The following is a 72,089-nucleotide window of genomic DNA, read 5'->3' on the forward strand; positions in this document are numbered from 1 at the left end:
GTAGATGCCTATGTATGTATGGAATGATATCGATGGATGTATGTATATAGAACATTCGTAGAAAATATGACGAATCCGATATGACCAATGTCCCCCTCCGGTTCACTCGGGAACACTAACTCTCTCTGAGAAAAAAATGTTATCGGGGAAAAAATGTTATCGGGGTCGAGGGTCGTCGAACATGAGAGGAAGAAGAGGATAAAAAAAAGAGGAAGAAGAAAAAAAAGAGGAGAAGAATCTTTCTTCTCCTCTTTTTTTTTCTTCTTCTTCCTCTTTTTTTATCGGGAACGAGGGTCGTCGAGGGTCACCGAGCGGTAGAGGAAGAAGAGGATAAAAAAGAAGAGGAAGAAAAAAAAGAGAGGGGTCGACGGTCGCCTAGGGGTCGAGGGTCGAGAGGGGGTCTAGGGTCGCCGAGAGGGGAGAGGAAGACGAGGAGAAATAAATAAGAAGAAGAAAAAAGAAGAAAAAGAAGAGGAGAAGAAGAAAGGAATAGAGGAGAAGAAGAGAAAAATAGAATATATATTCTATTTTCTCTTTTCTCCTCTATTCCTTTCTTCTTCTCCTCTTTTTTTTCTTCTTTTTTTTCTTCGACATGTGGGGGGGGGGGGTCGAGAACGTCGGACATTCATGAGAGAGGCGAGGAAGAAGGGGAAGAAGAGGGAGAACAAGAGGAGAGGAAGAAGAGGAAGTCTTCTCCTCTATTCTTTCTTCTCTTCTTTTTTCTTCTTCTTCCTATATGTATTAGTTTTTTTATTTAGGTTGTTAATTAGTAGATATTAATTTTGTTCATATATGTATGGATGCATGTGATATGTATGTATGTATGTATCGGGTATGTCGTTGTCGATATACCCCCTACCTGATAACTTCGACATGAGGGGGTCGAGAGGGGGTCTAGGGTCGCCGAGGGGTCGAGGGTCATCGAACATGAGAGGAAGAAGAGGATAAAAAAAGAAGAGGAAGAAGAAAAAAAACAGGAGAAGAAAGAATAGAGGAGTTCTTCTCCTCTATTCTTTCTTCTCCTCTTTTTTTCTTCTTCTTCCTCTTTATTTTATCGGGAACGAGGGTCGTCGAGGGTCGCCGAGCTGTAGAGGAAACCCTAAATAGCAAGTATCGTGGGTGTGAGATACATGTGGCCGTCGGTGTCGGACACTACATCCACGTCCCACAAGTGACGTGGGCGTCGAAGCCCGCGCCACTTGTGGGACGTGGACGTGGATGTAGTGTCCGACACCGACGGCCACATGTATCTCACACCCACGATACTTGCTATTTAGGGTTTCCTCTACCGCTCGGTGACCCTCGATGACCCTCGTTCCCGATAAAAAAAGAGGAAGAAGAAGAAAAAAAGAGGAGAAGAAAGAATAGAGGAGTTACTCCTCTATTCTTTCTTCTCCTCTTTTTTTCTTCTTCCTCTTCGTTTTTTATCCTTGAAGCATTGTCGAGGCCACCCCAAACCCTAGAGAAGCAGCGTCGAGGCCACCCCAAACCCTAGAGAAGCAGCGTCGAGGCCACTAATTAATATTAGTTCTACGTTTGCCACTAATATATCCATCTGTCATGTTTGAATAATAATTGCCATGTTGTCATTATTTGTAGAAACTATGGACACTGCCCGAGACGAAGTACAAGAAGAGTTGTTGGGGGACATAATCGCACGAGGAAGTGATGTCGTCGTCTCGTTGTTTCTCAACGACAGCGATGGTCTGGAAGCAGCTGGCTGTGATTATGATGCCTCCGGTGACCTAATGCTGGTGCAAGAAGGAGACCGTGAGGACGGCTCCAGTGACCCAATGCCGGTGCAAGAAGGAGACCGTGATGACGTCTCCGGTGACATAACCGAGTCCGACCAGGTATATATATTAGTTAAGCTTCTGCTGACTAGCTAATTCATGCATTCATTGTTTTGGTATGTACACATATTAATTAAGTCTTTATTCTTTTTTCTAGCCCTCTGGGTCGAGCACAACTTCGGTAAAGAGATGAGGCCCGAAGAAAAAGTTGAGCTCGGATGAAAAGTTTGAGATCATAGCAATCGCGCCCGATGGCCAACCGATTGAACCCCTCCGGACAAAGAGCGCATTTGTTGCTCAGTGCGGCGTTTTGGTTAGGGACACGATCCCGATCAGCATCCAGCAATGGTTAAAGCCGGCTACAGAAGACCCTGAGGTGTCTTATGTCAATGATATGCAAAAAAATAATCTTTGGACTGAGCTGAAGTCAAATTTCACCCTACTGCCAGAGGATGATCCAGAGAAGCCAGTTAAAGAGCAATTAATCAAGTCTTTTGCTCTTAAGAGGATGGCAGAACTATTCAGGAGGTGGAAGAAAGAGCTGAATAAGTTTGTCAAAAATAAAGAGACACCAGAATTCAAGGGCAGATATGAGAAGATCAGAGATCACTAGCCCGCATTTGTGGCCCACAAGACATCGAAAAAGAGTAAGAAGATGTCGGCGACAAACAAGCAAAATGCTGCGAAGAAGAAGCATCACCATCGCACGGGGTCAGGTGGCTACCTCGTAGCCCGGCCTAAGTGGGCCAAGACTGAGAATGATCTGGTTGATAAAGGGATCAAACTAGAGACAATTAACTGGCCAGACCGTTGCCGGACTTGGTTCTTCGGGGCTGGCGGAACCTTGGACCCTGTAACAGGGAAGTGCATTTGGACGAACGATCAAATGGACATACCAGTCAGGAAGCTTCAGTAGTATATCGAAGCAACGCAGCAAGGGACGTTCTTTCCAGATAGAGAGAACGACGAGCTCACAATGGCCCTCTGGAATCCTGAGCACCCTGGACGGACACGAGGCACGCCAGGCTCCATTCCGTGGAAGGTTGGGTTTCCGGACGCAGGCGGTTACAAATCCCAGGAGAGGAGGAAAAAATTGCAGCAGACCCAAATGCAGGCGCTGCAAGTAAGGGTACAAGCGATAGAGGAACGAGAAGCAAATCGCAGCAAACGTACTGCCGAAGCTTCCCCCGAAGCTACCCCACCATCTCAGCGGAGAAGCAGCGTGGCTTCCACCGAGCTGCTTCAGCCGGAGCATGCCTTGACGGCTCCTGCCAGCTATCCCGTGGATGCTATCACGGAGTCTCAAAATTGCCACCTTATGACGCAATGGATGAATTTGAAGGTCAAGGCGGCTGTTGGCTCTATTTATCCTACTGAACCCGGCGCAACTTTTCACTGCCGGCCGATTCCAGAAGGATATGCTAGGGTGATGGTGGATGAAATAACGGAGGGATTTGAGGACCTCCGACTTGACCACCCTACCGGTGAAGGGGAGACTAGGCTGGGGTCTGCTCTGAAGACTCCATGCCTATGGCGGAAGGAGCTCATCAACCTTCCAAACTGGACGCCTCCGCCTCCTCCTCCTCCTCCTCCGGCAAGTCAGGGCACTCCGCCTCCTCCACCGCTTCCTCCTCCGGCGAGTCAGGGCACCCCGCCTCCTCCACCGCTTCCTCCTCCGGCGAGTCAGGGCACCCCGCCTCCTCCACCGCCTCCTCCTCCAGCGAGTGATGATCAGGGCACTCGACTGGCTCCTTCTCCGGCGCGTGGCGGCACTCCGCCTACGCCGACGCGCCCGAGCAGCCAGCCTCCTCCTTCTCCGCCTCGTCAGCAAGGGCGGAAGAGACCTGCCGCCGCTCCGGCTGCTCTGGCACGTCATAGTCCTTCTCCTCCGCCTCGTAAGCAAGTAAAGAAGACAACCGCTCCGTCTTCTCTGCCGGCGTCTAGCAGTACAACCAGAGGCGGGAGGACATACAGATTCGGTCCTTCTCTGAAGACTCCAGAGAAGTTACCATACGAGAGGACCCCGGAGGAGAACGCCGAGATCACGCGAGAAGAATTGAGGAACTTCTTTGAAGGGGTGAAAGCAAAGAAACATCCACCTCCGGAGGAGAAGGTAGATCCGGTGAAAGCGAAGCGCACTCTGGCTGGCCTGACAAAACCACCCAAGTCTCCGCCGAAAGGAAACTATGAGCGCATTATTGGAAAGGAATTTGCCGAAGCGGAGCGGTCGGGAAGTACTGTCAGTGATCAAAGGCTGAAAGAACGACGAGCTAGGAAACAAATTGCCCAGCTCGGCGAACAAGCGAAGCAATCGTGCCCCCCGCTCAAGGTGCCTAGCGACAACGTCGCTAATGATCCAAGGATGGTGCCCGGTTATAGCAATCTTGGCGATTACCTGCCCGACGATATACATTATGAACCCATGGAGGTGCAGATACAAAGATACGAGTACGGGAAGCCTCTCGTCAAAGATGAAAGATCTCTATCAACGATGATGCGAAGATTGCATGATTGGTACTTGAAAATCTGCAGAGACTCTGGGGGGAGGAGTACTTTGTATGTGAAAGTTAAAAAGGAGCATGACCTCGTTGGAATTGAACTGTTGCCTGTTCCATTTGAGGAGTTCTTTCAGTTTTTCAATCAATTGGCCCTCGATAAAACAACGGTAACCTGCTACTGTCTGTAAGTAGTACTACTTCTGTCATTAAGTCTCTCTATATAGCTCAGCTCTTTCATTGCATGTATTTATAATCATCCTCACTATATTATGCAGATTGAAGATCGCCGAATTGAATAAAAGACAAGTCGGTGATATTGGGTTCATTAACACATATCTCATAGATGCAACTTAGGTTAAATTTCATGCCGCAGATACCGAGGCCAACTTGCTACGATCGTTGGTAATAAATGAAAACAAAGATATAATACTCTTTCCTTACAACTTCAAGTGAGTGTTACTGTCTTGTGCGTATTCGGTTTCCCTTATATATTAGTCAAGGTTATAGTAATGTAATTGATGAGTTATGCATGTGTGTGCAGTTACCACTATATGCTCCTAGAGATTAAGCTTGAGCAGGGACTAGTAACTGTCTTAGACTCAAGACGAAAAGATCCCCAGGACTATGCAGACATGACTCAAATGCTCGAGAAGTAAGTTAAATCGATCATTATCCACCATATCAGCAACTTTGTTCATTTCCTGATATATCAAGTAATTGTTTTCTTTGTCTGGCAGGGTTTGGAAAAAAATCTCCAAAAAAGCTCCAGGACTCCCGAAGAAGCTGCAATTTAGACACCCGAAAGTAAGTACTATAGTAGCATGTTCCGCGCATCTCCTATTGATTTGGCATTCTTGCTTATCAGTTTGATTGACCTCTATTTCTTGTAAAGTGGTTGTGGCAGGAACAAGGGAATGATTTCTGTGGATACTACGTTTGCGAGTCCATCCGCCACATGACCTGTGAGCGAGGCTACACTGACGAACAATATGAAGTACGTAAATAACAACATTCACAATTTTATTTTATTACCATCATTTGTGTTGAGTTTCATTCATTCATATATATATGTATTGACCCCCTTCTTCAAATTAGATGTTTCGGAAGCGGGATGAACTCCTAGCACCAGCTCGCATGCGAGCAATTCAAGAGGAATTGGCGGCATTTTTTCTTGACCACGTGATCGCTGGAGACCGAGAATACTATGTGGACCATGAGTCCGTATGATTATATTTGTAAGAGATAATTATTATATATATGTAGCCGGTAGTGTCGGATAGATATACGAGAACTTGTTGTTCGACCAATCTCTCGGAGAAGGAGAGGTGGTCGATATCACTTCTCTCTGTATGCATATATGTTCATGACGATCTTGTGTTTCCTTCGTTTGCTTACTAGCTAGCTAGCGTGTCTAGTCCTCTCTATACGTATGTATAGTACGTAGCGTTGACCAAGCACGGACATAAGAGAGGACACTTCTCTCTATTAATTATAGCTAGCTAACACAATATATGAAACACCTAAATTAACCCCCCAAAACCCCCCAAAACCCCAACCCCCCCCTTTCAAAAAAAAAACAAAAACCCCAGCCACAGAAATGCTGACGCGTGGATGCCTATTGGTCCCGGTTGGTGCCACCAACCGGGACCAAAGGGTCTCCTGCCTGGGCTCCACGCACAGGCCACGTGGAGGCCCATCAGTCCCGGTTCTGGATTGAACCGGGACTAAAGGGACAGGGCATTAGTACCGACCCTTTAGTCCCGGTTCAGGAACCGGGACAAAAGGCCCTTACGAACCGGGACAACATGCCCTTTTTCTACCAGTGTAAAGACCCTTTTTCTACTAGTGTGATGAGGGTATGCTCCTAAAATCGAGCAAGACAATATGGACATTTGGGTCCTTATTGATACACCTCCAATTCTACCGCTATGTGAGTTTCTCAAACATAGTTATTAGCTAATTTATATTATTTATTTCAAAATACTTGACAACTTATTTCCATTGACAGCTTATTTTTATTGTTCAAAGAATGTGCGGGAGATGGTAGACAAAACCCACTACACCGATGGCTCCGAATTAACAACTTATAAGGAGAAAAATCATCTGGTCGGATTTTGTACTGACATTGAGAATTACAATATCTACAATCAAACTCCTCAACATTATGGTCAATACATGCCAATAGTGCATGTGTTCAACTACGGTAACTACCATGGAGATACCCTGGTAAGATTTTTTACTATTACGACATCCGTGCATCTTTTGCATACTTCTAAAACTAGTACATCATTGCTAACTATGAAGTTATTACTATGTTTTTCAACAGATAATCCCAGAGAATTGTGTGCATCATTTGATGTATCAGAAAGGTAGTATTAATGTTTTGAACATACAGCCAGGTCATCCTACGAATCTCAACTGTTCATACGAGATTTCGAAAAGAAGTGGAGACATGAAAAATCAAAGAATGGAAAAAATGTATGGACAGCCGTAAGGAGGTTCTTGGAAGCAAAAGGAAGCGAAACGCAAGAATTGGAGACAAGATGATCTCCATTCTCCATAATGGAGAGTCAAGGTCTATATTGTTTTATACTATTTTACCTTAAATAGGGTATTTAGGTCCTGCCTAATACTGATGATCATGTGCTAAGAACAATTAAGTAGGGTTGGTTCCATGACTATCAAGATGATGATCGTATGACTTGTTATTAATAACGAGTAGAAGTTGTATGATGATGATTAGTAGGACTTGTTAGGATTAGTATTACTTCCGACAAACTCGCTACTCGCGGTCTCGAGACTTGTAATGTTCTATCTTTGTTCGGTCTTTTGAATTCGGAGACTAATATGATGAATTGTATTCGGAGACTAATCTTCTATTGTATTCGATGAATCTGTTGTTGCTGTGTGGTGCTAGCTATATTCTGTCTAATAATATATTTTGTAACCTGTGAAAATATCAGAAAAGAAAAAAATCCCTAATATTCATACTGGTGGCGCACCATCACATAGTGCGCCATTAGTAAGCCAGAGCACACTAATGGCGCATCATCCACCAATGCGCCATTAGTATGCCAAAGCACATGGGTACATATGGCCCCTGAGAGGCATACTAATGGCGCATCGTGGGCTATACTAATGGCGCACTGCATGGTGCGTCATTAGTATACCAGATACTAATGGCGCACGGTGTGCTAGTAGTGGCGCACCTGTAGTGCGCCATTAGTAGGCAAAACAGGTGCGCCATTAATAGGCCTTTTTCCTAGTAGTGAGAGTCGCACTCCCCAGTTCATAACATAGCTTGAAATGTTTACAACCATGTACTACTGGAAGCAACTTAAGATTAAACTCTGGATTGCATTAAATCATGACTCACACTTTTCCTTTCATAACATAGGTTCAAACGTGTACAACCTTCTATGCCATATAAAAAAAGGAAATTAACATCTCGCTGCATTATGTGGTCTCATTCTGATCTACATCTTGTGTTGCCATTCCTTCATCTCGCATTGCATCCTCACCCATAATGTATGTTGTGAAACCTCTCCCAGAATATATCCAATCATTAAATACATCACAATTACTCTATTTTGAAGGGCTTGGTGGGTGAGCAATATCTGAAGCCTCATCATCAGATGAAATATCTTCGATCTTCAGTGGTAACCTAGCCTCAGCGAGCATGCTTTGCAACCTAGGCTCCAAGTTGAGATCCATCAAGTTTCCTACACATGACCTCAGTACAGATTTTCCTATGTTCTTGGAATCATGAGTAATAGCAAATTTGATTCCCCGTGCAGCATTCTTTGTCTCACGTAAGCCCTGCAAGTGACAAAACAAATATTAAATCAAGAGACTGACCTTAATACAAAAAAATACAATGAATGTTTTGCACACACTTACAATGCGAGCCGGTGGCGGGCCGCTAGGCATGTAGCCAGTCCATTCCATGCTATCTCGACGATATGGGATAGGCTTATCTAATCCTCCTAAGCATTGAGAACTGAAGAATACTGTCAGTGGCGGAGCTAGGCAGGAATCTCAGGAGGAGCCAAAAGCCAAAACATGAACAATAAGAGGGCAAAGATTGATCTTTTTCTTATCTAATCCTTGCACAGTAATTTTTTTTCACTATTTTGCCTAATGCTAGGGGGGGTGGGGGGGTGGGGGGGGGGGCACTGCCCCTAAGCTCTGCCACTGAATACTGTGTACATACCGTTTTGTTGGAACCAATGTCCGTAGTTGGGTAAACAAGCTTATCGAAGGGAATATCCTCTAGCACTAATCTCGCTTGAACTCAGTTATACTCTTGAACATAGTTGGCTTGGATTTCTTTCCCTGCAAAATGCTTAGTTTTTCGCAATTTGCAAATCTCTACCTCATCACACGAAGGACAAGGTGGAATGGTCTGGCTTAACCCAAACTGCCGCATCACCCTTTCTCGATAGTGGAACTCTACAATCCAAAAATGGATTAGTGGTACTCTAGCAAACCACCAATCAGCATCGATAATAAATCACTGAAACATCCAACTATACCCATTGCTAGCAATGGTTGCTTCTGCCAAATTGGATGAGAAACCAACTAAAATCAAATTAATGCATTTCATAACAAACCACCACAACTCGAGGATTGTCAAATACAGTGAAGCATTAGTCTAACTGTGAATTCATCGGCTATGAAAGGGTTGCAATGAAGTCCAATTGTTAATTCTTTAGCTGGGGGTTGCTTACTTGCTTCCAAAATTGCATGACACACAGCTGCAGACGCCTAGGAGAGCAAGAAGGGTGGAGACAAAGGGCTCACGATGATGCGGTCGTAGTCAGCATCGCCGGACGCAGCAACGTCGGTGGTGGGTGGGCCGTCCTTGGTGTGGAGGATACAACGGACGTTGGCGGAGTCTGACGAAGCAGCCGCAAGCGAAAGGCGATGAGGGGGGATGCAGGAGCACCATTACCGGTGGCTGGTTAGCGGCGGCGCCGCCTACCTGCGGCGACGAGGAGGTGCTCAAGGGGAATAAGTTAAATAGAATATTATGGCTGCCAGTTTAGGGGATTTGGGATTGGGGCATAACAAAACACAGGACGCTACTAACAATAGCGTTCACACCTGGGCGTTGTTGGCAACAGCGGCCCGGCCTGGACGCTATTAATCGCAGCGTCCTTTCTATTTTCACAATTTTCAGCGGCTCTTTACCAGTTGCGTAATTACAGAATTAATATTTATTATTAATAAAAAATCGATAGCTAGGTGATGCAGAGGTATTCCCTCCGTTCGAAAATACTTGTCATCAAAATGGATAAAAATGATGTACCTAGAACTACTATACGTCTAGACACATCCCTTTTTATTCATTTTGATGACAAGTATTTCCGGACGGAGGGAGTAATATATATTGATCGTCCATGGCTGGCTGATCGCTCCATGACATACTAGAGCACGTAGCGTAGGTCGTTTCAGTTTACAAGTCCTGCGCGTATACCTAGGTTGTCAATTTTATCACCTAATATAAACTATATAACACAAAAAATTATACCTTTTGAAAGTAGAAACTCCGAAGTTTATGTTGGTATATTTCTTGTAATATATGACTTGTATTAGGTTGGTCAAATTGACGACCTAGGGGTACGCGCACGCCCTGTAAACTGAGAGAGATGTAGTACCAAATTAATTAAATTAAATTAAATGCATCTTTGATTCACAAAAGAAGAAATTAATGCATCTTCAACCAAACAACAGCCCAAACATATGTAGTCACACCAATCATTTTCTCCTCTTGTACATTCAGTTTACACATCTAGTATATGCCATCATAATTGACACTGCCTGTCTACCAATGCCAGTGGCCCAGCAAAAGAAGAATGTGAGTGACCTTGTATTTGACTACCAGCGCCACAATTCATCTAATGATCATACTATGTGAAATTTTAGTAGTTTATTTCCAAACCAACCAACAGCTACCACGGCAATCACACTCTTTCCACCATCTTCTTCTGCAGGTTCTGTATGGATACATGCCATCACAATACCTAACTGCTGACAAGACGATACCTAGTACGCATTACACTAGCTTATACATACATACCACCACCTTATATTTTCTACTGTACTTACCATCATGTCATCAGCTTAACGACTACCATCATGTCAGCAAAGGAATTGCGAGGCAGCAACCAATCTCGAGGACTCAACACTTTACTACTTCATGGACTCCACTCTCTAGAATTAAGACTCAGCTAATCTCTCTCTACCCAGGCTGTCCGTGCAACACATATATCTTTTCTACTCTTGTGAATCATATGCCCGCCTAATCGACTTCCAGAGATGTATATAAAGCAACAAGAGCCAAATGAACGTCTACTCTGCGTCGCTTCCAGATGAAACAAACTCCTCTACCAGCTCAAATGCATCGATCTCCGCGAAGTAGGCCCTCCGCTCCTTGATGAAATCCTCGCTCGGTACCAGGGACTCATCGCAACTCATCTCCTCCATCTGCAGCTGCTCTTTCCCGCTGCTGCCTGTTACCTATAATTCATTCATTCATGCACACATAGCAGCGACAAAATAAGATAAGAGACTTCACCTTCTTTTCTTCTAGTAAAACCAAAGGCAGTTCCACAAATGGAGAAATAAGCAGGGAGGGACCTCATAATTTCCACAACAAGGCCTGCTAGATATATTTACCTTGCTTGTCTTTTTTCTGGCAGGCAAAGATGCCCCAGGCAGCTCGTCTCCAGTCTTCAGCCCTGTTTTACTGGAGGCATACAAGGGGGAGATCAAAGGCTCTGTGCGCGGCTGCTCTTCCCTTGTTACCTAAAATTCATGCAAACACCACAGCGACGTAATAAGATAGGAGTTCACCTTCTTTTCAAAATAAACCAAAGGCAGTTTCATGAACGGGGAAAGGTCCGCAGGGTAGTAACACAGGGAGGGCTGCTAGATGCCAAATAAAAATTGGACATGATAATACTTGAGCAGAAAGCTCATATATACATACCTTCATTATCTTTTTGCTGGGAGGTGTTGATGCCCCAGGCAGCACGTCTCCACTAGTCTTCGCCTTTGTTTTACTAGAGGCATACAAGGGGGAGATCAAAGACTCTGTGCGCGGCTGCTCTTTCCTTGTTATCTGAAATCCAGGCACAGCAGCGAGGCAATAAGAAAGAGTTCATGTTACCAGACTATCACGAATGGGGAAAGACCCGCTGGGTGGCAAACAGGGAGGGATCTCATAATTTCCATATGCAAACAGTTAACACACTGATTGCTGAGCAGAAACCTGACATATGTGCATATACCTTCCTTGTGTTTTTGCTAGGAGGAGATGACGTCCCAGGTAGCACGCCTCCAGTCTTCACCTTAGGTTTACTGGAGGTATGCAAGGGAGAGATCAATCAATCAATATGAAATAATCATTATAACTTGCTATTTGGAATTGTGGTCTGTGTTCAGCGTTACACATACAGAGTTTCCCACGGAGGAGCAGCAGGAAAAAAAAGTGGAACAAATGAATGGATCTTTTAGTAAACATGAGGTGGAGCAGACTAAATCTAGAATACTAGATGGTTTTAAGTGTAATAATGCCCACCCACAGTTCTAAAAATGATGTAATGCATTCCCAATATTCGTCGAGTAAGTGCAGGAACAGTCTATGGAAATCATGGTGAGTGGAGTGCTGATGTACAACATACCTGATCTTTTGAATCTTGTTTAGATGAGTATTGGAACTTTGAAGCTCCCTTGTGGATTTATCCTTGCCCTTAGTCGTAGAAACTAGTGCCAGAAAAGAGAATCAAATCAAATAAAGGAACTCACAGTAATTAATTACTGGCAAAAAAAGGAAATCAAATGAAATAAAGGAACAAATCAAAGTTCTCTCGTTACTAGGAGCAAACTGGGAACAGACATAGTGAACTTGGCTAGCAAGTGTGGAGTTCTCCTATTCTTTGACCAGATGACCATTTCCACAATTGCGTCGCGTGAACGTTCTCTTACAAAAAATATCCATTCTCAATTTCTTTCGTCGTGGAAACTAGTACATATGCCTTTTTCTTCTTTCCAATATAAAGAAACAGAAGGCGCAACATTACTTACTGTCAGTGAAGTTAAGAAAGGGAGGAATAGTTTTCACATGACAACAGAGAAGAAAGACTAGTGACAGATATCCATTTTCTGCAGAGCATTCCGGTAACATTGGGCAACAGAAGCGGTTGCCTTGGAGCGGAGCACGGGTGAGAGCATCCACGTACAGCATGCCTAGTTGCTTCAGCTTAGCACAGATTAAACTAGGGCTGAGATTATCAAATTAGTAGAGGAGAACAAATTAGAGTAGCCTGAATGGGCAGTGAATGGATAATTAAGCATGCCAATATTACTGGTAGGATGAAATTAAGGAGCAGCGGCGGTTGTTGGCGGGGATGGGATGGAGGATCCATCAGCATTCAGCATTCAGCATCAGCACCCCCTAGGCTAGGTTAGGGTAGGAACAGGCAAGCCAGTGATTCCCGAATCCAGCGAAACCCTAGCTACTAAGCTGGCTCTTAATGAATAAGCAAGGGAAGGGAGAGGTTGCTCTGCTCACCGGAGAGGGCCGCGGGCGGAGGAGGCGTGGGGATGCGGGGAACGGTGGAGGAGCCAATGCTGCTGGCGCTGCTGGCGGGGCTCGTGCGGTGCTGGGGATTGCGCTTCAGGCGGGTGATGGCGGAGGTGGCGGAGGAGAGGTTCGTGAGGTCGGCGAGGGGCAGCCGCCGGCGCGAGCGCCGCAGCAGCATCTCGTCGCCTCCTCCGGCTCCGGCGACGGCGGCCATCACGCACCCACCTGCGCTTCCCCTCTCTCGCCGATGGGGTGGACTGGACTGGACTTTTTTTTTTTGAGACAAGACTGGACTGGACTGGACTGGACTGGAGGAGGAAACCAACATCGATATGGGCTTGGGCTTCGGGCCGAAAAATGGCCCACAAATCCCAGACTCTGGCTCGCAAGGAGGTGGAGGTGCGAGCCGATCTGGGCCAGAATCCGTGCCGGATCCAGGTCATGCGGTTGCCGGCGTGCGGCTGTCCGTCGGAGTAGTGGGACGGAATTTCCTATTTGCCGCACGTTGGGGCAAATTGTCGCCCCAACGCACAGGCGATTAGGGCCGGCCCATTTCGTGACTGCACGCAAACCTTTCTGTTTCCGGTTTTGGAAATGTTCCACGGGTTTCCAGCCAGTTTATTTCGGGTTTGTGAACCATCTAGAAGATTCAGAACCATGTTTTCTTTCTTTTCCTTTTCCTTTTCGTTTTTTAATGTTTTTTTTCATTTTTATGTTTTCTCATAATCCTTTTTTTATTTTCTTTAATTTTCATTTTCTTGTTCAAAAAATGTTCGAAAATTCAAAACATGTTTGCCTTTTCCAAAAATTTGTTCGTTTTTTCATAAAATGTTCTAGTTTAGTAAAATTCAGAAATTCATCAAAGTTCAGAAAATTCATATTTCGTTCGTTTCTTTCAAAATGTTCTAAAATTTAAAAAAATGTTCGTGCTTTTAAAAAATGATCAAAATTCAAAAAGGATGTGCTTTCAAATTTCGTTCGTAAATGCAAAAAATGATCACACTTTTAAAAATTGTTCGTGTACTATATGTTTTTATATTTTTCAACGTTATTTTATTTTGAAAAATGTGCAGAAATTTCAAGAAATATTCTTGCTTCTAAATATCGATCAATATTCAAAAAATATTGTGTTTTCAACTTTTGTTCATAAATACAAAAAATGTTCACATATTAAAAAAGTGTTCGGAATGTTTCTGCTAAAACACTTCACAACTTCTCAGAAACTGTTCCCTTTTTAAGAAAATGTTCATGTTTTAATTTTTTGTGTTTAAAAATATGTTCCCTTTTCAATAATTGTTCAAAAATTTCTAAAAATTGTTTGTGTTTTCAAATTTTGTTCGGGAGTTTAAAAAATGTCCGCGTTTGCACAATTTTCATTTCGAATTTCGAAAAATGTTCCTGTTTTCAGAAAAAAAGTGTTCGTTATTTTGGAAAGTGTTTCAATTTTGTGAAACAATTCGCAAATTTGAACAGTGTTTGCGTTTCACAAAAAACTCGGTTTAAAAAAACTGCTTTCAAAATTCCAAATTAATTTGGATCTACGCTGCCTATTGGTTCTTATAGGTTGATGTCGCCTAATCAAAAAATCTCACTAGCTTAGCTGGTTGAGGCTCGTCGTTGGCAGCATGAGATCGCTGGATTGATTCACAGCGAAGTCGAACTTTTTTTTGGAGCTATAGAGGTTCGCTGGTGGTCATGGGCCGGCCCAGTCAGAGGCCGCCTGTGCGAAACTACGTCTCTTCGCCGCAAAGAGCGGCACATAGGAGGTCCCTGGTGGGACGGCCACGGTCTGCGGCGGCCCATGTCTGCCCGGCTAGAGGTGGAAGCTGGCTCGGGGCTGCCAGTTCTTGGTCGTGCTGGAGGTGTAAGATTGGTTGTGTTCTCCTGCTCCTGCACGTCTTTGGGTAACGCTCTCTCTGCTGTGGAAGGTGTTGGCGGGCCACGGCGGTGCAGCTTCGTTGGCAAGGGGCTGCCGTGGCGGCGGTGTGAGGCTTCATGGACGGTGCTACCCTAACCTGGAGGTGTGGAGATAGGCGGCCATATGGATGAAAACTCTGCTCGGTTTTTGTCGGGTCGGCGGCGATGTCATCCGCGAGTGTCATTCCCCTTCTTGGCGATGTCGTCGAGGTGCGTCGCCATTCCTCTCGCTCCTTTGATGATGGTAGGTGTCTCCGGACAAAAGCCTAGATCGGCAGGATCGGCACGATGGCGACGTCTTCGATGTCGTCTCTCTATTGGGAGCATCGTGTCGACGCGGTTTGGAGGTCCTACGCTGTGCTTCTCCGGTGTTTGCCATTGTTCACGATCGATCTTCTGAGGGGCAATGTATGTCCATTGTTGGTGATTCCAAGACGATGCCTTCCTCGGGGCGAATCGAGTCCCGCCATTCTCTTGCCACCTCCTTTCGACATAAAGGGGGATGGTGCGTAGACAAGGATGATCGGTGGAGATGCTGTCTTTTGGAGGTGATCGACAGCGTCCGAGACGCGGCGAGGTTTTTCTGATATGGACATGCTCTTTTGCTTTGTAACTATGTTGTCGTTGGTGGTTGTCTTTGAACTAGCCCGGGTGTAGAGCAAGTGCTATCCTCATTGTTCGCAGCAGGTGATAGTTGTCTTGTATTGCAATTCTCTTCTTCTAAAGTTATGATACGCAATTTGCGTACTTCTGAAAAAAAATCAACACCAGTCAGTATTTGGTAACCGTCACAACCGTAGAGAAAATCCCCTTTCCTCCTAGAAACCCCCCAGATCTGTTTTGACCACCCTAAAAAAAAAGATATGTTTTGACCAAAAATATGGACGGCGGTCGCGACCGCATCGGTGTCATCGGTGCTCGGCGACGACGACCTCTTCCGCGAGATCCTCCTCCGCCTCGGCTTCCCCAATTGCCTCGTCCGCGCCTCCCTCGTCTCCAAGCGGTGGCTCTTCCACGCGTCCGACCCGGCCTTCCTCCGCCTCTTCCGCGAGCGCCACCCACCCCGCCTCCTCGGCTTCTGCGTCAGCAACGACGACCGGTACCAGTTCGTGCAGCTCGAGCAGTCCCCGGAGCTTGCCGCTCTCTCACGCCGTGTGGCCTCCTCCTGCAACGACGCCTTCCGCTGCCGTGGGCTGGGTATCGGACACAGCCGGAACGGCCGCCTCGTCACTACGCTCTTCCACGGCGGTCAAGCGCTCCCTCCTCGCGCCGCAGCTCTCCGAGGAGTCCGAGTTGGCCCTCCCACCGATCCCGCCGCCCCACCGGGAGGAGCCCGCTCTAGGGGTGTTCAATAGGATTATCCTACCCGAGGATGGGAGCCGCGACTTCATCACCTTGGTATATCTGTGGCAGGTCCGGCGGAAAGTCCGTGCGGAAGTGTACGTGCTGGGATCCGGCGGTTGGGGCTTCCCTGCCACCGCAATGACAGAGGTCCCGAATCCTGCAGCCTTCCTTACAAAAAATGCTTCCACCCGTCCGTGGCAAGGTTTTCATGGTGGCCAGTTTTGGGTGCATCCTGGGTCTAGATTTGGCTGCGGCAAGGTTCCTCAAGCTCGAGCTCCCAGCTGAAATAGGGCGCAATTACATGCTCTCATCTGCCGAGGGTTCCGGGATATATCTTGTCAATGCAGACGGGTTGCAGCTCAGTGTGTGGCTCCATCGGATGGTGAGCAACAGCGATGGTGCGGGCGGCTGGCTGCTGGTGGACACATTTAGTCTCCGCGAGGCATATGCACTTTCTGCTGGTCACAATTGGGTTTGGATGCCACAGGATGGCGATTTTCTTGGTGTTGCTTCAGTTGGGGACAATGCCGAGTTTGTATTCTTGGATTATGTGAGATATGGTGTTGTCCTTTGTGTTCACCTGAGGAGCAGGGTGGTTGAGAAGGTGTATGAGCAGGCACCGTATCATCATGGTTTTTTTCGTATGGGTTTGAGCCACATACATGTCTCTCCCTTTATGATGATCTGGCCGCCTGTTTTCCCTGCACTGAAAAGGGACACAATCAAGAGCAATGATCCCGCTGTGCTTTGATCTTTGAACTATCATCGCTTGGTACAAATTCTATGATAGAAAGCTATGTTTCTCTGATGAGGTACAGAAATGTATGACTAATCAATATTGTTGGGATGGGCTTGACTACATCTCATTTAGCTAGTGTATGCCATTTTATCGTGTTTTATTCTTTAGTATTTGTCACTACTCTGCAGTAAACATGTGTTGTCTTGTCTGCTATTTTGCCAATAAGTATGAGTAATAGATTCCTACCTGGTTCCGAGTTCATTAACAAATATTAAGCGAAGCAACTCAAATGTGCAGATGTTCATGCCACATTGTAGAGCACTAGATTCTGCGGAACGTAAGTTGGATATTAAGAACCTCTGTTCATTTCACTGAAAAAATTCTGATGTTTGCAGAAGTGTATTGCAAGTTATCCAGCAGAAATACACTGAATCATCTAAGATTAACTGTGATGTGTATAGTACTTTGCTATTTATTTCTCTTCCTAAAACAGTAGATATTGCAGTTGGGTCTTAGAACCTCTGATCATCGTTTTATTCGTCCAGGTATGAACCACATACATATCTCTCTCTTATGATGATCTGGCCTCCTAGTTCCCATGCACTGAACGGGGGGCATGATCAAGCGCAATGATCCCCCTGTGCTTTGATCTTTGTACTATCGTCACTGGGTACAACTTCTATGATGGAAAGCTATGTTTCTCTTATGAGGTATGGAAATGTATGACCAATCAATATTATATTATTCAGATGGGCTTGAGTACATCTCATCTAGCTAGTGCATGCCTTTTTACCGTCCCAAAATAAGTGACTTAACTTTGTACTAACTTTGTACTAAGTCACTTAATTTGGGACGGAGGGAGTATTTGTCACTACTCTGCAATCAACATGTGTCATTCTGTCTGCTATTTGGCCAATAAGTATGAGTAGGAATAATAGTCTCGTACTTAGTTCCGATTTTGATAGCAAATATTAAGCTTATGAATACAAATGTATAGACGTTCATGCCACGTCGTACAACCTCTGTTCATTTCACTGGAAAAACATGAAGTTAGTACAAGTGTATTGCAAGTTTTCCAGCAGAACTATACTGTGTCTTCTAAGATTAACCATGGTGCGTAATCTGCGTATAAGATATTGCATATAGTCGTTTCTCTTCCTGAAATAGTAGATATTGCAGTCAATCGGTCATGTAAGTTTGCAGAGGTATATTGCAAGATATCCAGCAGAACTGTACTGAATCTTCTAAGTTTATCGGCAGTGTGCATTAATATTGACTTTCTGGTAATGAAAGGGAAATAACTGAATATACAGTTTTTGTCAAGAAAGTTGGCCTGTACAGGGATGGCTCAAAGGATAAGACAAGGTACTCATGTTATTCATGATATGCTCTTTAAAAAAAATCATCCATTTTGTACAATTTTTATGTTATCAGAGCTGTGTAAGCCACCCATCATCACTAGTTACCAGTACACTAGCAATTCTAAGGGAAAATTTAATGGATGCCATTTCGTAGAGTGGTTTTAATGTCATTCCTTGTCACGCACGACTCCACAACTATGATAAAAAGATATGTGATACATGACGTGCACAAACTCCACCTCGGTGCTATTCCTTGTCACACACAAATGGCCATTAGAGTGGATCTTAATCTAGTTTATCAGGAACCTAACAAATCAACGGCTGAAGCATTGATTTTGATTGATCGATCAATACCATGGATCTTTTTTCTATATATGATGCCTAAAGTCCAGGTTATCTTGAATCCTATTCACCTTTGTTTTTCACTTATCGAAAACATTGTAAAATAATATTAAAGATTAGCCACATTCCTAGCGTTACCTAACTGTATGAAATTTTGCCCCTCCCAAAGGCCAAGGTTACAAGTGGTGCTAGAAAAGAACCTTTTCACACAGGATATATGTTATCCCTAATTTTCCACACGCCAGTGTTTACCTTACACCTCGATTAAGCACTTCCTCTTACCCCCCAGCCATCTATAAATGTTGGGTCATCACCATCACAAAGCTGCAAGAAGCAACAGCCTACAGCTAGCTCAAGTGAAGTGAGCTGATCGATCGAGATACAGAGGAGAGAGAGCTAGGCAATTCAGCAATGGCGGAGAGGGTGACGACGATTGCGTCACAGGGCACGGTGGTGATCTTTGGGGTGAGCTGCTGCTGCATGTCCCACACCATGACGAGGCTCTTTGCGGAGCTGGGTGTTAGCTCTACGGTGCACGAGCTGGACAAAGACCCCCAGAGGGAGGACCTGGAGAGGGCGCTCGCTGGCATGGTGGGCCAGAGCCCGGCGGTGCCGGCAGTATTCATCCATGGCGCGCTTGTCGGTGGCACCAGGCAGGTCATGCAGCTGCATCTCGGCGGCCATCTCGTGCCGCTGCTCTGCCAAGCTGGTGCCCTGTGGTCCTGAGGCACTATTAATAATAATGGCTGATGCGTACTTGCATAGTAATCTACGTGTGATCATAACCTCAAAAGCTATAGCTAGTGATCGACAATACAGTGTGTGCCGCTACTTAATGTTGAACAATGCTTCTCGCCGGACATTGAACCCAACTCTCAGGCTTCTTGCCAGATAGATATCTGTCTCACTATGATGATCTGGCAAGAAATATAGGACATGATTGTTAGGAATCATCCCCCGTGTTTGATCTTTGTGATATCTTCACTGGCTATGTTTCTGATGAGGTTTGATTGCATCTCCTCTGACCAATGTGTGCTATTTCACTGTGTTTAATTCCTCTCCTTAGTTTCAAAAACGTGTTTGCATGCATAGTACTTGTTATTACCTTCGAAACAACGTTTTCAATTATATCTGCAATTTGGCATGTACTGGTTACAGAATTGATTAGCAGTTACTAAGCTTAGCAATGCGAATGTGTAGAGTTTGTATCACTGACTCACAGTTGTAGAACACTAGGTCATGCAGTCATGTAAGTTTGATCTCAAGAGCCTCTGTTCATGACAACAGAAGAGCCTGGAGCTTATACACAAGTGTACTGCCAGATATCCAACAGAACTGCGCCAAATCTTGTAAGCCTGACTTGCCAGTAATGCAGATTTTATCATAGCGATCAGTAATGCCAAAAAATCTTTGATGACAAGCAAGTAAATTGAGCAGCAACTGGAACAGAAATAACTGAAAGTATTGCTTGTGGTGAAAGTATTACTTGTTGTGAGGATGCTTCATTTCTATTTCTGGATAGGGATGGCTCAAAGGATACAACAAGGTGTGCATCTTTTCACATTAAAGCTTAATTTTGTTTCCAGTATTTTTTTCACAGCTTTTTTTTCCATTATATTTTGTCCACAAAAATATTAATCTGGCCATCATCACTAGTTCACTACTAGTATTTCCAAGGGAAAATCGTTAAGTATGAACTGGTTCGCTACTTAATTTTGTGATATCCTTTGGCCCAATGGCATCAGTAGAGAAAAATATCATGCTAGATGTCCACATTATGCACCGATGGTATTTCTCCTTGCGCACAAATGGCAAAAACAGTCAATTAGAGTGGATCCAAATCTAGCTTATCATGAACCCGTTGAATCATCAGCTGAGGAACTGAATTTGTTTGATAACGTCGTTCCTTTTTCTATATACGGAAGTTCAGCCTTTCTTGGAACTTTCTTCTTCTTCATTTTCACTTATATATTCACAATCCTGGCCATGGCTAACTGTATGATTTTGACCCCTTCAAAAGGCAAAGCTTACAAAACATGGTAGAATATAAGCTTTCAACAGAAGACATATTTTCAAAAGGTTAGAATGCAATATGCATCAACAAAGAATCTAGTAGCTCATAGTGGATTCAAGGATACATACATCTAGGATGCCAAGAAGCACCAGCCCACTAAACAACCTTCAGATGAAAGGCAGAGCATTCACAACATAACCATCTAGTGTTGGAAAGAAGTTATGTGGAACAAGACTTTGCTTCAGCTGAAAATAAGTAGGATCAACTTCTTTGCGATGGAACGCGGCGACCAGCTTGCCATCCATACCAACCCGAATTAGCCACTCGGCAAATTTGACCAGCATGAGCAACTCACCATCCCCAGGCACGACCACCACATCCAAATCCAATGGACCGTCATACCTATTGCATTGCCCCCTGATCTCTGTAACAGGTAATTCAATCCGGCAATTAAAGGCCCAGACCTCCCTCTCATAGTTTTGCAACATCCAGATATCAATAGTCGGCACAAAATCCAAGATGGCCATGCCGAGCTTGCCGTCTACCTCGAACAGGTGAGCGTAGTTGGCAACGGGAGCGCGCATCTCTCGTAATGACTCAGATGTGGTGTCGAACAACACTATCATCTTGCCTTCAATGTCTTCATGTGACGGGAACCAATGCAAGTTACCACGGAATAGTACATGATGTTCACATTCCGGCATACTCACATCTGGACACCCGATGCGCCTCGGAGGCTGGCCGGAGCCCAGTGACAAGACATGGCACGAAACTTGACCACCGGGTGCTAGCTCATCGTCATTGTATGGGTTAGGCTTGTATGAGTAGAGCAGCAGCCTGTACTCGCCGGTAGGGGTGTGAGGGTACATTCCCAGGAGCGTCCACCTACGATCCGTAGGCAGCAGGAGGGGAGCATACTGACGAGTTGCCGGATTGCAGATGAAGAAGTCGCTGTCGTCGATGCAGAAGATGAGGATGCCATCACAGGAGGCAACCGGATGAGAGTAGGCGAAGTTGCCGCCCAGTTTCAATAAGGCGACCGACTGAAGCTGGTCGGGGGCGGCAAGACCTGGCCGATTGTTCAAGCAGCAGATGTCTATGGAGTTGTTGATGAGGTCTATATAATCGCCGTTGTCGAGGAGGGGGAGGGCGGGCTGGAGGGCATGGTGAGCGAGGAGAAAGTCATGGGTGGAGGTTACACTGCGCCAGGAGCGGCAGACGGCGCGGCAGCGGAGGAGGGCTTTCGGGGGCAGGCGGACGAGGATCTCCCAGATGACGATCTCCTCCAGGAGACCACCGAGGGAAGGCGTCGCTCCTGCCCTTGCGGCCTTGGCCATGGTCGCCGGCTGAGAGCTGTCGATGCGTCCCAGGAGCAGAGCAGGACGGCGGAGGTAGCTAGGTCTCGTCTTATACTTTCACGGAATATGCATGCGCTGCGGACCTGCGGTTATGAGATACAATCCATCTAATGTCTGCTATATATATAGCTCGTTTGTTTTCACCTCCGACGGAGAGTTGAAGACGGAGAGCAGATCGACCTCGATCGTGTGCTTTCGCCGAACCTGCTGGCCATCCCGAATCGAACTTGGTGTACCTGTGTCGTCGTGGTCGGTCGTCCATCTATGTTGCGGGTACATTGGGTATATTAGCCGGCTTATTCCATTTTAGAGTCCGGCCGCCTTAACGTCTATATAAAGGATTACGTATGGGCATTATTACTTTTTTGAATATCAGTACAGACACAAGCGCTCATATACACACGCACATACACTCACTCCTATGAACGCACACACGCACATTTTATCCCTATGAGCACCTCTAAAAGACTGAGCCGGCATATCATCTTGAAATTTATGAAGACACCGTAGACGCCTCGTCGTCGACGTGAACGTCTTCTCCCACTGAATACGCATCACCAGAAATTCTGAAATAAATTCAGAAATAAATGCGAGCACCAGGATTACGTATGGGCAATATTGAAACTGTACTTTCCAATAGTATCGCTGCTGTTTTTTCTTTTGCAGCTTTCGTAGTTGCTGAAACTATGTGGTATGGGTCAGCAACGACCCCAATCGAATTATTTGGGCCTACTCGTTATCAGTGGGGGTCGATCAATCAATCATACCTGTAATCCCTGAATTTCTTGGTTGACGCTGTTCAACCAGACTTGTCCCGCTTGAATGTATAAAGTCCAGATGGGCGGTTCTCAAAAAATAACCTGTTTACTTGTACACCTCACATCCTTGTTTACTTCTACAAAAAAATTTCAGATTTTTTCAAAACTGAAATTTTTGAATTTTGATTTTTTTTTCAAAATTTGAGCCTACATTGAGGCCGAGATCCAAAACGCCACTCTCCTACTTATCGCCTTTTGCATCTGATCTGCCACCATTTATCCTCTGTCATACACGGGAGGGCTGAGCAGGTTATGTACAGAGAGTGCTACATTGCACAAACACAGCCGCAAGCCCATCCATACTAGTCCATCAGGTTCCCTTTGGTCGCAACAGTGGTTCATGCCACGGTCAATGGCTTCACTCTGCCGCCTCGGAGAAAGAAATTATCTTTTCCTTCACCAAGGAGCAAAATATTTCTTCCGTTCCAGAAAATAGAAACATCACCCAGATAATTCTTGACATATTTCAAATGCGTCAAAATGAATTTTGATAATCTTAGAATCAACACGCACATCACTCGCTTCCTTCAACATGGAAGGGTATCGACACACCTATAGATTTCATGCAACTATGTAACAGTCAAAGCTTCGAGATTAGAATTTTATGTGCATCAACAAAGAAGCTAGTAGCTCATAGTGTATCCAATTCATACATCGATCTTGCAGCTCATGAGGATACAAACGTCTAGGATGTTAAGAAGCACCAGTTCACTCAACGGTCTTCAGATGGAAGGCAGAGCATTCACAACATAGCTCTCTAGTGTCTGAAAGAAGGTATGCGGGACAAGCGTTTGTTTGAGCTGAAAGTGAGTAAGATCGACTTTTTTGTGATGGAACGTAGCAACCAACTTGCCATCCATGCCAACCTGGAGTAGCCACCTGTCAACTTTGACTAGGACCAGCAATTCACAATCCCTAGGCACGACAAGCACATCCAACTGCAGTCAACCGTTATACTTGTCACAGTGCATCCTGATCTCCGCAACCGGCAATTTAATCCGGCAATTGAAGGCCCAGACCTCCCTTTCGTAGTCTTGCAAAATCCAGATATCAATTATTTTCACATTATCAAAGATAGCCATGTCAAGCATGCCGTCCATCTCAAACAAGCCAGCCCAGTCAGTAGCAATGGGAGCACGCATCTTCCTGAATGACTCAGATGTGGTGTCGAACACCACTATCATATTGTTTTCGCTGCCATCATCCGATGGGAACAAATGCAGGCTACCACGAAATAGCACATAAGTGTAGAATTCCAGGGAAATCACATCTGGCTAACCGATGTGTCTCGGCGGCTGGTCGGAGCCTAATGCCCAGACGTAGCATGAATCTTCATTGCCAGGTACCGGCTCATGGTCCCAACCCTCAGGGTGAAGCAAGAACTTGTGCGAGTAGAGAAGTAGTCTGTACACGCCGGTAGGTGGGTGAGGGTGCATTCCCAAGGGCATGATACCATGGCGCAGTGGGAGGCGAGCATACTGACGAGTCGCTGGATTGCAGACGAAGGCCTTCTTTGGTTTGAAGGAATTTTATAGGGTAGGATTTTTATAGGAAAAATTTCTATAGAGCTCTTTGATTTGTAGGAATGAAATCCTATTTCTATGGAGAAAATCTTCCTATCCTCCACATTTCATAAGAAAATAAACATTAGCCTAGACTCAATAAAAAAAATTCTATAATGTGAAACAAAGGACATCTCATTTCCTATTCCTACTCATAGGATTTGAGATATATGTCATCTCATTTTCTATGACTTTTCTATTTCTATAATTTTTCTACCCTATGAACCAAAAGAGGCCGAAGTAGTTAACAACATGGGCGCGGAAGATGAGCAGACTGTTGGGGAACGTAGTAATTTCAAAAATTTCCTACGCACACGCAAGATCATGGTGATGCATAGCAACGAGAGGGGAGAGTGTTGTCCACGTACCCTCGTAGACCGAAAGCGGAAGCGTTAGCACAACGCGGTTGATGTAGTCGTACATCTTCATGATCCGACCGATCCAAGTACCGAACGTACGACACCTCCGAGTTCAGCACACGTTCAGCTCGATGACGTCTCGCGAACTCCGATCCAGCAGAGCTTCGCGGGAGAGTTCCGTCAGCACGACGGCGTGGTGACGGTGATGATGTTGCTACCGACGCAGGGCTTCGCCTAAGCACCGCTACGATATGACCGAGGTGGAATATGGTGGAGGGGGGCACCGCACACGGCTGGGAGAGATTAACTGATCAACTTGTGTGTCTAGAGGTGCCCCCTGCCCCTGTATATAAAGGAGCAGGGGGGGAGGCCGGCCCGCCCTCTATGGGCGCGCCAGGAAGAGTCCTCCTCCTAGTAGGAGTAGGACTCCCCTTTCCTACTCCTACTAGGAGGAGGAAAGGAAGGAGGAGAAGGAGAAGGAAGGAGAAAGAGGAAAGGGGGGCCGCCCCCCTAGTCCAATTCGGTTTGGGCTAGGGGGGCCGCACGCCCTGCCTCCTCTCTTCCACCACTTGGCCCATGAGGCCCATTACTTCTTCCTCGTATTCCCGTAACTCCCCGGTACCCTTGAAAATACCCGAATCACTCGGAACCTTTCCGATGTCCGAATATAGTCGTCCAATATATCGATTTTTACGTCTCGACCATTCGAGACTCCTCGTCATTTTCCCGATCTCATCCGGAACTCCGAACTACCTTCGATACATCAAATCGCATAAACTCATAATACAATCGTCACCGAAACTTTAAGCGTGCGGACCCTACGGGTTCAAGAACTATGTAGACATGACCGAGACATGTCTCCGGTCAGTAACCAATAGCGGAACCTGGATGCTCATATTGGCTCCCACATATTCTACGAAGATCTTTATCGGTCAGACCGTATAACAACATACGTTGTTCCCTTTGTCATCGGTATGTTACTTGCCCGAGATTCGATCGTCGGTATCTCAATACCTAGTTCAATCTCGTTACCGGCAAGTATCTTTACTCGTTCCGTAATACATCATCCCGCAACTAAATCATTAGTTGCAATGCTTGCAAGGCTTAAGTGATGTGCATTACCGAGAGGGCCCAGAGATACCTCTCCGACAATCGGAGTGACAAATCCTAATCTCGAAATACGCCAACCCAACAAGTACCTTCGGAGACACCTGTAGAGTACCTTTATAATCACCCAGTTACGTTGTGACGTTTGGTAGCACACAAAGTGTTCCTCTGGTAAACAGGAGTTGCATAATCTCATAGTCATAGGAACATGTATAAGTCATGAAGAAAGAAATAGCAACAAACTAAACGATCAAGTGCTATGCTAATGGAATGGGACAAGTCAATCACATCATTCTCCTAATGATGTGATCCCGTTAATCAAATGACAACTCATGTCTATGGTTAGGAAACATAACCATCTTTGATCAACGAGCTAGTCAAGTAGAGGCATACTAGTGACACTCTGTTTGTCTATGTATTCACACATGTATTATGTTTCCAGTTAATACAATTCTAGCATGAATAATAAACATTTATCATGATATAAGGAAATAAATAATAACTTTATTATTGCCTCTAGGGCATATTTCCTTCAGTCTCCCACTTGCACTAGAGTCAATAATCTAGTTCACATCGCCATGTGATTTAATACCAATAGTTCACATCACCATGTGATTAACACCCATAGTTCACATCGACATGTGACCAACACCCAAAGGGTTTACTAGAGTCAATAATCTAGTTCACATCACTATGTGATTAACACCCAAAGAGTACTGAGGTGTGATCATGTTTTGCTTGTGAGAGAAGTTTAGTCAACGGGTCTGCCACATTCAGATCCGTAAGTATTTTGCAAATTTCTATGTCAACAATGCTCTGCACAGAGCTACTCTAGCTAATTGCTCCCACTTTCAATAGGTATCCAGATTGAGATTTAGAGTCATCTGGATCAGTGTCAAAATTTGCATCGACGTAACCCTTTACGACGAACCTTTTGTCACTTCCATAATCAAGAAACATATCCTTATTCCACTAAGGATAATTTTGACCAATGTCCAGTGATCTACTCCTAGATCACTATTGTACTCCTTTGCCAAACTCAGGGCAGGGTATACAATAGGTCTGGTACACAGCATGGCATACTTTATAGAACCTATGGCTGAGGCATAGGGATGACTTTCATTCTCTCTCTATCTTCTGCCGTGGTCGGGTTTTGAGTCTTACTCAACTTCACACCTTGTAACACAGGCAAGAACTCCTTCTTTGACTGTTCCATTTTGAACTACTTCAAAGTCTTGTCAAGGTATGTACTCATTGAAAAACTTCTCAAGCGTCTTGATCTATCTCTATAGATCTTGATGCTCAATATGTAAGCAACTTCACCGAGGTCTTTCTTTGAAAAAACTCCTTTCAAACATTCCTTTATGCTTTGCAGAATAATTCTACATCATCTCCGATCAACAATATGTTATACATATACTTATCAAAAATGTTGTAGTGCTCCCACTCACTTTCTTGTAAATGCTTCACCGCAAGTCTGTATAAAACTATATGCTTTGATCAACTTATCAAAACGTATATTCCAACTCCGAGATGCTTGCACCAGTCCATAGATGGATCGCTGGAGCTTGCATATTTTGTTAGTACCTTTAGGATCGACAAAGCCTTCTGGTTGCATCATATACAACTCTTCTTTAATAAATCCTATTAAGGAATGCAGTTTTGTTTATCCATTTGCCAAATTTCATAAAATGCGGCAATAGCTAAAATGATTCGGACAGACTTAAGCATAGATACGAGTGAGAAATTCTCATCGTGGTCAACACCTTGAACTTGTCAAAACCTTTTTGCGACAATTCTAGCTTTGTAGATAGTAACACTACTATCAGCGTCCGTTTTCCCCTTGAAGATTCATTTAATCTCAATGGCTCGCCGATCTTTGGGCAAGTCAATCAAAGTCCATACTTTGTTCTTATACATGGATCTCATCTCAGATTTCATGGCCTCAAGCCATTTTGCGGAATCTGGGCTCATCATCGCTTCCTCATAGTTCGTAGGTTCATCATGGTCAAGTAACATGACCTCCAGAACAGGATTACCGTACCACTCTGGTGCGGATCTCACTCTGGTTTACCTACGAGGTTCGGTAGTAACTTGATCTGAAGTTACATGATCATCATCATTAGCTTCCTCACTAATTGGTGTAGTAGTCACAGGAACAGATTTCTGTGATGAACTACTTTCCAATAAGGGAGCAGGTACAGTTACCTCATCAAGTTCTACTTTTCTCCCACTCACTTCTTTTGAGAGAAACTCCTTCTCTAGAAAGGATCCATTCTCAGCAATGAACATCTGTGATAGAAGGTGTACCCAACATTTTCTTTTGGGTATCCTATGAAGACGCACTTCTCCGATTTGGGTTTGAGCTTATCAGGTTGAAACTTTTTCACATAAGCATTGCAACCTCAAACTTTAAGAAACGACAACTTAGGTTTCTTGCCAAACCATAGTTCATATGGTGTCGTCTCAACGGATTTAGATGGTGCCCTATTTAACGTGAATGTAGCTGTCTCTAATGCATAACCTCAAAACTATAGTGGTTAATCGGTAAGAAACATCATAGATTGCACTATATCCAATAATAGTATGGTTATGACGTTCGGACACACCATTATGCTGTGGTGTTCCAGGTGGCACGATTTTGTGAAACTATTCCACATTGTTTTAATTGAAGACCAAACTCGTAACTCAAATATTTGTCTCTGCGATCAGATCATAGAAACTTTATTTTCTTGTCACGATGATTTTCCACTTCACTCTGAAGTTTTTGAACTTTTCAAATGTTTCAGACTTATGTTTCATCAAGTAGATATACCCATATCTACTCAAATCATCTGTGAAGGTTAGAAAATAACGATACCTGCCGCGAGCCTCAACATTCATCGGACTGCATACATCAGTATGTATTATTTCCAATAAGTCAGTTGCTTGCTCCATTGTTCCGGAGAACGGAGTCTTAGTCATCTTGCCCATGAGGCACGGTTCACAATCATCAATTGATTCATAATCAAGTGATTCCAAAAGCCCATCAGCATGGATTTTCTTCATGCGCTTTACACCAATATGACCTAAATGGCAGTGCCACAAATAAGTTGCACTATCATTATTAACTTTGCATCTTTTGGCTTCAATATTATGAGAATGTGTATCACCACAATCGAGATCCAACAAACCATTTTCATTGGGTGTATGACCATAGAAGGTTTTATTCATGTAAACAGAACAACAATTTATTCTCTTACTTAAATGAATAACCGTATTGCAATAAACATGATCAAATCATATTCATGCTCAACACAAACACCAAATAACACTTATTTAGGTTCAACACTAATCCCGAAAGTATAGGGAGTGTGCGATGATGATCATATCAATCTTGGAACCACTTCCAACACACATCGTCACTTCACCCTTAACTAGTCTCTGTTCATTCTTTAACTCCCATTTTGAGTTACTACTCTTAGCAACTGAACCAGTATCAAATACCGAGGGGTTGCTATGAACACTAGTAAAATACACATCAATAATCTGTATATCAAATATACCTTTGTTCACTTTGCCATCCTTCTTATCCGCCAAATACTTGGGGCAGTTCCGCTTCCAGTGACTAGTCCCTTTGCAGTAGAAGCACTTAGTCTCAGGCTTAGGACCAGACTTGGGCTTCTTCACTTGAGCAGCAACTTGCTTGCTGTTCTTCTTGAAATTCCCTTTCTTTCCCTTTGCCCTTTTCTTGAAACTAGTGGTCTTGTTAATCATCAACACTTGATGCTCTTTCTTGATTTCTACCTTCATCGATTTCATCATCATGAAAAGCTCGAGAATCGTTTTCATCATCCCTTGCATACTATAGTTCATCACGAAGTTCTACTAATTTGGTGATGGTGACTAGAGAATTCTGTCAATCACTATTTTATCTGGAAGATTAACTCCCAAGCGATTGTAGTACCCAGACAATCTGAACACATGCTCACTGCTTGAGCTATTCTCCTCCATCTTTTAGCTATAGAACTTGTTGGAGACTTCATGCCTCTCAATTCGGGTATTTGCTTGAAATATTAACTTCAACTCCTGGAACATCCATATGATCCATGACATTCAAAACGTCTTTGAAGTCCCGATTCTAAGCTGTTAAGCATGGTGCACTAAACTATCAAGTAGTCATCATATTGAGCTAGCCAAATGTTCATGACGTCTGCATCTGCTCCTGCAATAGGTCTGTCACCTAGCGGTGCATTAAGGACATGATTCTTCTGTGCAGCAATGAGGATAAACCTCAGATCACGGATCCAATCCGCATCATTGCTACTAACATCTTTCAACTTAGTTTTCTCTAGGAACATATCAAAAATAAAACAGGGGAGCTAAACGCGAGCTATTGATCTACAACATAGATATGCTAATACTACCAGGACTAAGTTCATGATAAATTTAAGTTCAATTAATCATATTACTTAAGAACTCCCACTTAGAAAGACATCCCTCTAATCTTCTAAGTGATCACGTGATCCAAATCAACTAAACCATAACCGATCATCACGTGAAATGGAGTAGTTTTCGATGGTGAACATCACTATGTTGATCATATCTACTATATGATTCACGCTCGACCTTTCAGTCTCAATGTTCCGAGGCCATATCTGCATATGCTAGGCTCGTCAAGTTTAACCTGAGTATTCTGCGTGTGCAAAACTGGCTTGCACCCGTTGTAGATGGACGTAGAGCTTATCACACCCGATCATCACGTGGTGTATGGGCACGACGAACTTTGGCAACGGTGCATACTCAGGGAGAACACTTTTATCTTGAAATTTAGTGAGAGATCATCTTATAATGCTACCATCAATCAAAGCAAGATAAGATGCATAAAAGATAAACATCACATGCAATCAAAATATGTGACATGATATGGCCATCATCATCTTGTGCCTTTGATCTCTATCTCCAAAGCATCGTCATGATCTCCATCGTCACCGGCATGACACCATGATCTCCATCATCTTGATCTATATCAATGTGTCGTCACATGGTCGTCTCGCCAACTATTGCTCTTGCAACTATTGCTATCGCATAGCGATAAAGTAAAGCAATTATTTGTCACTTGCATCTTATGCAATAAAGAGACAACCATAAGGCTTCTGCTAATTGCCGATAACTTCAACAAAACATGATCATCTCATACAACAACTTATATCTCATCATGTCTTGACCATATCACATCACAACATGCCCTGCAAAAACAAGTTAGATATCCTCTACTTTGTTGTTGCAAGTTTTACGTGGCTGCTACTGGGCTGAGCAAGAACCGTTCTTACCTACGCATCAAAAACCACAACGATAGTTTGTCAAGTTAGTGCTGTTTTAACCTTCTAAGGACCGGGCGTAGCCACACTCGGTTCAAGTAAAGTTGGAGAAACTGACACCCGCCAGCCACCTGTGTGCAAAGCACGTCGGTAGAACCAGTCTCGCTAAGCGTACGCGTAATGTCGGTCCGGGCCGCTAACAATACCGCTGAACCAAAGTATGACATGCTGGTAAGCAGTATGACTTATATCGCCCACAACTCACTTGTGTTCTACTCGTGCATATTACATCAACGCATAAAACCTGGCTCGGATGCCACTGTTGGGGAACGTAGTAATTTCAAAAATTTCCTACGCACACGCAAGATCATGGTGATGCATAGCAACGAGAGGGGAGAGTGTTGTCCACGTACCCTCGTAGACCGAAAGCGGAAGCGTTAGCACAACGCGGTTGATGTAGTCGTACGTCTTCATGATCTGACCGATCCAAGTACCGAACGTACGACACCTCCAAGTTCAGCACACGTTCAGCTCGATGACGTCCCGCGAACTCCGATCCAGCAGAGCTTCGCGGGAGAGTTCCGTCAGCACGACGGCGTGGTGACGGTGATGATGTTGCTACTGACGCAGGGCTTCGCCTAAGCACCGCTACGATATGACCGAGGTGGAATATGGTGGAGGGGGGCACCGCACACGGCTGGGAGAGATCAACTGATCAACTTGTGTGTCTGGAGGTGCCCCCTGCCCCTGTATATAAAGGAGCAAGGGGGGAGGCCGGCCCGCCCTCTATGGGCGCGCCAGGAGGAGGAGTCCTCCTCCTAGTAGGAGTAGGACTCCCCTTTCCTACTCCTACTAGGAGGAGGAAAGGAAGGAGGAGAAGGAGAAGGAAGGAGAAGGAGGAAAGGGGGGCCGCCCCCCTAGTCCAATTCGGTTTGGGCTAGGGGGCCGCACGCCCTGCCTCCTCTCTTCCACCACTTGGCCCATGAGGCCCATTACTTCTTCCTCGTATTCCCGTAACTCCCCGGTACCCCTGAAAATACCCGAATCACTCGGAACCTTTCCGATGTCCGAATATAGTCGTCCAATATATCGATTTTTACGTCTCGACCATTTCGAGACTCCTCGTCATTTCCCCGATCTCATCCGGAACTCCAAACTACCTTCGGTACATCAAATCGCATAAACTCATAATACAATCGTCACCGAAACTTTAAGCGTGCGGACCCTACGGGTTCGAGAACTATGTAGACATGACCGAGACATGTCTCCGGTCAATAACCAATAGCGGAACCTGGATGCTCATATTGGCTCCCACATATTCTATGAAGATCTTTATTGGTCAGACCATATAACAACATACGTTGTTCCCTTTGTCATCGGTATGTTACTTGCCCGAGATTCGATCGTCGGTATCTCAATACCTAGTTCAATCTCGTTACCGACAAGTATCTTTACTCGTTCCGTAGTACATCATCCCGCAACTAACTCATTAGTTGCAATGCTTGCAAGGCATAAGTGATGTGCATTACCGAGAGGGCCCAGAGATACCTCTCCGACAATCGGAGTGACAAACCCTAATCTCGAAATACGCCAACCCAACAAGTACCTTCGGAGACACCTGTAGAGTACCTTTATAATCACCCAGTTACGTTGTGACGTTTGGTAGCACACAAAGTGTTCCTCTAGTAAACAGGAGTTGCATAATCTCATAGTCATAGAAACATGTATAAGTCATGAAGAAAGCAATAGCAACAAACTAAACGATCAAGTGCTATGCTAATGGAATGGGTCAAGTCAATCACATCATTCTCCTAATGATGTGATCCCGTTAATAAAATGACAACTCATGTCTATGGTTAGGAAACATAACCATCTTTGATCAACGAGCTAGTCAAGTAGAGGCATACTAGTGACACTCTGTTTGTCTATGTATTCACACATGTATTATGTTTCCGGTTAATACAATTATAGCATGAATAATAAAAATTTATCATGATATAGGGAAATAACTAATAACTTTATTATTGCCTCTAGGGCATATTTCCTTCACATGGATGGAGGCAGCAGCATCAACATCCTCTATTATGAGACGTTCCGCCGGATGGGATTGATGGATAAAAATCTTAAACAATCCAACACTGTTTTTCATGGTGTGGTACCTGGTAAGTCGGCATACCCAGTTGGTAAGATCGAGCTGGAAGTAGCCTTTGGGGATGAGTATGACTCCAGCGCAGAAAAATTAACCTTTGAAGTGGTTAAGATCAAAAGCCCATATCATGCTCTGTTTGGGCGGCCGCCTTATGCCGAGTTCATGGCTTGACCGTGTTACGTATATTTGCAGCTCAAGATGCCGGGTCACAAGGGTCGAGGTGAAGCGACACCAAGCGCGGCAGACGGTGCGGCAGCGGAGGAGGGCTTTGGGGGGAGGGGGGCAGGCGGACAAGGATCTCCCAGAGCAGGATCTCTTCCGGGAGGGAATGTGTAACGCCCCGTATGTAACCTGCCATATTTGTATTCCAACTCTTGCCATTTTCGGCACTAAGTTATGATATTTCCTCGTTGTTGGGTTTTGTCCTCGTTTTTTCCTTTGTCATGCATCTCATATCATGTCATCATGTGCATCGCATTTGCATACGTGTTCGTCTCATGCATCCGAGCATTTTCCCCGTTGTCCGTTTTGCATTACGGCACTCCTATGTCCTTCGGTGTTCCCTTTTGCCTCTTTTCGTGTGCGGGTGTTAAACATTCTCGGATTGGACCAAGACTTGCCAAGCGGCCTTGGTTTACTACCGGTAGACCGCCTGTCAAGTTTCGTGCCATTTGGACTTCGTTTGATACCCCAACGGTTAACCAAGGAACCGTAAAGGCCTCGTGTGTGTTGCAGCCCAACACCTCTCCAAAGTGGCCCAAGGCCCACCTAAACCCCCTCCATCATCTCGGTTGTTTGATCACGATCGCGTGGTCGAAAACCGTGCTCAATTTGGAGCCTCCTAGCTCCTTCTATGTATAAATAGGCCTCCCCCTCCTTCATTTGCAGATGAAACCCTAAAAAACGCCCCCTCTGCCGCCGGACGTGTCCGTCCGCCGCCGGACACGCCGCGCCGCCGCCCGCGTCCAACCACAGGGCGCCACGTATCCCACCGGCCACCTCCCGCGCTGCGGCCCGCCTGAGCCCGGGACGGGCCCCCGAGGCCCGTCGTCTCCTCCGCCGCCCGGGTCTTCGCCCTGCCGTCCCCGCCACGCCGCCGCAAGTCCCTCGCCGCGCCGCTCGGCCGCCGCCTCGCCGCCCGCCGCCTACTCCGCCGCCCAGCTTGCCGCCCGACGCCGGCCACCTCGACTCCGGCCAGATCCAGCCACGGGCTGATCGGATCCATCCTCCCTTCGCTCCGGCGACTCCTCCCCCGCAACGCCGGCGAGCTCCCTCGAACTACGGTGAAGCCCCGGCGAACCTCGGTTCGTGTGCCGATCTAGATCTGGGACGAACCCTAGGGTTGACCTCGTTCCTCCTCTAAGTCCCTAATAATTTTAGCATTTTTCATCATGTCATAACTTTGCATCCGTAGCTCCGTTTTGGACGTGTAACATATCAAATTGTTCATCTGGATGTGCACTTCATTTCATTCCATTGCACCATGTTCATTTGAGTTCATCTTGATGCCCTAAATACTGTTGCAAGATTGCTATGTAATGTTAGTTTCAAATTCTTAACAGATTATGGACATTTGTCATTTTTGCCATGTTTAATGTGTGCCTCCTATGAACTTGAGCCCTACATGTGTTTTGTTATATGCCATGCCATCTTTACAGGGGTGTATTCCATGTATTTTTGTGATCATTGTGGTGACTAGCACAAGCATGCAAAGTAGCTCTCGTGATGTTGCTGATTTCAGGGACTTCGGATTCTTCTAAGTCATTTCCCGGATGATATTTTTATGCCATGTATTCATGTTGCTACAGAGTGATCCATGCCTCTTTTGAGCATGTTCAGTAAGGATGATTTTGAGATATTGTTATGTTCTATCCATCCATGTCTTTGTTGGCAATTATGGAATAACTTAGCATGATTCAATCTTGCTCTACTTTTGCTATAAAATGTTCCTGGCAGATTGTTTACGTGTTAATCAATTTTGCCAAGGTTGTTGTAGTTGTTCCATGCATTCTATGAGAGTGTTCTTGCCATGGTTAGCTTATTTATCATGTCTACTTGCTGGGTGTATGCTTAGCTTGTCATGCAATGCCTTGTGGTGAGTGCATCGAGCTCGCAAACTTGCCTATGTAACTCTGTTTTGCCATGTTCCAGTTTTCTGCTAAGTCTGAATCTGTTAACGAAACTTGCTATGTTTACATGGGTGCCATTGTATTTTCTGATCCCTTTTGGCTTATGGTCAGTAAGGGACTTTTGTTATATGCTTTGAGTAGGTTCATGCCATGCCTTGCTTTGCCATGATATGTTCCTGTAGCATGTTGTTATCTTGCTCTAAACATTGCTTTTTGATGTTAAATCCTGACATGTTATTTTCACATCCCGCATATCATGCCATGTTTTGCATCATGTTGCTTGCGCATTACACCGTGGTTGATCGTGGTTCCCTTTGCTTGTGTTCTTGCTTTGGGTAGAGCCGGGAGACGAGTACGTGATCGAGGAACCCATTGAGAATGCTTACGAGGATCAAGCTTACGTCAACTCGGAGAACTTTGCAGGCAAGATGACCATACCCTCGAAATCACTTCTATCTTTGCTTGCTAGTTGCTCGCTCTATTGCTATGCCTATGCTACGATACCTACCACTTTCTTATCATGCCTCCTATGTTGCCATGTCAAACCTCTAACCCACCTTGTCCTAGCAAACCGTTGTTTGACTATGTTACCGCTTTGCTTAGCCCCTCTTATAGCGTTGTTAGTTGCAGGTGAAGATTGGAGTTTGTTCCTTGTAGGAACATGTTTATTGTTGGGGTATCACTACTATATCTTGTTTACTTTAATGCACCTATATACTTGGTAAAGGGTGGAAGGCTCGGCCTTATGCCTGGTGTTTTGTTCCACTCTTGCCGCCCCTAGTTTCCGTCATACCGGTGTTATGTTCCTTGATTTTGCGTTCCTTACACGGTTGGGTTATAATGGGAACCCCCTGACAGTTCGCCTTGAATAAAACTCCTCCAGCAAGGCCCAACCTTGGTTTTACCATTCGCCACCTAGCCTTTTTCCCTTGGGTTCCGTGGACTCAAGGGTCATCTTTATTTTAAACCCCCGGGCCAGTGCTCCTCTGAGTGTTGGTCCAAACTAGAGCCCTTTGCAGCGCCCCCTCGGGGAAACTTGAGGTTTGGTTTTAGTTGTACGGAGCGCTCATCCGGCGTGCCCTGAGAACGAGATATGTGCAGCTCCTATCGGGATTTGTCGGCACATTCGGGCGGCTTTCCTGGTTTAGTTTTACCATTGTCGAGATGTCTTGTAACCGGGATTCCGAGTCTGATCGGGCCATCCTAGGAGAAGGAATATCCTTCGTGGACCGTGAGAGCTTGTGATGGGCTAAGTTGGGACACCCCTGCAGGGATTTAAACTTTCAAAAGCCGTGCCGCGGTTATGGGCAGATGGGAATTTGTTAATGTCCGGTTGTAGAAAACCTGAAACTTAACTTAATTAAAATGGATCAACAGCGTGTGTAGCCGTGATGGTCTCTTTTCGGCAGAGTCCGGGAAGAGAACACGGCCTCAAGTTATGCTTGAACGTAAGTATTTCTAGGATCACTTCTTGATCATAGTTTCTCGACCGTGCCTTGGCTTTCTCTTCTCGCTCTCATTTGCGTATGTTAGCCACCATATATGCTAGTACTTGCTGCAGCTCCACCTCATACATTTTACTCTACCTATAAGCTTAAATAGTCTTGATCGCGAGGGTGTGAGATTGCTGAGTCCCCGTGACTCACATATTACTTCCAAAACCAGATGCAGGTGTCGATGATACTGTTCCAGGAGATACGACTGAGCTCAAGTGGGAGTTCGATGAGGACTCGGGACGATACTATGTTTCCTTTCCAGACGATCAGTAGTGGAGCCCAGTTGGGGCGATCGGGGACATTATGCATTTGGGGTTGTCTTTATTTTGGTTCCGTAGTTGGACCTTGATTGTATCTGGATGATTGTAATGCTATTTATGTTATTGTGTCAAGTGGCGATTGTAAGCCAACTATGTACCTCTTTTCTTATTCAGTACATGGGATGTGTAAAGATTACCCCTCTTGCGACATTGGCTACAATGCGGTTATGCCTCTAAGTCGTGCTCCGACACGTGGAAGATATAACCGCATTGTGGGTGTTACAAGTTGGTAATCAAAGCCTTCCCCGACTTAGGAGCCCCCTGCTTGATCGAATCGCTGGCGTTGTTGAGTCTAGAAAAATATTTTGAGTCTTTTAGGATTATATATATCGGAGAGTAGGATTCCTTTTACTCCTCGGTCCCTTCGTCGCTCTGGTGAGGCATCCTGACGTAGAGTTTTGACTCTTCTCTTCTCAAATTTCACTAAAAAAATTTAGGATCACGCGGTTATCTCGGAATTTTTTCGATGGTTTTGTGATGAGAACATTGTTCTTGGTGCCTCCTGACATTTAGGGGTTGTGGCAGTGTCCCGGGGAGTTGAGCTCCGAGGTGTTGTCATCACAATTTTATCGTTGCAGTTCTGGAATACCTGAGTTTCGCCGACATCGAAAATCTCTTTTATGCAGTTGTTGGTGACATAACCTCGACGCCACCCAGTACTGGGGCGGGAGTTCGGGAGTATTGCCAAAGCTCGTATAACGGATGCTTTTCGAAGGTTGAGGTAAATGATTTCCGAAGGTTTCTTGGTTATGTGTTGAAGGATGGATACAGCTGGATGTATGATTTGCAAGTTTTGGGTGAGATATTATGCTTCCCCTGTATCCCCAACACCTGATTGCATAACCGGAAAGGTTCAGAGTTTCATAGGTGGGAATTCATGTAGCTCTAGTATTTCTTCCGCAGATATTTGGGTTGTGATTGGGTAATCCTTACCAAGTATTTGTTCTTGTCCGTACCTTGTTGTTTTATTCATCTACCTCTATCTAAGTGGCTTCTCAATTTATGGAAGTGTGACCATTTAATTTGGAATTCATTCGTTCATTCTTGTTCGAATGTTAAGGCTATATGTTGCAATTTCGATCCATTTGATTCAGCTTGAATATATGTCTGTCAAGATGCTAACGGATGTCACCCTCTTCAGGATGGCTCCTCCAACGCGTCAGAATCCGGATCCGCCGCCACCACCTCCACCTCCGGAGGCATGACAAGCTGTGATGGCCGCTACCAACGCCAACACGCAGATGCTCATGCAACTCTTGCAAGAGCGCAACCAAGATAATCAAGGCCATGGAAACAATCAGAATCAGTTTGCTCCAGTCAACCAGTTCCTCGCAAACCAGCCAAAGACCTTCAGTAACTGTGTCGAGGCCACAAACGCTGATGATTGGCTCGTGGATATCTGCAGCAACGTCAGGCCTGAGGACTTTGTCAAGTTTGCCTCGTTCGAACTCAAAGACCAAGCTGCAGAGTGGTATCAGCAATACAAAGATTCCAGAGGAGGTCGTGTGATTACCTGGGATGAATTCCGCCAAGACTTCAAAGCTCACCACATTCCTCAGAGTGTTGTTGAGAGTAAGCGTGAGGAGTTCCACAATCTGAAGCAAGGCAGCTTGTCTGTTTACCAGTACAACATCATGTTCCAGAAGCTCGCTCGTTTCGCTAAGCAAGACGTCCCTGACGAGAAGAGCATGATTTATCAGTTCAGAGGTGGCCTCAGAGAAGATCTTCAACTAGCTCTTGTGCTTTTTGAGCCGAAAAAGTATGATGAATTCTACAATATGGCACTAAAGTAAGAGACTGCTCAGCTAAAGTGCGATGCTTCCGAGAAGAGAGTGAGGGATGCTACTCCTTCTTCCTCAACTCAAGTGGCAGCTAAGCAACAAAAGTATTGGTTGCCTCCTCCTCCGTTCCATCAGCCTTATCAGCAGAAGAGCAAAGGTGGCAATGGATCTTCCCACCCACCCAACCCAGGCTTTCAGAACAAGACTTCGTCTCATGCTCCAAGATCAAGTGCTCCGTATCACCGTCCGCTCTCGGAGGTTACGTGCAACAAGTGTCAACAGAAGGGTCACTATGCAAACAAATGCTTCAACCAGAGGCGTCTTCCTCCTCCTCCTGTGAGATCTGCCAGCACCACAGTGGTCAAGCATAATCCCAAGCATGCCAAGGTCAACTTGATGAACGCAGCTCAGGCAGAGGACTCGTCAGAAGTTATCATGGGTAACCTTCCTGTTAACGATGTTCCTGCAAAAGTCCTTTTTGATACTGGTGCATCGCATTGTTTCATTTCTAAACCTTTTGCATCAAAGTATGAGTGTGATTATCAACATTTGCCAAGATCTTTATCAATTGTGTCCCGAGCAAGCAAATGACAGCTAATATCTGCGTCCCGGATGTTACTATCACGTTGGGCGACTACAAATTTCTAGCTTCTCCTATTGTTCTTGGTGACTCGGATATTGATCTTATTCTCGGAATGGACTGGCTTTCTAAGCATAAGGCCCAGCTTGATTGTGTTGCCAGGCAGATTCAATTGACACATTCGTCTGAGGATGTAATCGTCTTTGCCGCTCATGATGATACCATTCGTCTGTTTTCTCTCAATGAGAAGGGTGAGTTGGATGCCATCTCCCAGATTCGAGTCGTTTGTGAATATCAAGACGTCTTTCCAGAAGAGCTTCCAGGAATGCCTCCTCACCGGCCAGTTGAATTCGTCATTGATCTTGAGCCTGGCACGGAACCTGTTTGCAAACGTCCTTACAAGCTTGGACCAGAAGAGTTGAAGGAGCTGAAGAAACAACTCGATATTCAAGAGCGTATGGGACTCATCCGACCAAGATCTTATCCTTGTGGTTGTGGTGTTCTTTTTGTCAAGAAGAAGGATGGGACAGACCGACTTTGTGTCGACTACCGTCCATTGAACAAGAAGACCATAAAGAACAAGTACCCACTTCCCAACATCAACGAGCTTTTCGAACAACTCAAAGGTGCTCAAGTATTCTCCAAGCTTGACCTCTGTATGTGTTGGAAATATGCCCTAGAGGCAATAATAAAATCATTATTATTATATTTCCTTGTTCATGATAATTGTCTTTATTCATGCTATAATTGTATTATCCAGAAATCGTAATACATGTGTGAATAATAGACACCAACATGTCCCTAGTAAGCCTCTAGTTGACTAGCTCGTTGATCAACGGATAGTCATGGTTTCCTGACTATGCACATTGGATGTCATTGATAACGAGATCACATCATTAGGAGAATGATGTGATGGACAAGACCCAATCCTAAACATAGCACAAGATCGTATAGTTCGTTTGCTAGAGTTTTCCAATGTCAAGTATCCTTTCCTTAGACCATGAGATCGTGTAACTCCCAGATACCGTAGGAGTGCTTTGGGTATACCAAACATCACAACGTAACTGGGTGACTATAAAGGTATACTACGGGTATCTCCGAAAGTGTCTGTTGGGTTGACACGGATCAAGACTGGGATTTGTCACTCCGTATGACGGAGAGGTATCACTGGGCCCACTCGGTAATGCATCATCATAATGAGCTCAGAGTAACCAAGTGTCTGGTCACGGGATCATGCATTACGGTACGAGTAAAGTGACTTGCCGGTAAGGAGATTGAACGAGGTATTGGGATACCGACGATCAGATCTCGGGCAAGTAACATACCGATTGACAAAGGGAATTGTATACGGGGTTGCTTGAATCCTCGACATCGTGGTTCATCCGATGAGATCATCGAGGAGCATGTGGGAGCCAACATGGGTATCCAGATCCCGCTGTTGGTTATTGGCCGGAGAGTCATCTCGGTCATGTCTACATGTCTCCCGAACATGTAGGGTCTACACACTTAAGGTTCGGTGACGCTAGGGTTGTAGGGATATGTATATGCAGTAACCCGAATGTTGTTCGGAGTCCCGGATGAGATCCCGGACGTCACAAGGAGTTCCGGAATGGTCCGGGGGTAAAGAATTATATATAGGAAGTGCTATTTCGGGCATCGGGACAAGTTTCGGGGTCACCGGTATTGTACCGGGTCCACCGGAAGGGTCCCGGGGGTCCACCGGGTGGGGCCACCTGCCCCCGGGGGCCACATGGGCTGTAGGGGGTGCGCCTTGGCCTATATGGGCCAAGGGCACCAGCCCCAAGAGGCCCATGCGCCTAGGGTTCAAGGAAGGGAAGAGTCCCAAAAGGGGAAGGCACCTCCTAGGTGCCTTGGGGAGGAGGGATTCCTCCCCTTGGCCGCGCCCCCCTAGGAGATTGGATCTCCTAGGGCCGGCGCCCCCCCCTTGGCCCTCCTATATATAGTGGGGAGATGGAGGACTTCTCACCCCACACCTTTGGTGCCTCCCTCTCCCTCTCCAACACATCCTCCTCCTCCATAGTGCTTGGCGAAGCTCTGCCGGAGTACTGCAGCTCCACCACCACCACGCCGTCGTGCTGCTGCTGGAGCCATCTTCCTCAACCTCTCCTTCCTCCTTGCTGGATCAAGAAGAAGGAGACGTCACGCTGACCGTACGTGTGTTGAACGCGGAGGTGCCGTTCGTTCGGTGCTAGGATCTCCGGTGATTTGGATCACTCGAGTACGCCTTCCTCATCCCCGTTATTTGAACGCTTCTGCGTGTGATCTACAAAGGTATGTAGATGCAATCCGATCACTCGTTGCTAGATGAACTCATAGATGGATCTTGGTGAAACCGTAGGAAATTTTTTGTTTTCTGCAACGTTCCTCAACAGTGGCATCATGAGCTAGGTCTATGCGTAGTTCTCTTGCACGAGTAGAACACAATTTGTTGTGGGCGTTGATGTTGTCAACTTTCTTGCCGCTACTAGTCTTATCTTGCTTCAACGGTATTGTGGGATGAAGCGGCCCGGACCAACCTTACACGTACGCTTACGTGAGACCGGTTCCACCGACTAACATGCACTAGTTGCATAAGGTGGCTGGCGGGTGTCTGTCTCTCCCACTTTAGTTGGAGCGGATTTGATGAAAAGGGTCCTTATGAAGGGTAAATAGAAGTTGACAAATCACGTTGTGGCTTTCATGTAGGTAAGAAAACGTTCTTGCTAGAACCCTACTTCAGCCACGTAAAACATGCAACAACAATTAGAGGACGTCTAACTTGTTTTTGCAGCAAGTGCTTTGTGATATGATATGGCCAAAGTTGTGATGAATGATGAATGATATATATGTGATGTATGAGATGTTCATGCTATTGTAATAGGAATCATGACTTGCATGTCGATGAGTATGACAACCGGCAGGAGCCATAGGAGTTGTCTTTATTTTTTGTATGACCTGCGTGTCATTGAGAAACGCCATGTAAATTGCTTTACTTTATTGCTAAACACGTTAGCCATAGTAGTAGAAGTAATAGTTGGCGAGCAACTTCATGGAGACACGATGATGGAGATCATGATGATGGAGATCATGGTGTCATGCCGGTGACAAGATGATCATGGAGCCCCAAGATGGAGATCAAAGGAGCTATGTGATATTGGCCATATCATGTCACTATTATTATTTGATTGCATGTGATGTTTATCATGTTTTTGCATCTTTTTTACTTAGAACGACAGTAGAAAATAAGATGATCCCTCATAATAATTTCAAGAAAGTGTTCCCCCTAACTGTGCACCGTTGCGACAGTTCGTTGTTTCGAAGCACCACGTGATGATCGGGTGTGATAGATTCTAACGTTCACATACAACGGGTGTAAGACAGATTTACACATGCAAACACTTAGGTTGACTTGACGAGCCTAGCATGTACAGACATGGCCTCGGAACACAGAAGACCGAAAGGTCAAGCATGAGTCGTATAGAAGATACGATCAACATGAAGATGTTCACCGATGTTGACTAGTCCGTCTCACGTGATGATCGGACACGGCCTAGTTAACTCGGATCATGTTATACTTAGATTACAGGAGGGATGTCTATCTAAGTGGGAGTTCATTGAATAATTTGAGTAGATGAACTTAATTATCATGAACTTAGTCTAAATATTTTACAATATGTCTTGTAGATCAAATGGCCAACGTAGTCCTCAACTTCAACGCATTCCTAGAGAAAACCAAGCTGAAAGACGATGGCAGCAACTACACGGACTGGGTCCGGAACCTGAGGATCATCCTCATAGCTGCCAAGAAAGATTATGTCCTACAAGCACCGCTAGGTGACGCACCTGTTCTCCCTGCAGAACAAGACGTTATGAACGCTTGGCAGGCACGTGCCGATGACTACTCCCTCGTTCAGTGCGGCATGCTTTACAGCTTAGAGCCGGGTCTCCAAAAGCATTTTGAGAGACACAGAGCATATGAGATGTTCGAAGAGCTGAAAATGGTTTTCCAAGCTCATGCCCGGGTCGAGAGATATCAAGTCTCCAACAATTTCTTCAGCTGTAAGATGGAGGAAAAGAGTTCTGTCAGTGAGCACATACTCACTATGTCTGGGTTACATAACCGCTTGACTCAGCTGGGAGTTAATCTCCCGGATGACGCGGTCGTTGACAGAATCCTTCAGTCGCTTCCACCGAGCTACAAGAGCTTTGTGATGAACTTCAATATGCAGGGGATGGAAAAGACCATTCCTGAAGTATTTGCAATGCTGAAATCAGCAGAGGTAGAAGTCAAAAAGGAACATCAAGTGTTGATGGTGAATAAAACCACTAAGTTCAAGAAAGGAAAGGGTAAGAAAACCTTCAAGAAGGACGGCAAGGGAGTTGCCGCGCCCGGCAAGCAAGCTGTCGGGAAGAAGCCAAAGAATGGACCCAAGCCCGAGACTGAGTGCTTTTATTGCAAGGAAAGTGGTCACTGGAAGCGGAACTGCCCCAAATACTTAGCGGACAAGAAGGCCGGCAAAACAAAAGGTATATGTGATATACATGTAATTGATGTGTACCTTACCAGTACTCGTAGTAGCTCTTGGGTATTTGGTACTGCAGCTCCACCACCACCACGTCGTCATGCTGCTGCTGGAGCCATCTTCCTCAACCTCTCCTTCCTCCTTGCTGGATCAAGAAGAAGGAGACGTCACGCTGACCGTACGTGTGTTGAACGCGGAGGTGCCGTCCGTTCGGCGCTAGGATCTCCGGTGATTTGGATCACGTCGAGTACGCCTTCCTCATCCCCGTTCTTTGAACGCTTCCGCGCGTGATCTACAAAGGTATGTAGATGCAATCCGATCACTCGTTGTTAGATGAACTCATAGATGGATCTTGGTGAAACCGTAGGAATTTTTTTTTTCTGCAACGTTCCCCAACAGTATGGGCTATCATCAGATTCACATACGTGAACAAGATATCCCCAAGACAGCATCCAGAACAAGCTATGGTTCATATGAATACACTGTCATGTCTTTCAGCCTTGTCAATGCTCCTCCAAAATTCTCTCGCATGATGAACTTCATCTTCAACCCCTACACAAATGACTTCGTCTTGGTCTATCTCGATGACATTTTGGTATTTTCTAAGAACAAGGAGGATCATGCCAAGCACTTGAGATTGGTGCTGGACAAACTCAGAGAACATCAGTTCTATGCGAAGTTTTCAAAGTGCGAGTTTTGGCTCGATGAGGTTCTCTACCTTGGGCATATCATCTCCGCCAAGGGCATAGCTGTTAATCCTGAGAAGGTGTCTACAATTGTGAATTGGGAACCGCCTCAGAATGTGAAGCAACTCCACAACTTCCTTGGGCTCGCAAGCTATTGCCGAAGGTTCCTTGAGAATTTTCTAAGATCGCGAAGCCTCTTTCCAACCTTCTCTAGAAGCATGTGAAGTATGTCTGGTCACCTGAGTGTGACGTCGCGTTCAACACCCTCAAAGAGAAGTTAGTCACAGCTCCAGTTCTGACCCCTCCTGATGAATCCAAACCATTCAAGGTTTTCTGTGATGCTTCCCTTCAAGGTCTCGGTGTTGTGTTAATGCAAGAGAAGAAAGTTGTGGACTATACCTCTCGCCAATTGAAGCCCAACGAAGAGAGCTACCCCACTCATGACCTCGAGTTGGCGGTAGTTGTCCATGCTCTTTTAACATGGAGACATCTCTTGTTGGGAAGGAAAGTTGACACCTTCACTGATCATAAGAGCCTCAAGTACATCTTCACTCAGCCCAACCTCAACCTCAGGCAGACTCGTTGGGTCGAAATGATTCAAGAGTATAATCCGAGTATCGAATATACTCCAGGCAAGGCCAATGTAATTGCTGACGCATTGAGTAGGAAGGCTTACTGCAAGAGTTTGATTCTCAAGCCCTACCAAATTGAGCTTTGTGAAGCTTTCCGCAAACTTAATCTCCAAGTTGTTCCTCAAGGATTCCTTGCCAACCTCCAAGTCTCTCCTACTTTGGAAGATCAGATTCGCGAGGCTCAACTTCTTGATGCTATGGTGAAGAAGGTGAAGATTGGGATTGCCAAGAGTCAACCCAAGTACACGTGATATCGCCTTGATAACAAGGATACTCTTTTCTTCGAGGATCGAATTGTTGTTCCTAAGGGTGACCTTCGTAAAGTCATTATGAACGAGGCTCACAATTCACTCCTCTTTATTGACCCTGGAAGTACAAAGATGTACCATGACCTCAAGCAGGCGTATTGGTGGACTCGAATGAAGCGCGAGATTGCTCAGTTCGTGAATGAATGTGATGTCTGCAGAAGAGTGAAAGTAGAACACCAACGACCAGCTGGTCTCCTCCAACATCTTGCCATTCCAGAATGGAAGTTTGACCATATTGAGATGGACTTCGTGACTGGATTTCCAAAGTCCAAGCGTGGCAATGATGCTATCTTCGTTGTCATCGACAAGCTCACCAAAGTGGCTCATTTTCTTCCTATCAAAGAATCTATCATAGCAGCTCAGTTGGCAGAGCTATATACCTCCAGGATTGTCTCCTTGCACGGCATTCTGCAGTTGATATCTTCAGATCATGGAAGCATCTTTACCTCTAAGTTCTGGGAATCCTTTCAGAAGGCCATGGGCACCAACATTCGCTTCAGCACAGCTTTTCATCCTCAAACTAGTGGCCAAGTCGAGCGAGTCAATCAAATTCTTGAAGATATGCTCAGGGCTTGTGTCATTTCTTTCGGTATGAAGTGGGAAGATTGTCTTCCATATGCCAAGTTGTCCTACAACAACAGCTTCCAAGCGAGTTCGGGCAAGGCCCCATTCGAGATTCTCTACGGCAGGAAGTGTCGTACTCCTCTTAATTGGTCAGAGACTGGTGAACACCAACTTCTTGGCAATGACTTGATCACAGAGGCTGAAGAAATGGGCAAAGTCATTCTTGAAAATCTCAAAGCCGTGCAATCGTGCTAGAAGAGTTACTATAATAGAAAGCATCGTGACTTGGCTTTCGAGATCGGAGACCATGTCTACCTCCGCGTCTCTCCAATGAAAGGTACTCGTCGCTTCGGTATCAAAGGGAAGATTGCCCCTAGATACGTGGGTCCTTTCAAGATCATTGGCAAAAGAGGCGATCTCGCCTATGAACTTGAGCTTCCATCCAACTTTGCAAATGTGCACGACGTGTTTCACGTGTCTCAGCTTCGCAAGTGTTTTAAGACTCCTGGCCGCACCATCAACTTTGAAGAGATTGATCTCCAAGAAGACCTGTTGGGGATATTACTACCAGTATGACCCGCCCAGGAGGGGCCGGGTCAGCCCTAATGGCGGCTTATAGAAGAAGCCCGATAAACATTCAAGATGATAGTTTACTAAATGTATAGAAGGCCCAAAGGCCTGGGGCCGGCTTAAGGCCTGATATTGTAAACCTCTATATGTAAGGAAAGACTTGTAAAGATAGGCATGTAAGGGAAGCCACCGAGCCGGACACGATTATGAGCCGGCTGGGACTCTGTAGGCCACCAGGCGTCAACCCGTGTATATAAGGGGACGACCCGGTGGCGCTTTAGGGCAAGAAACAACCAAGTCGATAGCCAAGCCGGCGAGTTAAGCCTCTTGGAGATCGAAACCTCCGCAATACCAATCCCAACTAGACGTAGGCTTTTACCTTCATCATAAGGGGCCGAACTAGTATAAAAAATCTCTCGTGTGTCCTTTGTCCCGATCAACCCCTTTAAGCTTCCTAGTGCGATGGCCCTATGACTAAGTCCTTGCTCTAGGACATCTGCCGTGTCAACTCCACGACAGTTGGCGCCCACCATGGGACCAGCGCACGGTGGATTTGAGTTCTTGAAGGGCAACTTTGAAGGGCTCAAGGGATACGCTGTGGGCCGGATGACCAAGCGTCGTCGCGGCAAACTCTACATCGACGATGAAGGCTGGGGCCCAAGGTCGGCTCGATCAAGTACGGGTACCGGGTCCCCTTCGGTGGAATTCACGTCTTCATCGGCCGGATCGGCGAGTCAGGTCCTGAGCCGGACGTCCACACCAACCTCATCGAAACAGCTTAGCTCGCCGGGTCCACCCGTGTTCAATCTGTCATGAAACATGCCTTCGTAGGCTGCATCCATGGCGGTGAATACTCCGAAGGATCGATGGAAGGCGGGGAGACGGCCATCTGCTCTGATACGGCATCATCAACAGGTGAGACGGACTCGGTGTACCAACTGCAACACAACATGCTCGGGGGCTGTTCCGATGGCAGCAGTATTCCGGACCCCCTTCAGCCGCCGAATTGGGCCGGAGTCTTCATGGCGGGGACGCGGCCCAGGCAGAACTCCACCGCAGCGGCAGCAACGGCTACTGGGTCGGCAGCAGCCGGGTCAGGAGACCCCGCGCGCCCCCCGGCTCAGGTTCTAATAGACCTCATGGATAAGCTGATGACTCTGTTGACCGCTATGGTAGAACCGGCGGATAAAGCCCAGCACGACGCAGAAGTGGCACGTGCGCGGGAGGAGATGGTGCAAGCTAAAGGAAATCTAGCTGCGGAGGAGACCCGGATGGCAGCAGAACGAGCAGCTCTGGATGCTCGTGCTCAGCAGTTTCAAGCAGAAACTTTCCGGCTCTTGGTGGATCTTAATGCATCGAACGAGGTCATGAGGAGGAGGCATCAGAAGACCCAGTCGCGTCTGCCTCTAACGCTGGATCCAAGGAACCTGTTCCATACACCCAGAGCTGGGGGAGCAACCCGCCAGAGGCAAACCGGGTCACGACACCCGGTGCGCCAGTTCAGCCACGCACCATGGAGCCGCCTCGCATGAATACAACTCCTAATTGTTATGTATCAACACCCCCGGTCACTTCTCTATCCCTATGGAAAATCTCATCGCGGCATCGGCTCGTTTGGCAGCTCTCCCAATGGAAGGCGACTCGCTAGCAGCAATTGAAACCCGGAGGGTAAGAGAACTACTTCAGACAGCTTTGGCCCAGCAAGATGCATAATCCTACAATCGAGACAGGATTCATTCAACTCCTCGCCCAAGCCGGAGCCCGAGTTACAATAGGCACATGGAGTCTGCAGAGATGTCAAGTAATGCTCAACGCCACAACTGGCCATATAGGCATGAGCCGGTGCGGGCTAGAGCCCTTAACTTGGCGGATCAGGAGAGCATTCGTCAAGAGGCGGAACGGGCGGCTCAGATAGCAGCAGAGCAGGCGGCTCACCAAACCTTTCCGGCTTATCCAGCAACCTCAGCTGAGGCAGGAGTGGCCACAAGAACCGGAGGCGTACCTTGCCTGGTCCCAGCCATACCCAATGAGCGGTTGCCCAAGGATTTCAAGGGGCCTCGTAAGGTGCCTAATTACACGGCTGACCTACAGCCAGGGGCTTGGATTGAGAGTTATGAGATGGCTATGGAGCTGTTGGAGGTTAGCGATGCTGCAATGGCCAAGTATTTTACCATGATGTTGGATGGAACAGCTCGGACCTGGTTGAAAGGATTGCCACCCAATTCTATCGGCTCATGGGCAGAGTTGAAGGCACGGTTCATCCAGAACTTTAAGGACACGTGTAAGCAGCCAATGTCGATTGTGGACCTGACCAATTGCAAGCAAGAGGATGGAGAATCTACAACCCATTGGGTGCACCAGGTCAAGGAGATAATACATTCATCTGATAAGATGGATGCCGGCTCAGCAGTTTTGATGTTGGAGAAAAATTGCCGCTTTGAACCTCTGAAGCAGAAGTTGGGGCGGCTGAAACATGACTGTAATGACATGGGGACGTTGATGGGAGCTCTTGTCAAGTATGCCGATTCTGATACCACCAAGGACCCGGTGTCTGATGAAGAAAAGGCAACGAAGGGAAATAAGAACGGCAATGGCAAGGGTCACCAGCATAACCTGGCGAATCAAGGAGGTAATAAACGTAAGGCTGATGAGTTTGTTGCTAATACTAATGCGCAGGGTGGTAATCAGCGGCGCAAGGGCAGGCAACCTCCTCGATCGGGCGGGACAGGCCCCACCCTTGAGCAGTTGTTGAATGAACCTTGTCCAAAACACGGCACCCGGGAGAAACTAGCCACCCACTTGTGGAAGGATTGCACAATCATGAAGGCATTTAAAAATTCAAATGCATTTGATGGGGATCACGGCCTAGGTGGCGGCTCAGGTGGAGGTGGCTTTCAGGGCCCGGGCGCCGGTTCAAGCGGAGGAGGTTTTCACGGTCAGGGTTATCCTTGTCATCAAGGAGGATATAATCAACAACACGACCAAGGGAATCAGCAGCAGCAATCCGGCTATTCAATGCAACCCGAAGCAGTTGAGTAGCGGACAGTACCATGTCTTTACTACCAGTTTATGCAAGAGGGACCAGAAACTCCACAAGAGGGTCATCAATGCCGTTGAGCCGGCAATTCCACGTTATTTACGTTGGTCAGAGCAGCCTATTGTGTGGAGCAGAGAGGATCACCTGCCCCGGGTTGATAATCCGGGTCACTTGGCTTTGGTGGTAGCACCTCAGGTTGGTGGGTACAAGTTTACTAAGGTGCTCATGGTGTTGTGGAACGTAGTAATTTAAAAAAACATTCCTACGCACACGCAAGATCATGGTGATGCATAGCAAAGAGAGGGGAGAGTGTTGTCTACGTACCCTCGTAGACCGGCAACGGAAGCGTTGACACAACGTAGAGGAAGTAGTCGTACGTCTTCCCAATCCGACCGATCCAAGTACCAAACATATGGCACCTCCGAGTTCTACACACGTTCAACTCGGTGACGTCCCTCGAGCTCCGATCCAGCAAAACGTTGAGGGAGAGTTTCGTCAGCACGACGGCGTGATGACGGTGATGATGTTCTACCGACGCAGGGCTTCGCCTAAGCACCGCTACGATATGACCGAGGTGGAATATGGTGGAAGGGGGCACCGCACATGGCTAAGGAACGATCACGAAGATCAACTTGTGTGTCCTGGGGTGCCCCCTTGCCCCCGTATATAAAGGAGGAAGAGGGGGAGGTGCGGCCGGCCCTAGGGGTGCGCCTGGAGGAGTCCTACTCCCACCGGGAGTAGGACTCCTCCCTCTTGCCTTGTTGGAAAAGGAAGGGGGAAGGGAGAAAGAGGAAAGGGGGGCGCTGCCCCTCCCTTCCTTGTCCTATTCGGACTAGGGGGAGGGGGCGCGCGGCCTGCCCTGGCCGGCCCTCCTCTTCTCCCTTATGGCCCATGTAGGCCCAATAACCCCCCCCCCCCCCGGGGGGGGGGGGTTCCGGTAACCCCCCGGTACTCCGGTAAAATCCCGATTTTACCCGGAACGTTTCCGATATCCAAATATAGGCTTCCAATATATCAATCTTTATGTCTCGACCATTTCGAGACTCCTCGTCATGTCCGTGATCACATCCGGGACTCCGAACAACCTTCAGTACATCAAAACACAAAAACCCTAATTACGATCGTCACCGAACTTTAAGCGTGCGGACCCTACGGGTTTGAGAACTATGTAGACATGACTGAGACACGTCTCCGGTCAACAACCAATAGCGGAACCTGGATGCTCATATTGGCTCCTACATATTCTACGAAGATCTTTATCGGTCAGACCCATAACAACATACGTTGTTCCCTTTGTCATCGGTATGTTACTTGCCCGAGATTCGATCGTCGGTATCTTAATACCTAGTTCAATCTCGTTACTGGCAAGTCTCTTTACTCGTTCCGTAATACATCATCCCGCAACTAACTTATTAGTTGCAATTCTTGCAAGGCTTGAGTGATGTGCATTACCGAGAGGGCCCAGAGATACCTCTTCGACAATCGGAGTGAAAAATCCTAATCTCGAATACGCCAACCCAACAAGTACCTTCGGAGACACCTGTCGAGCACCTTTATAATCACCCAGTTACGTTCTGACGTTTGGTAGCACACAAAGTGTTCCTCCGGTAAACGGGAGTTGCATAATCTCATAATCATAGGAACATGTATAAGTTACACTACTAGGAAAAGGCATTCTAGTGGCGCACCGAATTTGCCTTCTAATGGCGCACTACCGGTGCGCCACTGGCATCACGCCATTAGAATTAAATTCTAATGGCGCACCACCGGTGCGCCATTAGTATCTGGTGTTCTAATGGCGCACCACGTAGTGCGCCATTAGTATAGCCTGCAATGCGCCATTAGAATGCCTGCCAGGGGGGCCATATGTACCCATGTGCTTTGGCATTCTAATGGCGCACCAGCAGTTAATGCGCCATTAGTGTGATGATCACAGGGCGCCATTAGTGTCTTCTATGGTGCGCCATTAGTATGAATATTAGGTTTTTTTTGCTTTTCTGATTTTTGCACAGGTTACAAAATATATTATTGGACAGAATATAGACAGCAACACACAGCAACATCAGATTCATCGAATACAATAGAAGATTAGTCTCCGAATACAATTCATCATATTAGTCTCTGAATTGAAAAGACCGAAAAAAGATAAAACATTACAAGTCTCAAGACCGCGAGTATCGAGTTTGCCTTCACATTACAAGTCGATATCGATCATCTAAACTACCATCACATAGAAGAGAGCTGTGGTCATCACGATGAGCATCATCGCGATCAAACTGGTCTTCATCCGGTTCCTCCAACGCTCCCTCCTCTCTCCCACTAGATAGCGGGCGTATCTACATTCGGCCTCCGCCCTAGTGGTGTACCCTTTGTAACTGTTACCGCTGAAATGGTGAACCTGTCTCCGACACTCCTCCCAGTCGTCGTAGACTCCGGGAACCTTACCCTTGTACACGACATACGACGGCATCTCTATGCACAAGCCAAACAACAGACAATACATAAGCAATATGTAAGTATGCAACAAAAGGATCGGAAGAGAAAAGCAAGACATTAATAGCACGATTCATGGTCCTACTAATAAATAGCATCGATTACATCTAAGTTGAACGACTGTCCAAACCAAAGAGACATACGAATTCATTAAAGTATAATTACAACATGAGCCAATCAATGTTTCAGAACTACACATCACTACTTTCAACTCGACTCATCGGACAGGAACGTGGATGAAGCCGCCGTCTGTCATGATGGTCATGAAATCGCGGTCATTGTCACCCTGCATTTGTAGCATTTCATCTATCTCACTGTTGGACGGTTGATATCTGAGGAAGAACTGCCCCGAGGTATGAAGGACATCTTGATGGATGATGTCCGCAAACTCCGACTGGATGCGAAAGAATTCTTGTCTGAGGTCCGCGTCCTGGACTGCCGACAAGCTCGCGGCCCAATCTTTGAGATTATCTGGTAGCAGAAGTTGATGATGGTCCCTTACGATCGCCCGCATGTGATGGAGGGCGTAGTAGGCATCCTTCTGACCGCCAGAAGGCTGCTTGATGCAGCAGAACTTCGTATTGTGTGAGAACATGTGCTTGCCGTACTTACGAACTGCCCTGGTGAAGGTGCCTCCAGATTTGGTGTAGCCGGGGAGAACATCATCAAGAACTTTCTTGACATTTGTGTAGTCTATGTTGGAGTTACGGTTCAGGTCGAAATACATGGCCATGGAATATTTCGGGCTTAAGAGGATGAGTGTGCAATGTGTGTCACTGCACAGAACACGGAATGTTAGAAAAAAAAGAACGATCGAAATCTAAGAAATCATATGTTACGGGGCGGTTAAGGGATGACTTACGCGGGAAAGTAAGCCACAAGGAAGTTATCCTTATCTGGGTTTGCCAGAATGACGCCTTCGAGGTGTGAACTCGCAACTTGGCGGTCCCCAGCGCTGCTCAAGTGCTTGGCACGCATGTAGAAGGGGTCGACTATCACGATGTCCGGGGTCGTGTCTCTAATGATCCGCATCTCCATACTCAGCGAAAACAGCTGAACGAAGGTGTAGTGCAGCTGATGAAGGTTAAACATAGCAAAGATGTCATCAAACCGCAGGACGATCGTACCCCCGATGTCGCCATCCACAAAGCCCTTGCCCCCTGGCACCTTGGCCACGAAAACCGGGTATGCCACATTCTTCTCTCTGAGACGCCGCTTCTCCAAAGAAAGAACACTATCGTGCAGACTCCGCATAGCACCGGTTGCAGCATTCAGCATATTTGGCGGTAGCATCGCCCTACCCGCCACATGCACCCTCCTCGAGATATCCTTAGGTGAAGGTGGCCCGTCCTGAGCACGGATCGAACTCGGTGCCGGCTGGCTCGCACCGGCGCCCTTGTTAGTCTTTCGTTTCCGTCCCTTCTTCTTGATCTCCTGTAATGGGACCGAGTTCTGCTCACAGACCGCCTTCTTGAGCGTGTTGGGGCTGATAATATTTCACACCTCAGCTATCTGAGGCTCGGTGAAGGCGGGAGCTGGAGGCGTGTCCTGAGAACTGAACGCCAGACGACGCCTGTTGCAATTGGATTTCTCCGCCGTACCAGCTAGATCGCGGTCGTCTTGGTTGGGTTCTTGAGAAAGAGGCCCGCAGAACTCGTCAGCGTACCCATGTTCGGCAAAGTACTTATCAACTTTGGTAAATGTACCGTCGTCGTTGTCGTCGCCGTGCGGATCCTGTGCCATAGGGCTGTCCGGATCCTGTGCGATAGGGATGTCCGGCAGGTCCGGTAGCGTTGCGGCGTTCTTGCCATGGGTTGGCGCCGGCACGACTGGCGGTCTTGTCTGTGGGGTGGTGTCCCCCGCCCCCAAACGAATCTGGCTCTTCGGCCAAAGCAGGGGCCAGTTTACGCAGGCGCTGAGGGTCATCTCATCTTCTTCGTCGGCCCCAGCGGGTCGAATCAGAGGTAACAGCTCATCGCAGCCTGGCAGCACCCGAACCACTTCAACCCTATACATTGTGGGGGGCATCGGATTACCGTGGAACAGGGGATTGCCCGGTTGAACGATTCTGCCCTTGGCGACATCGACCAACTCGGCGCCCACGAAGTGCAGAAGAGTGCAAGGAACGTCGGCGGTGCCCTGCGAAAACATGTACAGGGCGTGAGGGATGCCCAGTCAAAGGCAAGGAGATGAAGTCATCGGCCGAGAGGCTTAGTTACCGTGATGCCGTCGAGCTCGGCTAATGTCGAGGCATCGTCAACGGTGGGCGTGCAACTGACGTAGGGGGCGCTTGTTGGCGAGGTGCCGACCGGCGTACACCCGGGTGCATTAAGCTCCAATGCCCGTGCTGGCGCCGGAGACACGAATACCGCCTCCGCCGGAGACACCAATGGCGCCGCCGCCGGAGACACCAATGGCGCCGCCTCCACGCTGTGCGAGTTGCTAGCCGTGAAGCTGGGAACCGGGGGAGGCCCATGTTGGCCGCCCGCAATCCACGTCGTCAGCTCATGAATCAACGTAGGCACCATGGCGTTGAGCGTCGTTCCAAGTTGTTGTTGCACTTGCTCTTGGACAAGCTCCGGAATCCGCGCCACTTGTGCCTTGAGTTCTTCAACCTCGCGCGTCTGGCTTTCCGAGCTGGTCTTTTTCTCCTTCTGCACACCAGCAGTATAGTATGACCCCCATTTTGTGGACAAGCCTTTGCCGGCCACACGACCAGCTGACGTCGGCTTAGTGAGCTTATCCTTGTTTTCCATTATGTTCAACGCCCTATTTAAAGGGGTGTCGAAAGGGGAGCTCTTAGACGACCCCGCGCTACTGCTTTCAGTGTCCTGCGAAAGGAACGTGAACCATTTAGAAATATTGGGGATTAATTAGAGTGCAACCATATGGAGCTAATTACGCGGGGGTGTATTCCTTACCAGAAGAAGCTCAAGCGCCCTGGTCTTCGGATCCGTGGTAAGCTCCTTTGTTATCGGGTCCTCCTTGTACCGGGCCCTGACATAGTTCCTGGTCTTCTTGTCACCGCTGTATTTCTTGAAGCGGGGCGGTAGGCCTTGCTTGGCACGCTCCGCGTCCTCCTTGTCCCATATAGGCTCCGCCACTCTGTAACCGTCGGGACCGAGTTTGTGTTCCCCTAAGTTCAACTCCCGCATTTCTTTCCCCCACTGACTTGATTCGGAGGTTGCACTGCTCTCGCACTTGATCTTGAACTCCTTGTACTCGTCTTTGCTCATCAAAGGATATTTTGCCTTGATCTTCTCATAACTATCACCTTTATCAATCATTCTCTTCACCGCACTTTTCCAAGTAGACAGGGCCGTGCTCATATTCGTGAGGGCGGCACTGTTCACTTTATTCCCTGAGAGGCGTGTGTTTTCAAATTCCGCGAGGAACTTGTATCGTTCGTGCAGCTTCGTGAAGAGGAGGTTGCGCAAATTCCCTCGGTCCTTATGCCTAAGGTTCTCGGTGTTGATCGAGACAGTGCTCCGGAGAATGCACCCGAGCTGAACTGAGTACCCCTTGACTATATGTTTGGGCTCCGTTGGATTCCCGTCGGAGTCCACTTGAGTGAATTCCTCCTTGAGGGTGCGGAGCGCATTCGGGCGCCGGTCCTTCCTTTGCTTCTTTGGTTGGCTGCCATCTGTGTGTGCACCGCCATCATCAGTGGTGGCATCCTCGGCGGCACCATCAGTGGTGTCATCCCCAACGCCACTAGGGGTTGTGTAATCAGGATCGGTGTCTTCCGCGGCGTCCTCATAGCGGTGAGGTTGTTCCTCCATCTCCTGGGACAGCTCTCAGAATTGCTTGCCGCCCGAACCACCGGCCTCATCGTTGTGGGCCATGTTTCGCTCTAAATAGGAAAAAAGTTGGTCAAAAAGTTGGTTATTGTCAAGGAACAAGATCATGGTCTCATCATTTAGGGTTTGTCGACACCGAGGCACCCTAAAAGCCTAAGCTTTCATCATTTAGGGTTTGTCGACGCCGAGGCACCCTAAAAGCCTAAGCGTACATCATTTAGGTTCTCATCGACACCGAGGCATCCGGGGCAGCCAAGTTAAGTTTTCATCATTTAGGGTTTATCGATGCCGAGGCACCCTAGGTTGGGCCTAATCACTTGGCACTAATCACTTGGCTCTATTGCCACCTATGTTGGGTTTATCATCTAGGGTTTATCGATGCTAAGGAGAATTCTAAGTTGGGCCTAATAACTTGGCTCTATTGCCACCTATGGTTTAATGCAGCAAGAATGGCAGGGCAGTTGATCCTACTTAACTAAGTACTAAGATACCCCGGCCCATGCATTAGTCGCAAGTACCCCATATGTCCTATTGTAGGATCGAAAGTATGTCTAGAGGGGGGGTGATTAGACTACTTGACCAAATAAAAACTTAACCTTTTCCCAATTTTAGTTCTTGGCAGATTTTAGCTATTGTAGGACAAGTCAAGCAATCATCACACAATTCAAGCAAGCATGCAAAGAGTATATTGGCAGCGGAAAGTAAAGCATGCAACTTGCAAGAATGTAAAGGGAAGGGTTTGGAGAATTCAAACGCAATTGGAGACACAGATGTTTTTCCCGTGGTTCGGATAGGTGGTGCTATCCTACATCCACGTTGATGGAGACTTCAACCCACGAAGGGTAACGGTCGCGCGAGTCCACGGAGGGCTCCACCCACGAAGGGTCCACGAAGTAGCAACCTTGTCTATCCTACCATGGCCATCGCCCACGAAGGACTTGCCTCACTAGCGGTAGATCTTCATGAAGTAGGCGATCTCCTTGCCCTTACAAACTCCTTGGTTCAACTCCACAATCTTGTCGGAGGCTCCCAAGTGACACCTAGCCAATCTAGGAGACACCACTCTCCAAGAAGTAACAAATGGTGTGTTGATGATGAACTCCTTGCTCTTGTGCTTCAAATGATAGTCTCCCCAACACTCAACTCTCTCTCATAGGATTTGGATTTTGTGGAAAGAAGATTTGAGTGGAAAGCAACTTGGGGAAGGCTAGAGATCAAGATTCATATGGTAGGAATGGAATATCTTGGTCTCAACACATGAGTAGGTGGTTCTCTCTCAGAACATATGAGTTGGAATTGTGTATGTGTTCTGATGGCTCTCTCCACGAATGAAGAGGAGGTGGAGGGGTATATATATAGCCTCCACACAAAATCCAACCGTTACACATAGTTTTCCAATCTCGGTGGGACCGAATCAACAAACTCGGTCGGACCGAAAAGGTAAACCTAGTGACCGTTAGAGATTTTCGGTGGGACTGACATGCAACTCGGTAGGACCGGTATGGTTAGGGTTTTGGCATAACGTAATCTCGGTCAGACCGATTACACAAACTCGGTGAGACCGAGTTTGGTAATAAGCTAACCAGAGAGTTGGTCAGGTAAACTCTGTGGGACCGATTTTCTCTTTCGGTGAGACCGAAAAGTTACAAAAGGGAAACAGAGAGTTTACATTGAAATCTCGGTGGGACCGATTCGCTCTTTCGGTGAGACCGAAAAGTTACGAAAGGGAAACGGAGAGTTTGCAATCCCATCTCGGTGAGACCGAGATCCCTATCGGTAGAACCGAATTGCTAGGGTTTGGCAGTGGCTTATGACAAGTGAAACTCGGTGGCGTCGGATAGAAAGAATCGGTATGACCGAGTTTGGCTTAGGGTTTAGGTCATTTGTGGAAGTGGGAAAGTAGCTGAGGATTTTGGAGCATATCATTAAGCACATGAAGCAAGAGGCTCATTAAGCAACACCTCATCCCTCCTTGATAGTATTGGCTTTTCCTATGGACTCAATGTGATCTTGGATCACTAAAATGTAAAATGAAGAGTCTTGAGCTTTAAGCTTTAGCCAATCCTTTGTCCTTAGCATCTTGAAGGAGTTCCCACAACCTTTAGTCCATGCCACTCCATTGTTGAACTTATCTGAAACATACTAGATAGAAACATTAGTCCAACAAGAGATATGTTGTCATAAATTACCAAAACCACCTAGGGAGCACTTGTGCTTTAAATCTCCCCCTTTTTGGTAATTGATGGCAACATACATCAATGCTTTAGATAAGGATATAAAGAACAGCAAGTAAAGCTTTGGAAGGACATGCAACAAGCATAGGCTCCCCTTACATGAATGCAATCATATGAATATAAAATATAGAAGCATGTGAGAGCACAATCATGACAGAGTAGGCAAAGTGTTACATGTATCTTGGCCATATGCATTAGAGTAAAAGATTATCAAGGAAAATACCTTCATGCTCATGAGTCCTTCTTGCAAACAGTATGTACATAAGCAAGAAATATATCATCGCTTTGAGAAGTATGTGACAAGTAAGAGCTCCCCCTAAATTTGTGCATATTTAAAATTTGCTTTGGACTGCAAATGCACAAAGAGTTAGAGTCATGGGTTACTCTTCCATGTCACATACATCTTGGTGGAGCGCTTAAAATGATAAGAATGAAATACATGCACTCATCACCAAGAATAGTGAATGATCACATAAGATAGATAAGATGATAATATTAAGCAAACATTAAGTGTAGCTTATGATCAAACACACAAAGTTCGAAAAACCACCAAATAAAACAAGAGAGAATAAAAGCAACACTCTCTCTCGAAGCCTATGATCTATACATTTTCTCCCCCTTGGCAACAAGTTACCAAAAAGTTCCTAGAAAATGCATAGTGCTAAGTCGACACTCAGGCTTGATCTTCAGGTGGTGGTGGAGTCCGGAGCACTCCAAGGACGAAGCCTTCTGTAGACGTGGTCGGAGTAGAGGCTGAAGTGGACGTTGGAGCTGGTGGAACTGAGGCTGTAGCTGGTGCAGACGTGGTGGCTCTGGGGTCAGCAACTGGCACTACAGACGACCTCGGACCTCGTGGCACTCTGGCAAAGGCATCAGTTGTAGTCTTGCCTCTCCTCTCCTGCATGTCATCCTGGAGCTGCTCCACTGCAGTCTGAATCTCTGTCACTTGGACATCCAAGTCATAGAACTTTTGTTCCATGATCCTCTCTAAGCTTGCCTGGTTCTGAGTTAGGGTGGCTAGTCCTTGCTCAATCCGCAGGGTGGATGCAATCAAGTAACCAAGCTGCTCTTGTTTGGTTTTCAGGAAATATTCAGATGCCTCCTCTTGAGTAGGCATCTTGGCAGCTTTCTCCTTCCTCGCCTTCTCCTTCTTGGCTTGTGCTTGGGCAGATGATGGCTCATTCTCAGTCATGACCACTTGATTATCTTCAAAGTCTGGACGGAAGGGTAGGTGTTCCTTGTCCAATAAGTATATGCCCGTGCCCATCTTAGAGTTGATGAGCTCCTGAATCTGTGGGGCATATCCACAGCTCCTCTTCTGGTCTGCTGCTGTCCTCTTGATTGTTTCAATCATAAGGCTCATGACTTTGAATTTCTGTGGCACGTCAAAGATATGAAGCAAGTTGATCGCGTGGCCCCTGATCATCTTGTGATCTCCAGACTTGGGCAATAGGGTGTGCCTAAGAATCCAGTTGATGGTTGGCAGCCCTGACAGAAGATAGTGTACTGAGCCAAACTTGAACGTATCAAGTGCTTCATTTGGAATCTCCTTGTACATGTTTGACATTGAGTTATGGTCCATCTTCTTCTTGGCATAAATGTCCAAGTCATCGTCATGCTCTTCTGGGGCATTAATCAGCTGAGCCCATTCAGCAACTATAGACTGGTACCTCGTACCCTCTGACATCCATACAATCCTGCCATCTGGATAGAAATGGGATGTGGAGTAGAACTGCATGATGAGTTCCTCGTTCCACTTTGTGAGCTTCTGCCCAACAAAGTCCTCTACTCCACATGCCTTGAAGCTGTCCTGCACTCCAGGGTAGTAGTCTTCGTTGTCCTTTATGTATTGCCAATCAACCCATCTCATATCACAGACAATTGGCTTCTTGTCTAGCAGCACTGTCTCATAAAAGTCTTGCTGCTCCTTGGTGTGAAACCTGTAGTCAACTTCAGTACTTCTCCTTGAAGCATACGGGTCTGCTTCTCTCCACTTCCGGAGCCCTAAATCTCTCCTGAGTTTCATATCCTCAGCCACAGGATGAGCATCGTTGTGGTCTGGGATCTTGGGCTTGAGCTTTCTAAGAACATTCTCTTCTTCTTCTTCTTCTGCAGCTTCAGGCACTGGGGCCTTGTGTTGGGTTTCGTAGTAATTTCAAAAAAATTCCTACGCACACGCAAGATCATGTGATGCATAGCAACGAGAGGGGAGAGTTTTGTCTACGTACCCACGCAGACCGACTGCGGAAGCGCTGACACAACGTAGAGGAAGTAGTCGTACGTCTTCACGATTCAACCGATCAAGCACCGAATCTACGGCACCTCCGAGTTCGAGCACACGTTCAGCTCGATGACGATCCCCGGACTCCGATCCAGCAAAGTGTGGGGAAGAGTTCCGTCAGCACGACGGCGTGGTGACGATCTTGATGTACTACAGCAGCAGGGCTTCGCCTAAACTCCGCTACAGTATTATCGAGGACTATGGTGGCTGGGGGCACCGCACACGGCTAAGGAATAGATCACGTGGATCAACTTGTGTGTTTCTGGGGTGCCCCTGCCTCCGTATATAAAGGACTAGAGGGGGGAAGGCTGGCCGGCCAAGGGTGGCGCGCCAGGAGAGTCCTACTCCCTCTGGGAGTAGGATTCCCCCCCCCCCAATCCTAGTTGGAATAGGACTCCATGAGGGGGGAAAGAGAGAGAGGGGGGCCGGCCACCTCTCCTAGTCCTAATAGGACTAGGGGAGGGGGGAGGCACGCGGCCACCTTGGGCTGCTCCTTTCTCCTTTCCACTAAAGCCCACTAAGGCCCATATAGCTCCCGGGGGGTTCCGGTAACCTCCCGGTACTCCGGTAAAATCCCGATTTCACCCGGAACACTTCCGATATCCAAACATAGGCTTCCAATATATCACTCTTTATGTCTCGACCATTTCGAGACTCCTCGTCATGTCCGTGATCACATCCGGGACTCCGAACAACCTTCGGTATATCAAAATGCATAAACTCATAATATAACTGTCATCGTAACCTTAAGCGTGCGGACCCTACGGGTTCGAGAACAATGTAGACATGACCGAGACACGTCTCTGGTCAATAACCAATAGCGGGACCTGGATGCCCATATTGGCTCCTACATATTCTATGAAGATCTTTATCGGTCAGACCGCATAACAACATACGTTGTTCCCTTTGTCATCGGTATGTTACTTGCCCGAGATTCGATCGTCGGTATCCAATACCTAGTTCAATCTCGTTACCGGCAAGTCTCTTTACTCGTTCTGTAATACATCATCCTGCAACTAACTCATTAGTTGCAATGCTTGCAAGGCTTATGTGATGTGCATTACCGAGAGGGCCCAGAGATACCTCTTTGACAATCGGAGTGACAAAACCTAATCTCGAAATACGCCAACCCAACATGTACCTTTGGAGACACCTGTAGTACTCCTTTATAATCACCCAGTTACGTTGTGACGTTTGGTAGTACCCAAAGTGTTCCTCCGATAAACGGGAGTTGCATAATCTCATAGTTATAGGAACATGTATAAGTCATGAAGAAAGCAATAGCAACATACTAAACGATCGGGTGCTAAGCTAATGGAATGGGTCATGTCAATCAGATCATTCTCTTAATGATGTGATCCCGTTAATCAAATAACAACTCATTGTTCATGGTTAGGAAACATAACCATCTTTGATTAACGAGCTAGTCAAGTAGAGGCATACTAGTGACACTTTGTTTGTCTATGTATTCACACATGTATTATGTTTCCGATTAATACAATTCTAACATGAATAATAAACCTTTATCACGATTATAAGGAAATAAATAATAACTTTATTATTGCCTCTAGGGCATATTTCCTTCCGTCTCCCACTTGCACTAAAGTCAATAATCTAGATTACACCGTAATGATTCTAACACCCATGGAGCCTTGGTGCTGATCATGTTTTGCTCGTGGAAGAGGCTTAGTCAACGGGTCTGCAACATTCAGATCCGTATGTATCTTGCAAATCTCTATGTCTCCCACCTGGACTAGATCCCGGATGGAATTGAAGCGTCTCTTGATGTGCTTGGTTCTCTTGTGAAATCTGGATTCCTTTGCCAAGGCAATTGCACCAGTATTGTCACAAAAGATTTTCATTGGACCCGATGCACTAGGTATGACACCTAGATCGGATATGAACTCCTTCGTCCAGACTCCTTCGTTCGCTGCTTCCGAAGCAGCTATGTACTCCGCTTCACATGTAGATCCCGCCACGACGCTTTGTTTAGAACTGCACCAACTGACAGCTCCACCGTTTAATGTAAACACGTATCCGGTTTGCGATTTAGAATCGTCCGGATCAGTGTCAAAGCTTGCATCAACGTAACCTTTTACGATGAGCTCTTTGTCACCTCCATATATGAGAAACATATCCTTAGTCCTTTTCAGGTATTTCAGGATGTTCTTGACCGCTGTCCAGTGATCCACTCCTGGATTACTTTGGTACCTCCCCGCTAGACTTATAGCAGGCACACATCGGGTTTGGTACACAGCATTGCATACATGATAGATCCTATGGCTGATGCATAGGGAACATCTTTCATATTCTCTCTATCTTCTGCAGTGGTCGGGCATTGAGTCTTACTCAACTTCACACCTTGTAACACAGGCAAGAATCCTTTCTTTGCTTGATCCATTTTGAACTTCTTCAAAATCTTGTCAAGGTATGTTGTTTGTGAAAGTCCAATTAAGCGTCTTGATCTATCTCTATAGATCTTTATGCCTAATATGTAAGCAGCTTCACCGAGGTCTTTCATTGAAAAACTCTTATTCAAGTATCCGTTTATGCCATCCAGAAATTCTATATCATTTCCAATTAGTAATATGTCATCCACATATAATATCAGAAATGCTACAGAGCTCCCACTCACTTTCTTGTAAATACAGGCTTCTCCGAAAGTCTGTATAAAACCAAATGCTTTGTTCACATTATCAAAGCGTTTATTCCAACTCCGAGAGGCTTGCACCAGTCCATAAATGGATCGCTGGAGCTTGCACACTTTGTTAGCTCCCTTTGGATCGACAAAACCTTCTGGTTGCATCATATACAACCCTTCTTCCAGAAATCCATTCAGGAATGCAGTTTTGACATCCATTTGCCAAATTTCATAATCATAAAATGCGGCAATTGTTAACATGATTCGGACAGACTTAAGCATCGCTACGGGTGAGAAGGTCTCATCGTAGTCAACCCCTTGAACTTGTCGAAAACCTTTTGCGACAAGTCGAGCTTTGTAGACAGTAACATTACCGTCAGCGTCAGTCTTTTTATTGAAGATCCATTTATTCTCAATCGCTTGCCGATCATCGGGCAAGTCAACCAAAGTCAATACTTTGTTCTCATACATGGATCCCATCTCAGATTTCATGGCTTCAAGCCATTTTGCGGAATCTGGGCTCACCGTCGCTTCTTCATAGTTCGTAGGTTCATCATGATCTAGTAGCATGATTTCCAGAACAGGATTACCGTACCACTCTGGTGCGGATCTCACTTTGGTTGATCTACGAGGTTCGGTAGTATCTTGATCTGAAGTTTCATGATCATTATCATTAGCTTCCTCACTAACTGGTGTAGGTGTCACTGAAACAGTTTTCTGTGATGTACTACTTTCCAGTAAGGGAGCAGGTACAGTTACCTCGTCAAGTTCTACTTTCCTCCCACTCACTTCTTTCGAGAGAAACTCCTTCTCTAGAAAGTTTCAGAATTTAGCAACAAAAGTCTTGCCTTTGGATCTGTGATAGAAGGTGTATCCAATAGTTTCCTTTGGATATCCTATGAAGACACATTTCTCCGATTTGGGTTCGAGCTTATCAGGTTGAAGCTTTTTCACATAAGCATCGCAGCCCCAAACTTTCAGAAACGACAACTTTGGTTTCTTGCCAAACCATAGTTCATAAGGCGTCGTCTCAACGGATTTTGATGGTGCCCTATTTAACGTGAATGCGGCCGTCTCTAGAGCGTATCCCCAAAACGATAGCGGTAAATTAGTAAGAGACATCATAGATCACACCATATCTAGTAAAGTACGGTTACGACGTTCGGACACACCATTACGCTGTGGTGTTCCGGGTGGCGTGAGTTGCGAAACTATTCCATAATTTTTCAAATGTACACCAAACTCGTAACTCAAATATTCTCTTCCACGACCAGATCGTAGAAACTTTATTTTCTTGTTACGATGATTTTCAACTTCACTCTGAAATTCTTTGAACTTTTCAAATGTTTCAGACTTGTGTTTCATTAAGTAGATATATCCATATCTTCTTAAGTCATCTGTGAAGGTGAGAAAATAACGATATCCGCCACGAGCCTCAATATTCATCGGACCACATACATCTGTATGTATGATTTCCAACAAATCTGTTGCTCTCCCCATAGTACCGGAGAACGGCGTTTTGGTCATCTTGCCCATGAGGCACGGTTCGCAAGTACCAAGTGATTCATAATCAAGTGGTTCCAAAAGTCCATCAGAATGGAGTTTCTTCATGCGCTTTACACCGATATGACCTAAACGGCAGTGCCACAAATAAGTTGCACTCTCATTATCAACTCTGCATCTTTTGGCTTCAACATTATGAATATGTGTGTTACTACTATCGAGATTCAACAAGAATAAACCACTCTTCAAGGGTGCATGACCATAAAAGATATTACTCATATAAATAGAACAACCATTATTCTCTGATTTAAATGAATAACCGTCTCGCATTAAACAAGATCCAGATATAATGTTCATGCTCAACGCTGGCACCAAATAACAATTATTTAGGTCTAATACTAATCCCAAAGGTAGATGTAGAGGTAGCGTGCCGACTGCGATCACATCGACTTTGGAACCGTTTCCCACGCGCATCGTCACCTCGTCCTTAACCAATCTTCGCTTGATCCGTAGTCCCTGTTTCGAGTTGCAAATATTAGCAACAGAACCAGTATTAAATACCCAGGTGCTACTGCAAGCATTAGTAAGGTACACATAAATAACATGTATATCACATATACCTTTGTTCACCTTGCCATCCTTCTTATCCGCCAAATACTTGGGGCAGTTCCGCTTCCAGTGACCAGTCTGCTTGCAATAGAAGCACTCAGTTTCAGGCTTAGGTCCAGGTTTGGGTTTCTTCTCTTGAGTAGCAACTTGCTTGCCGTTCTTTTTGAAGTTCCCCTTCTTTTTCCCTTCGCCCTTTTTCTTGAAACTAGTGGTCTTGTTGACCATCAACACTTGATGCTCCTTCTTGATTTCTACCTCCGCAGCTTTCAGCATTGCAAAGAGCTCGGGAATAGTCTTGTTCATCCCTTGCATATTATAGTTCATCATGAAGCTCTTGTAGCTTGGTGGCAGTGATTGAAGAATTCTATCGATGACGCAATCATATGGAAGATTAACTCCCAATTGAATCAAGTGATTATTATACCCAGACATTTTGAGTATATGCTCACTGACAGAACTGTTCTCCTCCATCTTGCAGCTATAGAACTTATTGGAGACTTCATATCTCTCAATCCGGGCATTTGCTTGAAATATTAACTTCAACTCCTGGAACATCTCATATGCTCCATGACGTTCAAAACGTCGTTGAAGTCCCGATTCTAAGCCGTAAAGCATGGCACACTGAACTATCGAGTAGTCACCAGCTTTGCTTTGCCAGACGTTCATAACATCCGGCGTTGCTCCTGCAGCAGGCCTGGCACCCAGCGGTGTTTCCAGGACGTAATTCTTCTGTGCAGCAATGAGGATAATCCTCAAGTTACGGACCCAATCCGTGTAATTGCTACCATCATCTTTCAACTTTGCTTTCTCAAGGAACGTATTAAAATTCAACGGAACAACAGCACGAGCCATCTATCTACAATCAAACATAAACAAGCAAGATACTAATCAGGTACTAAGTTTCATGATAATTTTAAGTTCAGTTAATCAAATTAATTAAAGAACTCCCACTTAGATAGACATCCCTCTAATCCTCTAAGTGATTACGTGATCCAAATCAACTAAACCATAACCGATCATCACGTGAGATGGAGTAGTTTTCAATGGTGAACATCATTATGTTGATCATATCTACTATATGATTCACGCTCGACCTTTCGGTCTCCGTGTTCCGAGGCCATATCTGTATATGCTTGGCTCGTCAAGTCTAACCTGAGTATTCCGCGTGTGCAACTGTTTTGCACCCGTTGTATTTGAACGTAGAACCTATCACACCCGATCATCACGTGGTGTCTCAGCACGAAGAACTTTCGCAACGGTGCATACTCAGGGAGAACACTTCTTGATAATTTAGTGAGAGATCATCTTATAATGCTACCGTCAATCAAAGCAAGATAAGATGCATAAAAGGTTAAACATCACATGCAATCAATATAAGTGATATGATATGGCCATCATCATCTTGTGCTCTCCATCTCCAAAGCACCGTCATGATCACCATCGTCACCGGCGTGACACCTTGATCTCCATGGTAGCATCGTTGTCGTCTCGCCAAGCTTGTGCTTCTACGACTATCGCTACCGCTTAGTGATAAAAGTAAAGCATTACATCGCGATTGCATTGCATACAATAAAACGACAACCATAAGGCTCCTGCCATTGCCGATAACTCGGTTACAAAACATGATCATCTCATACAATAAAATTTAGCATCATGTCTTGACCATATCACATCACAACATGCCCTGCAAAAACAAGTTAGACGTCCTCTACTTTGTTGTTGCAAGTTTTACGTGGCTGCTACGGGCTTAAGCAAGAACCAATCTCACCTATGCATCAAAACCACAACGATAGTTTGTCAAATAGACTACGTTTTAACCTTCGCAAGGACCGGGCGTAGCCATACTTGGTTCAACTAAAGTTGGAGAGACAGTCGCCCGCAAGCCACCTATGTGCAAAGCACGTCGGGGGAACCGGTCTCGCGTAAGCGTACGCGTAATGTTGGTCCGGGTCGTCTCGTCCAACAATGCCGCCGAACCAAAGTATGACATGCTGGTAGGCAGTATGACTTATATCGCCCACAACTCACTTGTGTTCTACTCGTGCATATAACATCAACATAAATAACCTAGGCTCGGATGCCACTGTTGGGTTTCGTAGTAATTTCAAAAAAATTCCTACGCACACGCAAGATCATGTGATGCATAGCAACGAGAGGGGAGAGTGTTGTCTACGTACCCACGCAGACTGACTGCGGAAGCGTTGACACAACGTAGAGGAAGTAGTCGTACGTCTTCACGATCCAACCGATCAAGCACCGAAACTACGGCACCTCCGAGTTCGAGCACACGTTCAGCTCGATGACGATCCCCGGACTCCGATCGAGCAAAGTGTCGGGGAAGAGTTCCGTCAGCACGACAGCGTGGTGACGATCTTGATGTACTACAGCAGCAGGGCTTCGCCTAAACTCCGCTACAGTATTATCGAGGACTATGGTGGCTGGGGGCACCTCACACGGCTAAGGAATAGATCACGTGGATCAACTTGTGTGTTTCTGGGGTGCCCCTGCCTCCGTATATAAAGTACTAGAGGGGGGAAGGCTGGCCGGCCAAGGGTGGCGCGCCAGGAGAGTCCTACTCCCTCTGGGAGTAGGATCCCCCCCCCCCAATCCTAGTTGGAATAGGACTCCTTGAGGGGGAAAGAGAGAGAGGGGGGCCGGCCACCTCTCCTAGTCCTAATAGGACTAGGGAAGGGGGGAGGCGCGCGGCCACCTTGGCTGCTCCTTTCTCCTTTCCACTAAAGCCCACTAAGGCCCATATAGCTCCCGGGGGGTTCCGGTAACCTCCCGGTACTCCGGTAAAATCCCGATTTCACCCGGAACACTTCCGATATCCAAACATAGGCTTCCAATATATCAATATTTATGTCTTGACCATTTCGAGACTCCTCGTCATGTCCGTGATCACATCCGGGACTCCGAACAACCTTCGGTATATCAAAATGCATAAACTCATAATATAACTGTCATCGTAACCTTAAGCGTGCGGACCCTACGGGTTCGAGAACAATGTAGACATGACCGAGACACGTCTCCGGTCAATAACCAATAGCGGGACCTGGATGCCCATATTGGCTCCTACATATTCTACGAAGATCTTTATCGGTCAGACCGCATAACAACATACGTTGTTCCCTTTGTCATCGGTATGTTACTTGCCCGAGATTCGATCGTCGGTATCCAATACCTAGTTCAATCTCGTTACCGGCAACTCTCTTTACTCGTTCTGTAATACATCATCCCGCAACTAACTCATTAGTTGCAATGCTTGCAAGGCTTATGTGATGTGCATTACCGAGAGGGCCCAGAGATACCTCTTCGACAATCGGAGTGACAAAACCTAATCTCGAAATACGCCAACCCAACATGTACCTTTGGAGACACCTGTAGTACTCCTTTATAATCACCCAGTTACGTTGTGACGTTTGGTAGTACCCAAAGTGTTCCTCCGGTAAATGGGAGTTGCATAATCTCATAGTTATAGGAACATGTATAAGTCATGAAGAAAGCAATAGCAACATACTAAAAGATCGGGTGCTAAGATAATGGAATGGGTCATGTCAATCAGATCATTCTCTTAATGATGTGATCCCGTTAATCAAACAACAAATCATTGTTCATGGTTAGGAAACATAACCATCTTTGATTAACGAGCTAGTCAAGTAGAGGCATACTAGTGACACTTTGTCTGTCTATGTATTCACACATGTATTATGTTTCCGGTTAATACAAATCTAGCATGAATAATAAACCTTTATCATGATTATAAGGAAATAAATAATAACTTTATTAGTGCCTCTAGGGCATATTTCCTTCACCTTGTTCTTCTCAGTAGCTGGGATGCTTCTTGTGTTCCTCTTTGGCTTTGGCTTTGGAGCTGGCTTGGCCTTGGAAGCAGCAGCCCCTGTTCTTATGGCATCACCCATCAGCTTGGGTGCTTTAGGTGCTGGTGCAGCTACCTCTTCTTCTTCCTCCTCATCTTCCATGTTGGAAGCCTTGCCAAGCACTCTGGCTACAGTTTTCTTCACCCTGTCTTTCCTCTTCTTGCCTTCAGTAGCAACTGGCTCAATGGGAGTGGGCTTCTCAGTTGAAGCTCTGGCCTTCGACATAGGCTGCCTGCCTGCTGGCCTTTTGATCTTCATCCCTGGTTTTATGCCCTGTGCTGGCTCAACTCTCTTGGAAGTTGCTTCCTCTTCTGCCACATAATCCTCATCTTCTAAGTCTGAGGTTCTCTTCTTTCTCTGTCTTGTGGCAGCTTTAGGCAGATTGCTAGGGGTGCTCCTGCTGCCATCATCTGAGGAACTTGAGGGACTAGTGCCCTCACTCATCTGCACTTGCTGCTTTGACAAGTTCTGGCTATCACTTTGGTCTGACATGATGCAAACTCTGACTGCTGACCCTGTGAATAGGTTATAGATGAGATAGAGTGGATAAGCATCACAAAATGCAGAGATTTTTGCAAAAGAATAATTCAAAAACTTAGTTTTAGTTTCCCACTGAAAGCATCTCGGATCTACCGATTTCTAAACTCGGTGATACCGAAGCAGTTTTGGCACCTAAACTAGTGAACTCGGTCAGACCGAGTCACAGTTCGGTGGCACCGAGACTGCTAGGGTTTCATAGAGTTCCAAAATCGGTCATACCGATAAGTAATTCTCGGTCAGACCGAGTCTCACTTGTGCAATGGCATAAGCCAAATCGGTGGGACCGAGTTTTTCAACTCGGTGGGTCCGAGATGGTTTCGGCAGAAACCTAACCCTAAAATTTTCGAATTAAACCTAATCTACGAGTTCATTGACTGGATAGAAGTTTAACAAACGTGTCAAGAATCATGATGATCACAATGTGCTAAGAATCGGATTGGGGAATAGCACAAAGATCGAGTCCATACCCTAGTTCGGCGGAGACTCGCTACGGCGGCAACGGCGGGGTTGAATTTCCATTGACGGCGACGGAGACCAGCGACTGGAGGCGGCTGGCGGCGAGGAGACGATCCGGAGACCAAGTTGGCAGAGCAAGCTATCGCGCGGGCGAAGGGGTTCAGAGAAATTTCCAAATTTTTGCCCGTGACTATATATAGCCCGACCATGTCGGTGTGACCGAGTGGAACAACTCGGTGTGACCGAATGGTTCAAATCGGTTGCACCGAGATCGAAAACCTAGATCAACTTAATGATCTTGGTAGGACCGAAAGTAGGGTATCGGTCAGACCGAGAATCATAAAGAGGTTTTGGAAGTTTAAGTCTATGACGAATCGGGGACTCCGAGCGCTCCTCACACAGAGTGGTTTGAATCTGACTTGATCAAATTTTGTGATGTAGCATGAATAGAGTTTGAGACGAGAAAAGCATAGATAGCTAGAGGAGGTTCTTAGGCATTCTTGTCCATCCACTTGGCAAAAGGAAATAAAACCAAACAATCAAAACAACAAGTGGATGTCCTCGAATGAGTAAAATATGCAACCAGCATGCTCACACAATAAGATGGCAAATGAAATATGTGACAAGGCATGCACAACCAATTCTAGCATCTATCAAGCAATTTGCGATGACAAGGTCATCTATATATGAGTATATTGACTTAGGAGTCAAGCGAGAACACTTGATCATAGGTCATACTCATCGTTTAAGCTCAAGTGGGGTTACCACTTTTACATAAAGCATTGTTGTGTTCACATCTTTAGAGTTGCTTTAGCTCAAGTCTTAGAGTAAATCTCCCCCTAGATGTGATATCCCCCCTTAGAGGGATGAACTAACCTCGGGTTTTGTCGATGATGACTTCATGTAGATGTTGAAGATGTGGATGCTCAATGTTGATGTAGATCACTTGGAGCTATCCATTTGAGTGAATTGCACTTTCAATACCTACATGGGTTAGTCCCACAAGGAACAAACAAGGATATCCATAGACATAGAGTGATGCAGACAGAAGATGATGTCCATGAAAACTTTTAGGTTACCTTGTCCCTTGTCTTACCAACAAGAGGGTTTGTGACTCCTTGAACTAGTGCAAGATGTGGAAGTTGATTGCACTTGTTCTTGCCAAAATGATAAGAGTGAAGTATGTTGGCGGAGTCACCCTCAAGAACTCTCTAGTTCTTCTTCTTTTGGATCCACACCATCTTGATGGGAATCCTTGGAGTTGTAGTCGTACTTGATGAAGTGGAACTTGAAGTAGTCTTGGGAATCCACTTGACTAAGGTCTTAGGAGCTTCTTCAAATGCATCAATTTCCTCTTGAAGCTTGTCCTTGCCTTTTTGCTTGTAGTCTTGTGGTGGAAGATCATCTTGAGCTTGTGTCCCCTTGAAAGAAGTATCATACTTCTCTTGTTGAGGAACAAACTTTGTCTTGGGGTATTGATCTTCTTCCCACTCAACTCCATTGGCATTGAACTTTCGTTCAAAACCAACACCTTGATTCTTCCGGTGCATTCCTTGCTTGCGCACAATTTCCTCGAATTGCTTACTCCCGGCAAGGCTTTTGTACACTCCTTTCTCTATAATTCCCTTCAATAAGCTATTTTCTTGCTCAAGTGTAACTTGGCTAAGAGAATCATTAGTGGAATCAAGAGAACTACTAGAAGCAACAATATTGGATTTAGCATGATCATTGTTACTGCTAGAGGAAGAATCTTTCTTGTTCTTGTTACTAGACT

The 72,089-nt window shown here is 46.1% G+C and overlaps 3 protein-coding genes and 1 pseudogene across 3 annotated transcripts; 2 read left to right on the plus strand and 2 right to left on the minus strand.

Annotated features, from left to right (window-relative positions):
• Window positions 1–10,022: 10,022 nt before the first annotated feature.
• Window positions 10,023–13,165, minus strand: LOC125549134 (uncharacterized). Its single transcript, XM_087513967.1, has 6 exons — window positions 12,870–13,165; window positions 11,980–12,061; window positions 11,587–11,656; window positions 11,286–11,417; window positions 10,973–11,101; window positions 10,023–10,813 (listed from the first exon to the last, which is right to left on the minus strand). The coding sequence occupies exons 1-6, from the start codon at window positions 13,093–13,095 to the stop codon at window positions 10,646–10,648; spliced, it is 807 nt and encodes a 268-aa protein (XP_087370093.1). The 5' UTR covers window positions 13,096–13,165; the 3' UTR covers window positions 10,023–10,645.
• Window positions 13,166–15,676: 2,511 nt separating this feature from the next.
• LOC125547165 (uncharacterized) lies at window positions 15,677–17,381 on the plus strand (annotated as a pseudogene).
• Window positions 17,382–18,899: 1,518 nt separating this feature from the next.
• LOC125549133 (glutaredoxin-C1-like) lies at window positions 18,900–19,601 on the plus strand. Its single transcript, XM_048712616.2, has one exon. The coding sequence runs from the start codon at window positions 18,996–18,998 to the stop codon at window positions 19,308–19,310; it is 315 nt and encodes a 104-aa protein (XP_048568573.2). The 5' UTR covers window positions 18,900–18,995; the 3' UTR covers window positions 19,311–19,601.
• A 1,164-nt stretch (window positions 19,602–20,765) lies between these two features.
• Window positions 20,766–21,935, minus strand: LOC125547164 (F-box protein At5g49610-like). The gene has a single exon (XM_048711156.2). It carries the CDS (start codon window positions 21,933–21,935, stop codon window positions 20,766–20,768), a length of 1,170 nt encoding a protein of 389 aa, XP_048567113.2.
• Window positions 21,936–72,089: the final 50,154 nt, after the last annotated feature.

The sequence above is a fragment of the Triticum urartu genome, chromosome 3A (genome assembly GCF_056163025.1).
Source record: "Triticum urartu cultivar PI428250 chromosome 3A, HENAU_Tu73, whole genome shotgun sequence".
NCBI classification, from domain to species: domain Eukaryota; kingdom Viridiplantae; phylum Streptophyta; class Magnoliopsida; order Poales; family Poaceae; genus Triticum; species Triticum urartu.

Excerpts from the sequence above, each read along its gene's own strand:
- LOC125547164 (XM_048711156.2), bottom strand. The coding sequence starts at position 21,935 with ATGGCCAAGGCCGCAAGGGCAGGAGCGACGCCTTCCCTCGGTGGTCTC.
- LOC125549134 (XM_087513967.1), bottom strand. The coding sequence starts at position 13,095 with ATGGCCGCCGTCGCCGGAGCCGGAGGAGGCGACGAGATGCTGCTGCGG. Across the intron at positions 11,657-11,979 it reads AACAAGATTCAAAAGATCAG|TAAACCTAAGGTGAAGACTG; the intron begins GTATGTTGTACA and ends GCATACCTCCAG. Across the intron at positions 11,418-11,586 it reads CTAGCAAAAACACAAGGAAG|ATAACAAGGAAAGAGCAGCC; the intron begins GTATATGCACAT and ends CCTGGATTTCAG.
- LOC125549133 (XM_048712616.2), top strand. The coding sequence starts at position 18,996 with ATGGCGGAGAGGGTGACGACGATTGCGTCACAGGGCACGGTGGTGATC.